The 70,284-nt window shown below is 52.1% G+C and overlaps 1 protein-coding gene across 1 annotated transcript; it reads right to left on the bottom strand.

Annotated features, from left to right (window-relative positions):
- Positions 1-11,171: 11,171 nt before the first annotated feature.
- Positions 11,172-46,424, bottom strand: CREB3L1 (cAMP responsive element binding protein 3 like 1). The gene is made up of 12 exons (XM_047072302.1): positions 45,883-46,424; positions 27,054-27,282; positions 23,615-23,799; positions 20,755-20,833; positions 18,906-19,063; positions 18,082-18,231; positions 17,871-17,929; positions 17,604-17,672; positions 15,703-15,802; positions 14,660-14,786; positions 12,074-12,341; positions 11,172-11,895 (listed from the first exon to the last, which is right to left on the bottom strand). The coding sequence occupies exons 1-12, from the start codon at positions 45,982-45,984 to the stop codon at positions 11,859-11,861; spliced, it is 1,563 nt and encodes a 520-aa protein (XP_046928258.1). The 5' UTR covers positions 45,985-46,424; the 3' UTR covers positions 11,172-11,858.
- Positions 46,425-70,284: the final 23,860 nt, after the last annotated feature.

The raw sequence follows: 70,284 nt of genomic DNA, 5'->3' as shown, positions 1-70,284 counted from the left end.
GGAAGGGAAGGGCTGCCCTTGCCCTCCCTCCACCCACTCCTCAGACCCCTCCTCTGTGTAACTTACCCACTCTTGTTTGATGGGCAGCCCTCCCTCGCCCCATCCCATCCTAAGTCATAAACCTGGTCCCCGGGGCCCACTGCAGCTGATTCCTCCAGGAAACCCCCCAGGGCAGAGAGGGCAGGACCAGGGAGGCTGGGAATCTTTCACAGGCAGAAGGCACTTAAGAAGATTCGTGGAAAGTGCGAGTTTCAATCTGCCACTGGGGATGACAGTAAGGACTTGTTGGGGCAAAGGGCTCTGGGAGGGCATTCCTTCTTCATCTCTAGGCAGCAGGGTCTCAGCCCTGGTGGCAGGGAATGCCTTAGCCACTTCCACAAGCCAGTGCCTAGCACACAGTCAGCCCACAGGAAAGTTCAGGTAAGGCCTATTAACCGGTAGGGGGCCCCTCTTTCCCCCAGAAGCAGGGCCAGGGGTCATCTCCTGGATCTCCTCAGCAGATGGAGGTCTGTGAGGATCACGTCTTGGTTATTTCTCTCCTCAGCGCCCGGGACAGTGTCCGGTCCACATTTGGCATCAGTAATTCCATGTCGGATGAGTAGGACGGTTCACCTAGAGAGGGGCTCCCAGAAGCACCCCCTTCCCCCTGCACACGGAGGGCAGAGACCCCTTGGTGGTCGTTTCTGATCCCCAGGGCCTAGAGCAGCGCCAAGCAAGCAGCGGGTGCTCCGTACATGTTGACCGAAAAGGGGGGTGGTCCCGAGCGTCGCGCTCCCCTCTGCTCCCCTCTCCTTACCTGTAGGACACCTGCTTGCGTAGGTGCATCTGGCGGAACCGCTCCTCCACCGGGGGCGCAGCGGCCATGCCCCGGGGTCCCTCGGGCCACGGCTGCGAGACCTCCGCCTCCTCCCCTCGCCGGCAGCGCCGCCGCACCACCTCCTCCTCGGCTGCCCGGCCGCCGCCGGCCCCGTCCCCGCGGGGCCCTCCGCCGCCCGGCCCCTCGGCCATCCCGCGGCCGTCCTCTTCCCGCGGCTCCTGCGGCCTTTCGGGCTTCCCCGCTAAAGTTCAGTCTCCCTTCCTCCTGGGCCCGGGGACGCGATGCGGGCAGGGCTGGTGGTGGGGGTGGGGGGAGCACTGGGGCCCGCACGTCCCTCCCGACGCCGGGGCTCAGACGACGGGAGCAGCGATTTGCCGGGCGCCGGGCCTGGGGAAGGCCGGCGGGGATCCTCCCGCGCCCCGGGGGTCCCTTGGCGGGTGTCAGGGGACTGCGTCGTGCGCGCTGGGGCGCTCCTCGGACGGCCGGAGCCGGAGCCCGAGCCCGAGCCCGAGCCGAGCCGGAGCAGGGGCGGCGAGCGCGCTCCTGCCAGCCGCGCACCGGAGTGTCACCTCTGAGACACTCGCCTGCCCGCGGGGTCCGGGGGGTAGGGCGCCGCCCCGCCCAGCCTGCCTGGCTCGGGGCAGGGAAGGAGCGATCCGGGTGCTGCCGGCGGTGGGCACGAACCCTGCCCCCGGCCGAGGCTGGGGGTGTGGGGCGCCCGCCAGAGCCCACCCCTGCACCAGCTCCCCGGTACCCTGCTGCTCGGCGGCTGCCAATCACCGCCCTGCCCGTCAATCAGCTGCTGTGAGGCCCCCTCCACTCCCCCCCCCACCCCCACGCCGTGTCCCGCGCTTTCCGGCTCCGGCATTCGCTGAAGCGGCGGGCAGGTGGGGTTTGGCTTGGGGGGGGGGGGGGTCGGGGGCGGTGACATGAGCTGGCTTTAACCCTGTCGGCGCCACGGGAATTTAGAGACTCAATTAGATTTGGGGAAGGGCACAGGAAAGGGAACATGTTCTGGGATGCATTAAATTTGGGGACGGGCCTGATTGCGGGTAACACTGTCTATAGGCCTAGAGCTCTTCCGGACAGTGCAGGGAGAGAGACCCAGCTGGGGGTGGGGGTGGGATGGAGGGCTTCCTGACCCTGGAACCCGGTGGCCTCAAGGCCCAGCTGCCTCCTAGGACCTTATGCCCCCTGAGGTTCCTGGGCCAGGGTCTTCCAAAAGAATGAATCAGGAGAAGCTGATGGGGGGCGGGAGGGGGGCTACCAATCAGAAAGGAAAGGCTAGAAGTCTCCTTGGAGTCCATTTTGGACTCCCCCCTCTTCTTCTCCCTCTAAATCCTGTAGTTCCCCCTTGCACCCTCCCCTCTTGTCCTTGGGGTGTTCACCATCTGAACCTTATATCTGGGTGATGGTGGGACCCTGGTTATCTTCTCAGATCTAGCGCGTCCTATTCACTGCCCCCGACTCATCTTTCTGAAGCTGGCCTTTGACCACAGCATTTACTCTCTGAGGTATTTGAGGTCTCTCTTTGCCTATACTTTAGCCTGGCATTCAGGGTCTGCCTTGATCTTCCCACATCCTATGCTCTGATCCCATCTATTTCCTTCCACTCATCTATGCTCCTTATTCTTTCTGGGAATTGGCATAAAGCCTGTACAGCATTGTTCATCTGAAATCTCCTCCTGTTTTTTTAAATGTTTTATTTATTTTTTGAGAGAGAGCGTAAGTGGGGTAGGGGCAGAGAGAGAGGGGGACAGAGGATTTACGGTGGACTCTGCACTGACAGGCTGACAGCAGTGAGCCTGACGCGGGGCTCGAACTCATGAACCATGAGATCATGACCTGAGCTGAAGTCAGACGCTCAACCGACTGAGCCACCCAGGCGCCCCTGAAATCTCCTCCTGTACTTCACATTCTGGGGCTCTACTCAAACGCCCACTCTTCCAGGAAGTCCCCCTGGATGGTTCCAGTTCAAAGGCACCCTCCTTCCTCCCAGGCCCCATTGCTGTCTGCACCAGGTGTTGTCTAGTCTGTGCCTTACCTTTTGCCACTGACCGTGAGCCCAGGGAGGTGGAAAGGACCAGACTCCCAGAGGTGGAGAATGGGTTACAAAGAGGGTCAGCTGCTCGGGGCTCCACCAATCTCACCAGGCCTACAGTGGCTGTCCCCCTTTGTGCCTTTGCCCAGGTTGTTCCCATTTCCTGGAGCACGTCCTTGTCTCTAAAATCCTGTCCATTAGTCAAGGCCATTCTCAAGCATTGCATCCCCCATGAGCCCCTACCTGACATCTGCAACAGATGCCATCTCCCTCCTTCAGCCCTGTAACTATTTCCTGGGACTCTCTCAGGGCACTCCCCTTCACACCCTAACAATAACTAACATTTCGTTTGATTCTCACCACAATCCTGGGTGGTAGATATTATCACTTCCTCCATGTTACAGATGAGGACACGGAGATGTCATTCAAGTGATTTGTTTGCTCAAGAGGGGAATCGTGGGGCCAGGATTTAAATCCAGGTCTTTTAGCCCCAGAACTCATACCCTTTTCCACTCCTTCTTGCTGCCTGCCACACAGTAACAGCCCCGTGTTTGCCCGTTTTTATCATCTTAAACTCCCAAAGGGCAGGAACAGGCTTGCCTCATCACCGCCTCCCACCCCTCTCCTGGCCTGGCCCTTCCATGTTGGATTAATTCCATGTTGGAATAAATGGAATTGCATTAAACTTCCTTTTTAAAAAAAGTTTATTTATTTATTGTGTGTGTGTGTGAGAGAGAGAGAGAGAGAGAGAGAGAGAAAGAGAGAAAGAGAGAGGGCAAGCAGGGAAGGGGCAGAGAGAAGGAGAGAGAATCCCAAGCAGACACTGCCCTGTTAGGGCAGAGCCCCACGACATGGGGCTCCCTCTCACCAGCCTGTGAGCTCATGATGACCTGAGCCACCCAGGTGTCCCTGCATCAAACTTCTTGGCCATAGGGGAACTTCCTCCCTAAATCCAAGTTCTAAAGAAGCCCACTTGTTGGGGGAGGGGGCACAGTAATTGGGAGGGAGCCCCTCTACCTGTCTCCCCCCCCCCCCGTGTGCCCTTGAGATTGCTAATTTTCCAAGCAGCTTGGCCCAGGGTAACCTCCTATACCATGAATTATGGTAGTTCTATCTGGATTTGACATTCCCTCACCAGCTGCCTAGCTGCTGGGTTTCCACGTTGGTTTTTTTGTGTAGCTCTTTCCTGCCGAGCTCTCCCCACTCAATCCTTTTTAAACTGAAGCATCTCTCCTCCATCCTCACACCTCCCCTACTTAGGACCAGCTGCTGACTGTGTTATCATTGAGCCGTGGCTCTCACTTCCTGAGAATCCAAGGGAAAAATGAAGGCCTCTCCCCTGACCAGTCTGGCCACCTTCTGTGGCCTCTCCCAGCTGCCGCTAGCTGTTTTGATCATCTCCAGCCCACTGCCTCTCCGCTCAGAAAATAATAGCTAATGCCTTTTACAATGTTTACTGTATAGCTGACCTTGTGCTAAGAGCTTCGTGTGCAAGCTTTCACTTAGCCCTCACAGCAACTTTATGAGGGTGGGAACTATTTGATAGATGAGGACATCGAAGCTTTGAGAGGTTAGGTAACTTGCCAAGGTCACACACTGAAGTGCAGCACAGACATCAGCACCTCTGCTCTTAACTGCCACTCTGATGACAGAGAAACTATGCCTCCTTTGGAGGTGAGTTCCCAGCCTCTCTCCCCCAGTGACCCAGGAGCACCAGTTATACCCCAATTTGGCCAGATGGCTTCTGGGGCCATCCAACCTTCTGGAATGGGAACCTTGCCCTGGCCTATTCCAGCTCCAGGCATTGCCCACAGTTGTTCTCCCTGCTTCTAGAGGTTTGGTTTCCATGTGTAACAAAGGGTTTGTTGTGGCAATCTGCACAGGATGACTGGCACCCTGAAAGCCATCACATGTGGGTAGGGGGCAAAGACAGCTGACAATAGAGTGTGAAGGTTGCAGATCCATCACCAGGGACACATGGGGGATGTGCCCCCCCCCCCCTTAGGGACAGTGACACATGGCTCTGAAGAGGTGGTTAGTCAACAAGTGGCTTGTGCAAGGGGATTAACCCTGCGTCCTTACATAGGCAGGAAAGACTGCCTTGCATGGGATGCACAGGCAGAGGTGGTGATCACAGATGACCTCACTTAGACCAGTTCGCCAAACCCTGGGCTCTCTGGGTTAGTCGTCCAGGAAGCCGCAATATCCTTGGAACTACTGCAAGAATAAAAAGCTGGGCTGAGAGGAAGGGCATCTAGAGGAGAGAGGAAGGGGCATTGGAGAGAGAGATGGAGAGCTGGAGGGGCAGCATGAAAACCAAACAGGCCTGCATTCAAATACCATCTTGGCCACTTACTAGCTGCATGACCTTGGTCAAGTCATTTTACCTCCCTGAACCCCACTTTCTTAGTCTGTAAACATACCCAACCTTTAGGGTTATTTTGATTCCTAATGGGGACACGTAAAATGATCAGTTCAATGCCTGGCAGATGGTCGCTGGTCAACAACAGGAGAATGCTAGATTTTAACCCCTTGGGTATCAGGAGCCGAGTCTTGTCTGTGCTCCAATGTTAGCGTGATGCCTTGCATATAAGGGATACCCTGTAAATAGTTGTTAAATGAATGAATGAATAAATGATGAAGGGTCCCCCCCAAAGTCAGCCTGGTTTCCCATTCCTCTGAGCTGCTATTTCAAACTTTTCCCCTTTCCCCCCAATTCAACTCCCATGCCAACCCTCACCATTGCTCCCCAGGTTCACAGCCACAGGGCGGGGGGCTGCCTCGGTTTCCTGTCTCCACACATTCTGCATCTGCAGAAATGCTTTCCCTTTGTCCGGGCCTCTCTGGTCCAGAGTGGACCTCTCCATCTCTTCTATGGATCCTTGCCCCATGCCTCTCATCTATCCTCTTCCCTCTCTGCTGGTTCTTTGTCTTCTAGAAATAACCATGGTCAACTCTCTCCCATCTAAAAGAATCATTATATTACACACCTGAAACTAAAATGATACTGTACGTTAACTGGAATTTAAATAAACACTTAAAGGGGCGCCTGGGTGGCGCAGTCGGTTAAGCGTCCGACTTCAGCCAGGTCACGATCTCGCGGTCCGTGGGTTCGAGCCCCGCGTCAGGCTCTGGGCTGATGGCTCAGAGCCTGGAGCCTGTTTCCGATTCTGTGTCTCTCTCTCTCTCGGCCCCTCCCCCGTTCATGCTCTGTCTCTCTCTGTCCCAAAAATAAATAAAAAACGTTGAAAAAAAAATAAATAAATAAACACTTAAAAAGGGGGCACCTGGGTGGCTTAGTTGGTTGAGCATCAGACTCTTGATTTTGACTCAGGTCATGATCCCAGGGTCATGGGATCGAGCCCTGTGTCGGGCTCTGCGCTGAGGCACTGAGCATGGAACCTGCTTGGGATTCTCTCTCTCTCTCTCTCTCTCTCTCTCTCTCTCTCTCTCTCTCTCTTTCTGCCCCTCTCCCACTCATGCTCTCTCTCTTAAAGGAAAAAAAAAGGAAATCTTTAAATAAAAACTTAACAAACAAAAAAAAGAATAGCCCCAAATTGCTCTTGATCTCACTTACGTCCACCCTCCAGGTGCCACCCTCTGTTCCTTCATAGTGGAGCTCCTTGAAACAATCCCCTGCATCCCCCGGGTCTCCTCACCCCCATCCCATCCAGCCCTCCTGTTCTCACTTCCACCTCAGCTCTCCCCAACACAGCTCTGATCACGGTCACTGGTGACCTCCTCTTGTCAAAATGAGCAGACGCCTTATCTTCTTCTCATCTTTCCCAACCTCTCAGAGGCCATTGGACACCCCTGGGCTCCACTCCCGGAGGCTCTCCTCTGTCAGCTTCTGGGACGCTCTCCTCTCCTGCTTTTCCTCCCCTCTCCAATCGTTTCTTCTCAGCCTCCTGGTTCACTCCTCTTCTTCCACTGTTTCTTATGGTCCATCTTCCTGGAGTTCTGCCCTTATCTCCCTTTCCTTTATGTACACGCAAGACTCTAACATACCCCCTGGGTGCTAACAAAGTCCTAATCTCCACCTGGCATCCCTTTCTCCCAAGCCCTAGACTTCCATGTTAACGTGAATATTCTCTAAGCAACTCAAATTTGAGATGTGCTGAAGTGAATTCTTTTTCTCTCCAAACCTGCTCCTCCCCCTTTATTCCCGGTCTTGGCCAACGATCTCATCATCCACCATGGCCTCCACGTCGGACACCTCAATGTCATCCCAGGCTCTGCCCTCGTTCTCACACCCCATAGCCAATTTGATGTCAAAGCCGTTGATAATTCTTTCTAATTCTCTCTGGACTCTGTTTCACCCTTGCCATACCCCCTGCAGAGCCCTGGGACAGGCAGATCTGATGATCTCACTCTCTGGCTTAAAAATATGTAGTAGCTCTCCATCACCTTCAGGATAAAATGATGTTTGTTTAGATCCTTGAAAGGGCCATCCTTTTCATCAGGGCCAGAACTAAGTAAGGTGAGGCAGGTTGGGTGCCTGGGTGCACCATTTAAGGAGGGCTCATTCTCAGGCTTGTTGGTACAAGCACCTCTATGCATTTTGCAACCTAATGGCCCCCTTGCCTCCCTTCAGTCCTGGCCCTGTTTCTCATGGCTCCATGCCGTTGCACTTGGCCATTCTCTCCACCCCAAAACCCTGACCCCTCTCTACCTTACCAACTCCTACCCATGCTTTAATGCTCCAGTCAAGGGCCACCTCCTCTGAGTTGCCCTCCTTGACCCACCCAATCTGAAATACATGATTCTCTTCTGTTCACCCTTCCATCACACTGGCCACGAGTCCGGTTTACTTTCCAGCCTTGACTACCAGCCTAGCGCCTTTGAGGACACTTTGTTGGAGACTGATAGAGGGAATGGATGAATCTCAGGAAAGAGGTCTGCTGAAAGTTACTGTTAATAATAAGAAGAGGGGTGCCTGGGTGGCTCAGTTGATTAAGTGCCTGGCTCTTGGTTTTGTTTCAGGTCATGATCTCATGGTTCGTGAGTTTGAGCCCTGCACTGGGCTCCGTGCTGACAGCACGGAGCCTACTTGGGATTCTCTCTCTACCCCCCTCTCTCTTCCACTCCCCTGCTCATGCTCACTCTCTCAAAATAAATAAATAAACTTAAAATAATAATAATAATAACAACAACAGCAGCAGCTTGGGGCCGAGAGCCCAGCCTTTCATGGACTTGCTCTAGAGAACTGAAAGCTCTAGCAGTTATAACTGATGCCCAGCAGCAGGCAGCGAAGTCCCCATCAAGTGGGCAAGAAGCAGCTGAGGAGGAAGAGGATGAGAGGATGGGGCCTGATGGCCAGTTCTGAGGTTCCATAGTCCTGTCCAGTCTTGTCCAGCTTTTCCAGGGGCAGCCAGTGTAGGCATCACTCCACCACCATGCCCTGCTTCTGAGTATGAAAGAGTCATGCCTGTATAATAAAGTGCAAATGCCTCTTAGCAAGGTGTTCGAGGCCCCTTGGGGTCTGGCCCCGGATCACCAATCAGGCCTCAGCTCTCTGCTTCCTTGCTCTCTACCATCCAGCTGTTCTAAACTATTTGACTTAAAAAAAAAAAAGTTTATTTATTTATTTTGAGAGAGAGACAGAGAGACAGAATCCCAAGCAGGCCCTTCACTGTCAGTGCAGACCCTGATGGAGGGCTCGATCCCACGAACCACGAGATCATGACCTGAGGCATTATATCAAGACTCAGACACTTAACTGTGCCATCCAGGCGCCCCTTGAATTTTCTTGAAGTTTTCCTGCTCTCTCCCATCTTGGGGGCCTTTGCTCAGGCTGCCCCCTTTATCTGGAAAGCCCCTTTCCTCTCTCTTGCCCACTTCCAACAGTCCATGTCGCCTCTTCCAGAAAGCCCTTCCTGCTCAAGCCTGGGTGAGGTACCCTCCTTTGTGCTATGATAGCACCCCTAGCTTGGCCCTTAGCCCTCTGATTGATACTGCCTCTAAATGCACAGCTAATCTCTCTTGGAGTCACCATGGGCCAGGCCCTGTTCTAAGCACCTTATATAATTTACCTCACTAAGTTCCCACAACCACCTCATGCCTTGATGTTATTTATATCCTCCTTTCACAAATGGAGAGATGTGGGGCACCTGGGTGGCTCCGTCGGTTAAGCATCCGACTTCAGCTCAGGTCACGATCTCACAGTCTGCGGGTTTGAGCCCCGGGTCGGGCTCTGTGCCGACAGCTTGGAGCCTGGAGCCTGCTTGGGATTCTGTGTGTATGTCTCTCTCTCTCTCTGCCCCTCCCCTGCTCGCACTCCGTCTCTTTCTCTCAAAAATAAATAAATGAAGAAAAAAAATTCAAATGGAGAAATGAAGCTCAGAGGGATTCCGGTTACATAGTATCTTACTTTCCTATGCTGTGTAACAAATCACCACCAACATGGCAGTTTAAAACAACATATGTATGACCTCAGTTTCCATGACTCAGAGCAGAGCCTAGCTGCGTCTTGAGCTCTGGCTCTCGCAGGCTGCAGTCCGGGTGTTGGCTGCCTTGGGGTCTCATCTGGAGCTGAGGTCTGCTTCCAAGCTTGCTGAAGTGGTTGGCAGAATTCAATGCCTTGCCACTATAGCTCTGAGGCCCTCAGCTCCTCGAGGCCACCTCCTTTGTGTAGTTCACAACATGGCTGTGTGCTTCAAGGCCCCAGCACGGTACTATTTCTTTTCAGGAGATGCTCAGTCCCTTTTTTGTTTTTTAAGTTTATTTATTTATTTGTTAATGTTATTTATTTCTTTTGAGAGAGAGACAGAAAGGGAGAGAGAGGATCCCAAGTGGGCCCCACACTGTCAGTGCAGAGCCCTACCTGGGGCTCGAACCCATGACCACAATCATGACCCTAGCTGGAACCAAGAGTCAGACGCTTAACTGACTGAGTCACCCAGTCGCCCCTTTATTTATTTTGGAGAGAGAGAGAGAGAGAGAGAGAGAGAGAGAGAGAATCCCAAGCAGTCTCCACGCTGTCAGCACGGAGCCCGGATGCAGGGCTTGAACCCACAAACCGTGAAGTCATGACCTGGACTTAAATTAAGAGTTGGAGCTTCTGAGTCACGCTGGCACCCTGCCCAGTCCCTTTTTATTTTTTTTAAAGGTTTTTTGTTTTTTTAAGTTTATTTAATTTGGAGAGAGACAGAGATAGTGCAAGTGGGGGAAGGGCAGAGAGAGAGGGAGAGAGAGAATCCCAAGCAGGCTCCGCACCATCAGTGCAGAGTCCGATGTGGGGCTCGAACTCACGAACCGTGAAATCATGACCTGAGTTGGACACTTAACCACCTGAACCCCCCGGGCGCCCCTGCCCAGTCCCTTTTTATTTATTTATTTATTTTATTTTTATTTTTTAATGTGTATTTATTTTTGAGACAGAGAGACACAGAGCATGAACGGGGGAGGGTCAGAGAGAGAGGGAGACACAGAATCGGAAACAGGCTCCAGGCTCTGAGCTGTCAGCACAGAGCCCGATGCGGGGCTCGAACTCACGGACCGTGAGATCATGACCTGAGCCAAAGTTGGACGCTTAACTGACTGAGCCACCCAGGCGCCCCTGCCCAGTCCCTTTTTAAATGGCATTCACCTGACTAAGTCACACCCACTAAGGATAGTCTCCCCTTTGATGCACTCAAAATCAATTGATTTGGGGTCTTAATTACAACTGCAAAATCTCTTTACTATTGCTATAAAAGGTCACCTAATTACGGGAGTGACATCCCCTTATGTTTACAGGTCCTCTACATACCCTAGGGGAAGGGATTAAACAGGTGTGTACCGGGGTGGGGGGAGTGTGGGGTCGGGAAGCTTGGAGGCCACCTTAGGCCATGTCACACACAGCTGGTGAGTGGCAGCTCTGGGAGTCAGTCAAACACAGCTCTTCTCCTCTGGAGTCTGTACCTTCAACCCAGCTGAGGCAAAGGATACGAGAGCTGAAATGCTGGCAGGTCTTAGGAGGACCAAACTGGGTCCTGCATGCAAAGTGTGTGGCACAGCGTCTGGTCCAAGGAGATGCTTGACACTTGCAGTTCGCATCCCCAAAGGCCAAGACGGTGGCTCATCTGCTCTTCTGCCTCCACAGTCAGCAGTAGGAGGAGGAGCCGTGGGGTGGGGGGATTATAGCAGAAGCTTTTGACCATCTAGTTTGAATCCTGCGCCCGGCTGGAAGAGGGAGCCCAGAAGAAATGCCTCCTCATATCCCCATGCTCCCAATCAGACCCTGTCGGAATATAAACGTCCCCTTCTCACTCCCCCATCCCTCAGTCTTTGTCGCCTCCCCCTCCCCCACGAAGAAAGGCACAAAGTCGGGAATTGATGCTGCATCTTTTTTTTTTTTTTTACTTTTGCCTTCTTAAAGCATGTGCTGAGCTGATGGACGAAGCAGTTTGGCAATTAAAAAGGCCCAGCGGCTTGGGCAGCAGCAGGGGAGGCCAGGAGAGGGCCAGGGAACGGCAAAGCCCGCACTAACTTCATAAAATATAAAACAAGGGAGGGGTGAAGGGAGGATGGAGACTTGTAAAATACAATATCTTAGGGGATTGGCAATAATAAAAAATAAGGTTCATTATTTACAAACAATTTCTGTTCTTGGTCTCTGTACAGTGGGGCGGGGGTGAGGGGTGTGTGTGTGTGTGTATGTCGGTATGTTGATGTGTATGTTTGTGGGGGGGGGGCAGGGAGGCAGTGGTCGTGTTGGTCATTATGAGAAAGGAAGGGGTTAGCCCAGTGAGTGGTTTATCTGAGAAGGACGGATGGTTGTGGGAGGGTGGGGTGAGAACAGAGTGGTCAGCCCAAGGGAACAGTCCGATTGTGGTGGGGAAAGGAAAGGCCCTGGTAAAGATTGGGGCAAAGAAGGTCTGGGGAAAAGTGGAACCCCTTCTCCTGGGCTGGGAGCCCAGGGGGCAGGCAGGGTTACAAGCTGGATCCGGGTTAGAGAGCAAGACCACCCCTCTTCTGGGCGCCAGGGGGTACGTCCTGTGTCCTGGGTCTTGGCACGGCCTATGAGAGTTTGATGGTGGTATTGGGGCCCAGATCCCTGGAGAGAGAACAGAAATCAGGGTGAATCTGTCCAGTGAAGGACCCTCTCACCCCTCTGCATGCTGGATCAGGATGCGGGACGGATGGGGCCTTGGGGATGTGTGGCTGACACGGGGACCAGGGCACAGTGTGGGTGGAGACTGGGACGCCAGGAAGGGAAGGGGCCACCCACTCACCTCTCACGGAACCACTCCTTGGGATGAGAGAAGTCGGGGCTGGTGCCATTTCCACCGACGTCTTTTGGCCAGGCCTCACTCAGGTACTTGGTGGTCTCGTGGGTGCTGTCCAGGTGGTCAAGCTGCAGGTGGTCCTGGGGCCGCTGCTCTGCCGGCCCCCCCGGCTTGATCTCCCAGCCATCTGGGGGCTCCACAGGCAGCAGGGCACTGCGGCCATCCTCCCACGAGCCTGCCCCCTCATCGTAGAACAGGAGGCTCCGGGAGGGCACTAGACAGAGAGCACAGGGTGAGCCTCAGTTGTCGAGGCCCCCTCCTCCCAGCCACGTTCCTGGCCCACTAGTTAAGGATGAGGGTCCTGAAATCTTGCAGACCTGAGTTTGAATCCCAGCTCTAACATTTCCAATTTGCATGACCTCAGGAAAATCAGGCCTTTGCTTTAGGCTTTCTGAGCCTCAGTTTGCTCATCTGTAAAATAGGGATACTAGGGCCAACCTCAAGTAGATGTGGTTTAATGAGACAATATAGAGAAAGTGATTGGAACTGTTCATAGTAAGCACTCTGAGAAAGTAGTTCTTCCTAAGCAGAGGATACCGGGGCGGGGCATCTGCGAGCTGAATTCTAATCCCACCTCCACTATTCACTTTCTGTGAGACCTTGAATCAATCTCTTCCCCATTCTAGGCCCTAGTATGCCCTTCAGGGAAATGAAGGAAAAGAAAACAAATTTGTTGGATATCGACCTTGTTTTGTTTTGTTTTGTTTTGTTTTGTTTTGTTTTGTTTTATGCAGGCTTCATGCCCAGTGTGGAGCCCAGTGCGGGGCTGGAGTTCACAATCCTGAGATCAAGACCCAAGTTGAGATCAAGAGTTAGCCGCTTAACCGACTGAACCACGCACACGCCCCTGGATATCTACTTTGTGCCAGGCATCGTGCAAAGCCCTTTGACCTGTATCAAATCACTAACAACTCACAGAAACTCCTGGGAACGAGATATTTTTAGCCCAGTTTCACAGAACAGGTAACCGAGGTTCTACTTATCGGGGACACTAGAGGTGAGAGGCAAACCCAGGTCTGCCTGGCTCCAGCCCTCAGGCCCTGACCCAAGGGTCTGTGTGAAAGGCACTCCCTGCAATTGAGCAATACACCAGCTCTGAAAAGCCAGTTCCAGAAGCCACTTCCTACCACAGATGCACACAGGGCCTGCCACGCACTGCATTCACTGCAAGGGGCTCCTTCATTCCCTCGCCTCCTCTGACTCTGGCTTTGTTCATTAATGCTGCCCCCACCCCCAACTTCCATCCCTTCCTCTCCTGGGGTTTCCTCTACCTCCAAATACACAAGAGCCCCTCTGCTCTTGGAAAATGGATACGTGACTCGCAAGCCCTTACACCCCTGTGGCCCACCTCTCCTTAGCAACTGTCCTGTCTTCTCAGGCCACCCTTGTCCAGGGAGTGGTTTTCACTCACCACCTCCACTTCCTCTTCCCCTAACCCTCCCCACCCCTTCCTCCCCTCAAGGCCCTGCTGGTCTAGCTCATTCTCCCTGCATATCTCTCCTTCTCGAATCTCACTCCTCCCTGTCCCCTCCCTCTCTGACCTCCCATCTGTTTCCTCTTCCTCCTGCCCTGCTAGATAAATTCATTCCTGGTAAATGATGAACAGCCAGAAAGTTCCTCTGTGGGTCTACCTGAAGTATCTTCCACCTCTGGAAATCCATACTGTTCTTTGCTGCACCCTCTACCAGTTCTCCCCCTTGCCACCCACATATTATAACTTTTCTCTCCTCTCGTGTGGTCTTCGAAAAGGTGGCAGTGTGCTCATTTAGTAAGTGCTTGCTCTACACCAGACACTGTGCTAAGAGTGTTTGTGCACCTTGCCATCTAGTTGTCACAACAACCGTGCTTGGTAAGAGTAGAGCTGTGACTCCCGCGTTTCAGATGAAGAAATTAATGCTTAGAGAGCTTAAGGCACATGCCCAAGGTCGCGCAGTTAGCAAACGGCCACGGCAGGTATGACCGACTCTGAGGCACCCCCGCTCTTAACCACTGTACCTTACAACCCCCTATGGGACGGTAAATATCTGAGCTCACACCACCATGGCCCCTCTTCTGCCCAAGGTAGACATTACCAGTGGGTCTTGGCACTCCTTCCTGCTGCTCCTGAGTGCTATGTCAGGGTCCTTCACATAGTGCTTCAGACAGCCACCACCACCTTATTGGAAAGGGCCCTTGAACTGAAACTCATTTGCCATCCCATTCGTGAAATACTAATGGTGTCTAGCAGATGCCCCATGACCACCGGTACCATAATTCGTCGGGGCTAGGGTGGGAACATTCCTGTTAGCCCCTCTGAGCCACTCTTGGGTGGGCTGGGATTAGGGGGTCTGCCCTGCAGTCCCAATTCTACAACCAACATTGAATAAATCATATGCCCTTTCGGAGCCTCAGTTTCCCCATTTGCAAAATGAGGGCACAGAAGAAGATAACGCCCACCCAGAACCTGGCTCCATTCTCGTGTCTGGCTTCTGTCTGGAAGTTGGGGCTGAGAGAAGATGGCCTGGCTCAGGTAACATAGCCTGGCCCACTCACTCTGACTGGCTGTGTAGACGCTGTCAGCGGCCACGGGGTCTTCCTTCACAGTCTGGGAGCTGGAGGAGAACTCAGGGAGGCAGGGCACAAGGGAGCCCAGCACCAGAACGAAGCACAAGGCCGCCACCTGGTAGTGGAGAGAGAGCGGTGGTCAGAGCCACCCTCAATCCTTCTGCCCCCAAACCAATAGGTATAAAAGCCTCTGTGTTTTTCCAAAAAAGCAGCACCCAGAGCCAACTACCCCCTAGATGTGGGCTCTTCTACCCTTTCTGGAGAAGGTTGGGGAGGCTGCTCAGAGCATCGCAGCTCGTTGTAGGGAACCGCCATAGGCAGCATTAGAAAAAGAGGAAAGTGGTCAACATGGTTATAACTTATAAGGTGGAGGAATCAGGACAGGGAGAAAGGAGTAGGTGGCGGTTTGGGGGGTTAAGGGAGGGGGACAGAGCATCATACCAGGTTCTCACAAGAGGAGCTGAGAGTCACGCACCAGGAACTGAGCCCTGCCCACAGGGTGACTGCCACCTGACAGTGTGAGGCTCTCAGAGGGCCTGGGGAGTGATCAGCCTAGGGGCAGCAGGCCTCACATTTCCAGGACAGAGTGGAAGAGGGTCTTGCAGAGGCCTGAGCCACACCCTGCATATTCTTTTGGCTTTCTAGAGATTTGCTCAACCTTCTCCTCGCTATTGGTTCCAGAAAGAAAGAACCAAGTCCAAACTTCCTTGTGTTTCCTTAAGCCCTTTCCTCCCCAGCGGCCTTGTAGAAGTGGCCTCCTCAAGGGACTTGCCCTGCTATCCCCTAGCTGGGTTCACGTGAGCCACTACACATCCACACGGTGTTAGAATTCATCACGGAAGGTCATGTTCTAGAAGGCTCCATGGGCTTGGTTTAAGAGGCTGGGGTCTGCAGGAGCCAGCTCACCAGGCACTAGGATCGTGTACCTTGGTGATGTGGCCAATCCCTCCAAGCTCTGCCTGCTTTCCTAGAAAGCCAGCCTGGGGAAGTCTCGTCCTTGTGTGGCCCTGGGGTGAGGGAACAGCACCTACCATGAGGCAGGTCCCAGTCTGGGTGGCGGCCATCTTGTAAGGTCTTGAGATCTTGTTGGTGACCAGAGTCTGGAGTTTCTGCAGCTGCTGCAGCAGGGTCCTGAGGAGGGCACAGTGGTCACCTGGCACGCTCTGACCCCGCAGGCATCTCTGCCTCCTGGAGCTCTCCCAGGGTGCACCTGGGCTGGCTCCAGCCTTAGCCTCCACACCAGGTGTCCATTTCAGTCACGACAGAAAAGGTCACCTCCCGCTTGGCTCCTCTGCGGTGTGGCTTGGGGGGACCTGGGGCCTGTCTCATAGTGAACAGCTGGGTCACCCTACGGGAGTTCAGGGTTGCTCCTCACCAAAGTGGGGGTGGGAGGAGGGTCTACCCCACCTGGGCTGAGGTCACCTTTTTCTTCACCTACACCAGCCACAGCTAAATTGACCTTCCTGTCTTTGAACCCCACAACTCCCTGAGCTGATAAGACGGCCACGTGTGGCAGCTGTCTGGTGTGTAGTGAGGGTCCAGTAAATGGTAACTCCCATTTTCGTTGATTTTGTTTTGTTGCTTTTATCACAGCACCTGCAGCACTTCGTTTATTTACGGATTGCCATGTCAGTCTCCTTCACTAACTGTGGGCTCCCTGAGGGCGAGGACCGGGTCCCATCCAACGTGGAATCCTCCGGGCACACGCAGGGGGGACTCAGCCCATGCCTGGTGAGTAACAGTTTAACCATCGCTTTCCTCCACCTAGCCGGGCAGTGGGGTTGCAGTTACCAGAATGTACAGCAGGTGGCGAAATAGCTCCAAGGGCCTGGCCCTATTTTGGGCCAGAGAGGAATCTGGGCCAGAGGTAGAGGGGTGAGGGGTGCGGACTCCCGCCTCCCTTCCCTGAGTGGGGGGCATTCTCCAGGTCAATCAGGGGAGTGGCTGGATCCTGCTGGAGAAGCTGGGGGAGAAGGGAGGAAAGAAGGAAAAAGCCTTCTGTTGAGCACCTGCGAATTACCAGCTGTCATCTACGTCATTTTAATTTACCCCAGCAAATAATTATTAAAGACCTACTGTGGGCTCATGGCTAGGCACCATCAAGAATTCAGAATAACCATTAAAAAAAGAAGAAGAAGAGCTGACATGAATTCAGCATTCTCAAACGCCAAGCACAGCTCTGGGCCCTTTGCTTGCACTGTCTCATCGAACCTTCACACAAATCCTGTGAGACAGAGCTTCTATAATCCTCATTTAGACAAAGCAACTGGGGCCCAGAGAGGTTTAATGGTTTTCCCAGAATCGCAAACATGGCAGAATGGGATAAAAAACAAAACAAAACAAACAAAAAACCCAGGCTGTGATTTTATGTGGCCACCAGGCCCTGTGCCGGCTCCACACTGATGTTTCTCAAACTTAATTGTGCCTGTGAATCACTGAAGGATCTTGTGGAAACGCAGACCCTGATTCTGCAGGTGGTGCCGATGCTGTTTGTTGGTAAGAAGAACCCTGAGCAGCAACACCTACACCAGCGGTTCTAACTTTAGGGTGCACCAAAATCACCTGGAGGGCTTATTAAAACACAGGTTGCTGAGCCCTCCCCGGGGAGTTCCTGGTTCACTAGGTCTGGCTTGAGGCCTGAAAATAAGCATTTCTGAAAGTTCCCAGGGGCTGCTGCTGCTGGTCTGGGGTCACACTTGGAAAGCCACTGCTCCACATCAGCTCATTTAAGCGTCGCACCTGCCCTGTCATAGCATATAGAGCTATGTGCGGATGGAGAAGGATGGGAGGCCAGGGGTCCCAGGCTCTGCAGGGTTCCTGTCATCCTGAACTCAGTTACCCCGTCTCTCTCCTGCCTCCCAGAGCTATGCCAGAGCCAGGCACTGGCTGCAGAAGGGTGGGGGCCAGGGAGGAGACAGGTGGGACAACTCACCTGTTGGCATTCTCCAGGGTCTCTACCTTCTTCCACAGTTCATTGTTCTCTGATGTAAATGTCTCCACCCTGAGGGGGCCAAGTAGGCAAAGGCTCAGAGGCAGCCTCCAGACCCACTGCTGCCCGCCCCCCACCCCTGCCCCACCATTCCCTGTGGCAGCCCGCTCCCCACGCCCTCTGCTCTGGTGCCCTTTGAGAGAGGACCAGGGAGAGCGGGGCAGGCTGGGGAGTGGGTCCCAGGCCTGCCACCCTGCCCAGGATGCTTACTTCTTTTCTAGACATTCCACGTACTCCTTCTTCTTGCGGCGGCTCTCCTGGGCCGAGATCTAGAGGGGCAAGCCCCCGAACAGGGGTTACCATAGCCACGTAACCACTTCCTGGGGATCCTCAATTTTAGGACTGGCATCACCAGGGGAGCAGAGGCTTCCACCCACCAAGGAAGTCCTAGGGAAGGGACTGGGTCCAGCTCATGCTTTACCTTATTCTTGATTTTTCTCCGGACCCTCTTTAAGGCCTTTTCTTCGGCTTTGGTGAGGGGGAGCTTCGTGGGGATGGGGTAGCCCTCAGCAATCAGGGTGCGTTTCTCCTCCTCTGTCAGGAGCAGTGGCCCTGATGTCCCCTGTAATTTCTGTGGGAAGTACGACATGATGGTTAGGAACCAGACAGCCCTGGATTCCAGTTCAAGCTCTGCCCTTTACTCTTTGTGTGACTTGGGGAAGGTACTCGACTCTCTTAGCCTCAGTTTCCCAATCTGAAAAAGGGTGGATCTGAATTAAATCCGATAACATGAATCAACAGTGCTGGGAGCCCAGCATGTTAGGCACTCAGCCTATTATTGTGGTGGGGGGCGGGGGTGTCCCTAGATCCCATTCTGGAATCCACAGCCTCAAAGCTTGCTTGCCCAGAGCCCCTAAGCAGCAGCCCCCTCATGTCCCTACAGTCTCCACTTGGGAGGCTCCACACTCATCCCAGGACTCAGGGCCTAGCTCCATGTTTCCTGGGGGCTTTTGGGCCTCCTAGAGCCTGGGCCATCCCCCTAGAGGTCAGGAATGTCAAGTTCTAGTCCTGGCTCAGCAACAGTGTGGGTTTGGCAGGCCTCTTGGACCTCTCTACCTGGTTCCTCTTCACCCCAAAGCAGGATTGAAAGATTCTCACTCCCATCTGCCAGGCAGGCACCTCTCTGAATTCTGATAGGGATGAGGATCAGGCTTGGGGCTCCCCAGACCCTTCCCTGCTGGTCATGTACAGGGTGGACTTACTCAGTTCCTTGCCTCTAGGGTCAGCCCACCCCCAGCTGCTTACGTGAGGGGCGGTGAGAAGGGGGGAGGTGGAGATGGCCGTGGAGGAGCGGGCCATGGGCCGGACAGGGCTGGAGGGGGGCAGAGAGCGGGGACTCTGGGAGCCGTCACTGTCGCTGCCGTGGCTGCTGGGGGGCGTCAGAGGCATCTGCACCAGGTCCTCTGGGGAGAGCGGGGGAATCCAGGTTAGCAGGGTTGCATCCCAGCTCTGCTTGGACATCAGAGGTCAGCCAGCCCTGACAGTGGGGAACGGAACACTGGGGCCTTGACCAGCTGTAACATCACAAGCCCCTCTGCCATGTCACATAGATGAGCTGACATCTCCGAAGTTGATTCCTGAGTGCCATCCCATCTCTGACGCCACAGAGGTCTGGCTCCCTTAAGCCTGGTCCTTGGTGTGGATATCATGGAGGCCAGATTCTTGAAGTCCCTCCCCCATCCCTGACTTCACAGGGTCCAGACCCTTTGAGCCTCCAGCTTGGTAACCCCAGAGGTGACTGGAATCTGCCCGCAGTCAGACCCATGGGGATCAGGCTGGGCAAGCAACAGCCTCTGTCACTTCTTTTTTTCCACTGCAAAACTTTTAGCCACATCAACCCCAGGGGTTCCTCTTTCAACTTCAGGGTAACAGGACAGCATCGGGCTTTCGGCAGACCAGCCAGGGGCACTGCTCTCCCCAGCCTCCCCACCCCTGTTGCTTCTCTGTGGCCACAGCATCAGGAAGACTGACACTTGAGGTGGTCAGGAAGAAGCCTGGGTAGAGCCATGAGGACCGAGAGCCTAGCTGCAGGGAGAGCTCCCAGGTCAGCACAGAAAGCCCAGCTAATAGCAGGTGTGGAGACCTGAAGGCTCTGGGCTGAGGCTTAGGAGGAACAGCTGCATCCTTCTAGGCTCTGCCCCAAACTGCCCCCTGCAGGAGTCCTTTCTCCTTTCCCAGACTTTGATTTGCCTCTTAAAGAGCCCTGAACTTGGAGCCAGAGAGCCTGACTTCAAGTTCTGCTGTCACCTGCCCCAGTGTGTGGCCTATAGTCATGTTTATTAGCCTCTCCCAGCCTCACTTTCCTGTTGGAAGGGAGCCACGAGGATGGAATGAGCTAATGTTTGTAAAAATGCTTTACGGATGGAAGGGCACCCTACAAGGCGATGTGTTTTCACAGTGGCCCCTTTCTGCCTTCTGTGAGTCTTCTCTCCAAGGAAGTGAGCAACCTGAGGGTGAAACTGGGGCCCTATTCATCCTTCTAAAGCATGTGCTACTGAGCCCAGGGCCTGATACATAGTAGATGCTTCATGAATGTTTGATGGATTAATGGGGTGGGACTGGAAAGATTCAGTTAGCCTTTTCTCCTTCTGGCCAATCCAAGAAGCTTCCTCTGTTCCCTTCCTCCTTGTCAGATCTGGGAGGCTTCCAAGGCCTCCTGGGATCTGCCAACTTTAATCCATTTGGCTGCTATGATATTGGCCTTCATTACTCTGATCTCCTTGGGCACAGGAACTGTCTTCTCTCTCTGCTTCCCCAGCTCCTGGTACTGGGACATGCACAATGAACTCACTGGGTGGATGGATGGATGGATGGATGGATAAATGGATGGAAGGATGGATGGCTACAGAGTGGGCATCATCAGTGAATGATGGGAGGGGGATTAGCAAACAGGGTGAGAGTGTCAGTAACAGAGATGACAGTTGTAGATTGGGTAAGAAGGGAGCTTGAGGAAGGGAAAGTGTGAAGGGGAGGGAGGAAGGGATATTCTCAAGAGAGATGGGAGTTGTCGAGGGAGATGGGTGGGCTGGGCCAAGGGAGTAGGGATGCTGTCTGCCCAAGACTGGAGAGAGGCAGAGTCCCTTTCTGGACATACCTGGTGTCACTTTGAGGAACTGATTCACCTCCTGGGGCTCCGCTTTGATCACTGGCAGCTGAGTCATCTCTCCTGGGGCCTGGGGAAGACATAGGTCCATCTCCATCAGCTGTCCTTGGGGCTGTCCCCACCATGCCATTCAACCTCCCACCCTCCCCTGAGTCTGGCAGTCTGCTCTGCACATAAGGAGGTGGCGGGGCTCAGTGTTCCGAGCACAGCCCAGAGGGAGCAGAGGCAGGTTTTCAGGATTGGAGAAGCCAAGTCAGACCTAAGAGAAGAGAATGATGGTCAAGTGGTTAGTGTAGTTTATTTTTTTTTTAAGTTTTTAAAATGTTTTTATTTATTTTTGAGACGGAGAGAGACAGAGCATGAGCAGGGGAGGGGCAGAGAGAGAGGGAGACACAGAATCTGAAGCAGGCCCCAGGCTCTGAGCTGTCAGCACAGAGCCCGATGCGGGGCTCGAACTCACGGGCTGTGTGATCATGACCTGAGCCGAAGGCGGACGCTCAACTGACTCAGCCACCCAAGTGCCCCACTGTAGTTTAGACCTTATGCTCAGAGAAGGAGAGCTTCTTGTGACCTCCAAGGCCAAGGCCATTTTTTTAGTGGAGGCTGCCCTGCACGGACTGTGAAGGCCATGTAGGCGGTAGGCCGTGGTATGGTGTTATGTGGTTTGCTATGTGGTTTGCAGAGAGTTTGCGGAGAGGATGAGAGGTAACGTCTGGCACACTGAAGCTGTTCAGTGAGTGGTAACAATAGCACAGACTAAGAAGGCATGAACTGGCTGGGGGCTCAGGGTAAGCTCCCTCAGCCACTGAAGTTTGAAACGAGTCCTGAAGTATAAACAGGAATGTTCCAAACAAAGGATGGGGCCAGTGGTGAGGGGAAAGGCATTCCAAGTGCAGGGAAAAGTATCTGCAAAGGCACAGAGGCCAGAGAACATGGCTGGATCCGGAAACTCAGTATTCAGGGCGTCCAGAGGGTAGGGGTGTGTGCCAGGGGTGGAGGGGTAGGAAACAAGATCAGATGGCTTGGCGAGGGGGTGGCGTGGGGGTGGCGGGAGGATTCACAGAAGGTAGAAAGGGACCAGACAAGGAAGTTTGCAACAATAAGGAGCCCCTAAAGGGTTGGATTGCAAGGGACTAACAGAACTAGATTTATGGGTTTTTTTTTAAATTTTTTTTAACGTTTATTTATTTTTGAGACAGAGAGAGACAGAGCATGAACGAGGGAGGGTCAGAAAGAGGGAGACACAGAATCCGAAACAGGCTCCAGGCTCTGAGCTGTCAGCACAGAGCCCGACGCGGGGCTTGAACTCACGGTCTGCGAGATCATGACCTGAGCCGAAGTCGGCCGCTTAACCGATGGAGCCACCCAGGCGCCCCTAGATCTATGTTTTAAACAAACACGCATCCCTATTTCTTTATATTCCCACTTGCTGCTACAGAAAGGACATCAAGAACACGCATGGCTGCCTACACACGATGATCAACCTGCACCTAAGTGGTGTTCTCTTTGAGGAAGGCACTGTTGTTGGGTGCTGGATTTCAGGACCAAGGCTCCCCTCTGGTTCTGCAGCCAGCAGGGAGAGGTCATGATATTCTGGGTGGGACACAGAATCCCCAATTTAGGCAGATGAGTAAGAATCGCAGAAGGTTCAAATTGGCAGAGACCTTGGAGACTCCCTGGTCTGCATCCTAGCTCAGCCCTCAAGTGACAGAGAAGGCATTGTGATGGGAAGGGTGGGTCCCACAGCCTGTGACTGACAATGCCAACTTCTGGTTCCTGTGCCTTCCACAAGGGTGTTGTGACCTCACTAGAGTGGGAAGTGTGGGCTTCTGGGTCTTGCAGAGTTTGGAATGCCGTTCATTATTTCTGACTGTGTGATTCTGGGCAAGTCGCTTAGCTCCTTGAGCCTCAGTTTCCTTCTCTGAGGCACATGCCCACCTCCAAGACTCTGGCGGCTGCTGCCGCGCCTTCCCTTCCTGCTTTGCCAAGGCCTGAGGAGTCGCTGAGCCAGCCTTGGAGGTGGTCACAACAGATCCTCCACTTTTGCAGCAGACCCTTGGTCCAACGGGTTGATGGTGGGGTAGGGAGGGGCTGAGCTTGCCTTTGGCCACATACATTTTGATCGGGTGAGATGCGTGGCCAGCAGGGGGCAGAGCTGGTCAAACCCGTAACTAGGGATTTTAAGATGGCCCTTAGATTGTAGACTCCGGGCCAAGAAGCCTTTTAGAGCCAGTTCATGCTCCCATTTTACAGACAAGGAAGCTGAAGGAATAAAAAGAAGGCAACGTGCTCAGAGCCAGGACACAGGCAGGGCCCGGAGACTTGGTCCAGGAGGCTCTTCAGATGTTGGATCTATAGCTGAATGCTGTTATCCATGTATCATGGAGGGTGGTGGTGGTGGGAGGTGGGGGGGGGGGGGTAATGGCATGAGTGTCTGAGGTAAAAAACGTTGATCTCATGAGCATATACAACTGAAGTACAGCAAAACTTTTGAATTCTCATATTTGGTCTTTCCTTTTTAAAGTCCTGATGCTCTGAGAAAATAACACGGCCTGTGCCATGTCTGTCTCTGAGACCGTGGACCAGGCCCCTGGTGCCCAGCCCTGCCTGGGTCCTTGTAAACTTCCTTCTGCACACAGTGAGGCCCCCAGCTTACTCCGAGGGTGCTACGGTTTGTGCCCATTCTAGGAAGGTGAGGGGGTCCATGGGAGTTCTGACCCTCAGTCCCAAGGGTCACGTGGCTCCCAGTTCACGTAGCCCTGGGGTACACAGGGCTTTGAAGGCCTCTTCCCACAGAGACCCACCACCCTGCCTCCCTCCCTCAGCCCCCGGGAACCGTCCCCAGGCTCACCTGGTGGGGGACAGGCAGCCTGGACAGGGGGCTGAGGCCCAGCAGCGGGGTGGTGGCCATGGCAGCAGCAGCAGCCATGGCTGAGGAGGCGGCCAGAGGGTCCACGGGCAGCTCCGGGCTCTGCTCCTGCTTCACCATGACGGAGCACAGTTTGTGTCCCAGCACCCATGCTTCCTGTTCCACGTCTGGGGAAGGGGGCAGGACCAGGCTCAGGGGACTCCCCGAGCAGAGGGCTCTGCCCCCCTCCTCCCCCTGGGAGCTCCTCTGGACTGAGATGCCAGGGAACGGAGGGCGGCAGGCAGGCAAGGGCAGAGGGGGGTGCTTGTGACATAGCCTGGGGCCAGAAGACGTGGGGCATCTTCTTCATTCAGCAGCTCACACAGCAGGTGTGGACAACAGATCTGGACCCCTCCTGACTGGCTGTGGGACCTTAGGCAAGTTGCTTAACCTCTCTGAGCCTTAGCTTCTTCATCTGTAAAAGTGCCCGGCAAGAAGTAAATGTTCAATAAAAGCTAGCTATGGTCACTACAATGGCTGCCATCCAGGGAACATCTGCTGAGCACTGTGCTAGACGCTGGGGACCTAGTGACAGTCACAAGCAAGTTTAGGGCAGCCGGAATGGAAAGGAAAGGGGAAGATGGGCCAGACTCACAGCTGTGACTTTGTCCTAAAGGTAATGGGGAAGCACTGAAGGGTTTTAAGCGCACTCAGATTTGTAATATCAAAAAAAAAAAAAAAAATCATTCTGCGTGTGTGCATGCATTGGTTGGACTGACTGCAGGCAAGACAGAAGCAGGGAGAGTCTCAGCAGGCTGGTGAAATAGCCCAGCGAGAGAAGATGAAGCCTGAGGAAGGGAGGTGACAGTGGGGATGGAGAGGAAGGGACATATTGGGGACAGATGTGGAAGGGAGAATCCATAGGACCTGGTGATGGGGGTGGGGGTCATGTTGGTGGTGAGGTGTGATGTTCAGGTTTCCCATGGCAGTGTCCTTTTCCTGCCCACTTAGTGGGGCTCTGGCCTCACCTGGGCCACAGGGCTGGCAGGCATCACCCCTTTTCCTGATGAGTGTCTACAGTCCTGCACCCTAAGTCAGCCCTGCCCACGGTGGCCCCAGCAGGCCCCAGGCAGCGGTGAGGTGAGGCGCAGGTCTGGGGAGCCAGTGTGCAGGGAAAGGGCGAGGGGGCTTTGGCCTTTGGGGCCTGCTGTGGGTAGGGAGAGGGGTCAGTGGTGCCTGGTCCCACCTCAGAAACGAGGCCCCACCCAGCTGGGAGCCTGAACGCCCTGGCTCTGGGCCACAGGCTGCCCCAGGGCTCCAGGAACACCCACAATCTTCCCAAATTACAGGGCCAGTTGTCCGGCCTCCGGGAAGCTGCCCCTGCAAAGGGCCCACAGACAAATTGCTCTAAAAATAGACTTGGGGAGGCCAAGGAGCTGGGCTAGCCTAGCGGGGGTGGATGGAGAACCTGCCATGAGAGGGGGTCTGCCCCACATGCTGCCTTTCTCCAGGGTGGGGCCTGAGGACTAACTGACATGACTTCCAGAGGCTTGGCTGAGAGGCCAGGGCATGTCGGGAAGCTAAGACCTCTGCAGCCACAAGCCCTGCAGCCATTTAAAGCCCAGGTGGTGGCCCTGCCCTCAGGGGTGAGTGGAGTGGGGTACAACATCCCATCTCTGCCCCTGGGGAATCTCAAAGACCCTCAGAAGCAGCTAAGTGCAGCTCTTAGCCCTCTATACATATGAACTCATTTATCCCTCCCAATAATCCTATGGGGCAGGCACTATTATTATCATCCCCATTTAATAGATAAGAATATTAAGAAACTCATTCAAAACCATTGTCCTCTGAAGAGAAAGAGGAATTAAACGTTCATTGTTTTAGTCCTAGGTTCTAGCCTAGTCCTATTAAATAGGACTTTTATACGCACAATTAAAATGTTCACTAATTCTTTTTATATATTATGTACTGGGCACTAAACTGGGTACTTTATGTATATGTTTAAAAATTCTGGCCAGAGTTCTTTTTTTAATGTATGTTTATTTATTTTGAGAGAGAGAGAGAGAAAGAGAGAGCAAGTAAGGGACGGTCAGAGAGAGGGAGAGAGAATCCTAAGCAGAATCTGCAGAGCCTGACTTGGGGCTCGATCCCATGAACTGCAAGATCACCACCTGAGCTGGAATCAAGAGTCTGACAGTAAACAGACTGAGCCACACAGGCGCCCCCCCCCCCCACCCCAAGGCCAGAATACTTATGGCACATATGTTATCTTCATTTTATAATGGAGGCCCAGAGAGATTAAGCAACTTGCTCAAGATCACACAGCAGCTAGTGGAGGCATCAGGATGCACACCAAACCCTGTTTGGGTTCAAACCCAGTACCCCCTGCTGGCCCTTGAGCAAGAAAAATATGGTGGTGAGGGTGTGAGGTTTAGTATCAAGGAGCTTGCTTGCTCCCAAGTCCCTACTACGCATTTTACTGTGTGTGTGACCCAAACAGCTTAGTTTTCCTGAAGCCTCATTTTTCTGATCAGACAAATGGGGATTACGATAAAAGTGAGAAGAAAAAAGTGTGAGATAAAGATAAAAGTGTGAGAGATAAATGAGATAATTAACATGAAGATACTTTGTAAACCACACAGTACTATAGAAATATTTATAGTTATTCCCATTTGTAGATGAAGAAACTGAGGCTTTATAGAGGCTAAGAGATGTATCCATGATCACCTAGCCAAATGTGACAGGGCCAGGACCACCTGTATTTGAGGAAACATCCAAAGGGGCCATTTCTAGGTGGGGCACAGTCTGGGGTTGTCCAGTGTTGGTTACCAGACAGGAGAGACTCAAAGGGCCCTTTGCTTAAACAGGCAGGAGGTGGGGGGGGGGGTTGGTTGGAGGGGAGCTTTAGGGAACTATACCTTCGGGAATAAAACTAGGGTGCAGGCATCTCTCCCAGGCAGCATTTCAGAGGACAGTGCAGTATGAGAGGGTGGCAAGGTTCCAGAGTCTCAGAAACTTGTCCACATTTATGGTTTAGTTCCCCCCACTGTTTCCTCTAAGTCAGTGGTTCTCAAACCCAAGTGTGCATCAGAATCACCTGGAAGGCTGGGCCCTACCCACATGGTTTCTGATCCAGCAAGTCTGGGCGGACTGAGAATCTGCATTTCTAACAAGTTCCCAGGTGACGCTGCTGGTCCAGGAACCACCCCGTTGCTCACAACTGCTCTAAGCCAGCAAAACAGCCTTTTGAGAAGTGCCCGTATGGGTTTGATATGAGCGAGAACAAAAAGGCAGGAGGCCGAACTCCTCTCAGAGGTGTTTGTGGGTGACTCCCCTGTGTGCCTCTGGGAGTCTTAGCCTGAAGGCCTCCCCCCCCAACCCCTCACAAGCTTCCTCCCCTCCTGGGCCCGTGCTGTCCTTAGGTCCTTCTACCCTGTTGTACCTTGGGTGGTGTCCTCCATCTTGATGGGCACAAGGGGGCTCTGAGGTGCCGAGTCACCGCTCAGGGAGTAGCTATGCTCAGCCTGGATGCCTGGTGTGGGGGAGTCCAGTTCCATGTCCAGTAGAGGGCTCTTCTCGTCCAGCACAGGGTCATCAAAGAAACTGCTGAACAGGTCATTAGAGAAGTCCTCCATGTTCTCCGCGAAGTGGTCCAGGTGCTCAGGGAAATGCTAGGGAAGGAGGAGGGAAGCAGGGACAGTGAGCTTAGCCTGGGAAGGGGGCACAGGTGCTGCTGTGCTGCCCCCCACCTCAGGCCTGCTACCACCACCGCTGTCAGTGCAACCTGCCCGTTATTCTTCCTGCCATCATTAATGCCACCGCCATTGCCACCAACCTCCCCACTACCCACATCCTCAGGACCAACTAGTATCGTTTGTATCATGACCGTCACCACTGTCACCACTTTACCTTCACCACCACCGTCTCCACTGCCATTTCCAGCCTCACTGTCGTCATTCTCAAGAGTGAGATGTGGAGGGCGTAAAAGCATTCCTGAACAGGTGACCGGATGCTATGCTGTAGTTCTGGCTCTGAGACCTTGGCTCAATCACTCAGACTGCCTGAGTCTGTTTCTCTGTCCACCCTACTTCATGGGAAGACTAAGTAAAAAATGTGTGTCTATGCCAGCACGTTTGCATCTCAAAGGCAATATTAATGACTTTTGTACTATCTTTTTGCTAGAGTGAAAGGTGATGGGATTATCAAGGCTTCTACTCCCCTCATTAGCACGGCCCTGCCTGTCCTCACGCCACCAGACTCTCCCCTTTCCAAGACATTCCTTCTTTATGCCAAGAGATTAGACTCTGAAGCCATGTTGCTTGGGTTCGAATCCTGACCTTGATACTTCTAGCTGTGACTCAGTGCTGTTCAAACTGTGGGTGGTGACTCATTAATGGGTTGTGAAATCAATTTAGTAGGTCACAACCAGGATTTAAGAAAAAATAAAACAGAAAAAATAGAAAGTATCAGAGTGCACTACACACAGTGAAGTTAAATACCTGTGAGGTTTTCATCTTGTGTGTGTGTGTGTGTGTGTGTGTGTGTGTGTGTGTGTGTAGGTACTTGGTAATGCAGTGAAATATATTTCTCAGAAACACAAAAGTCTGAAAAATACTTGTCTCTGAGATCTTGGGAAAGTTAATTAACCTCTCTCTGTTTCATTTCCTCCTTTGTACAGTGAGACTGATAATAGTTTGTTAGGATTGTTGTAAGAATTTTTAAAAATTATTTCTGAGACAGAGACAGACAGAGCATGAGCGGGGGAGGGGCAGAGAGAGAGGCAGACACAGAATCCGAAGCAGGGTCCAGGCTCCGAGCTGTTAGCACAGAGCCCGATGCGGGACTCGAACTCATAAACTGTGAGATCGTGACCTGAGCTGAAGTCAGATGCTCAACCAACTGAGCCACCCAGGCGCCCTGGGATTGTTGTAAGAATTAAATTGATACATATAAAGCACTTATAATGGCCCCTGGTACATAATAATTACTCAACAAACATTGCCTCTTATTATTAATAAAGCACCCAGCGGCTAGCACATAGTAGGTGCTTATTGTTTTTCTCTCTAAAGAATTCTAAACATGTAAGGACATGCTCCTGCTGTTCATTATTTACTGACTGAATGAATTTGCTGGTGGGTTGGAAGAGATGGTGGGAGGGGGTTGCTTCAGGCCCTGGCATCCCACCTGGTGAGTGGTTAACGACTGGCTTCTGGGGGATTGGTTCAAGGTCTGGAGCTGTTGGCCCTTTCTGGCGTGGAATACTCAAAGCCTGCCCCAGTCCTGAAGGGGTGAACAGAGAAGCCCTCTGAGAATAAGGCTCGGAGCCACATGACCATCTGTGCAGTCAGATGGACTTGTTTTTGATTCTAGCCCCATGACTTGCTAAGTTATTCGCTTCTCAGTGCCTCAGTTTCCCTATCTGTAAAGGGGAAATAATAGTTCCTATTTTATAGTGTTGTCATGATGATCAAATATTTGTTGGGTGCTTAATATTCACCTTATAGGATTATGAGGGTAAAGTAAGTACGTACAACATTTATATATAGAACACATATACAGCGAATACATATAACAGAATGGTGCCTAGTATGTAGTGAGTACTCAATGGTTATTAGCCATTATAAGTATGGAAACTGCAGTTCCTAAAAGCCTAACTCCAGGCCTGAGCTGAGCTGAGCTGAAGAATTATCAGAGAATCAAGGACAAAATAAATGTGGAAAACTATTGACTCAGGTACTCTCCCCTTTTCCCAGTTTGCCAGAATTTATCGTCACCTTATGGTTTTGTTGCGATTTTAACTTTCCGAAGTGCTTTCATATGCACAATTTTATTTAATCCTCACAATTACCCAATGAGATAAGGAAGTTGCGTATTTGCATTTGACAGATAAGGAAACTGAGGCCCAGGGAGTTAAGTACAACAGGAAAGTGTCCACAACCCCTCATTGCCCAGTCCTTTCCCAATTGTAGCAGACATTCTTCTGTTCAAGAATTGCCTGTTTGCCAGACTGAAAACTCCCTGAGGCACGGTCTGTATCTTGTTCCCCTGCTGGATCCTAGCACCTGGCCCATGATAACCATCGGTGGAGGGAGAGGTCCTTGTTCCCCAGAGGCAATGCCATCAGTAGGTCATTTATCTATCAATGTCTGGGGTGAGACAGAATCAGGAGGTCAGAAGCATCAGCTAAACACATCTCTAAGAATAACTGTGATCCTACACTAAGGCCGTTTACAGGGCATCCCCTCCCCACCCCCTCCCGCCAACCAGCCAGCCAGCCACAGGCAGGACTGTGCTAGCTATACCCTCTGCAGGGCCTGGGCCAGCCCAGCTGGGGGCGCTTTGCCCCTGCTCACTCTTTCAGGGTCTCTCAAAGGCCTGGTGTGGGGCCCAGTGGGAGGGGGTTGTGAAGAAGGGAGGACAGTGAGTCAGTGGCTAAGGTATTTCTCCAGCAGCTGCTTCTCAGGCGATAAGGGTTTGCCAAGCCCTTTCCCGGGGCCTGGGAGAGGAGAAATACTTCCTCCAGTCTGGGCTGGGGTCCCTGAAGGCCTTGGCTCCAGGCAGGATAAGCCAGGTCCTTCTCAGAGACCCCTTTTGGGGTGCCCACAGGAACCTGCTCAGGGAGCTCAGCTGGCCCCCTTTTGTGAGCAGCCCCCACCCCACCTGCTGGAAACAGCAGCCAAGGCCTAACAGGATGGAGCTTCCAGAAAATGAGAGCCAAGTGGAAGGGGAGGGCGGCCAAGGGGCAGGCAGGGTGGGGGTGGAGGACACTCAGAAAACCCGGTCCTCTTTGCTCAGGGCTTCCTTATGTGATGGTCGGACCTCTGGTGGCAATGGTGGGCATGTCTCATCACCTCCAGGCCAACTTCCTGCTCATGCCAGCATGCCAGAAGGGACTGGCAAAACCCTTCAGAGGGTTTTGTAGCCTTACTTCTTCTATCTGGTGCCTGGTCTGTCAAAGCAGCTCAGTTATGCTTGGTTTATATCATCAATACATTAGAAGCAGAAGGGCCTCGAGAAAGCCCATGGTCCTCACCTCCCATTCACACCCCCATCTGCCAATGAAGAAAATGAGGTCCAGAGAGAAAAAGCCACCTACCCCAAGTCACAGAGTTGGCAATGTTGAGGGAGGGGTTCAAGCCCACTCTGGGGACCTCAGGCCTCCTCAGCTCCAGCATGTCCATGTTTCCCCCAACCACACCCAGCTCTACCCCTAATTCACACGCTAAAAGCTGAGGTTTCAGACTATCTGAAGGAAATTATTGCCCCGGGGAGGAAGGAGGGTTACATTTATGAACATCAGGGGGTCGTGGGTCAACGTTCAGAGGGGGGATAGGGTTCTTTGGGGGTAGGGGGTGAACGTTCTGGGGTGCCTTGCCAGGCAACGGGGATGGGAAGCCAGAGAAGGAAATATTATGATTTGTTTCCCTCCTCGTTAAAGACTTTTTCCTACAGTCATGCCAATACAAGCTCCTTCTCGGAGGCCACGCGCAGTCAGCCCCGGCTCCTCTCTCTGCTCCTCCCTCTCGGAGGATTGGTATCGCACTCTCCTGCTCGCACCCCCGCGCATACCTCTCCTGGCAGCACCCAGTCCCGCAGCCAGGTCTCGGGCGCCTGCCCCTTAAATTTAAATAAAGAAGGACCCGGTGCCCCCAGCCGCGCGCTGCGGGCCAGAGATTAAGGCCGGCGCGCTGTGGGGCCGCCCCGAGCCGGAGTCCGGCGTGTTCATTGGTGGAGCCCGCGGAGCTCCTGGCCAATGGGAGGAGGCTGCGGGCAGCCGGCGGCGGCGGCGGGGCGCCGGCGGAGGAGGGTCCTGTGCTTCGCGGAAAGCCGGGGCGTGGGAAGGGCCTGCAGCGCGAGGTCCGGCTGTGTGTCCCTTTCAGCGCTTGGGGCCGAGGCCGGGATGGCTCCTTGGAGCTTCCAGGTGGGCCCAGCAGCCCCGCTGTCCCAAGACCCTTATCGGTTGCACGGCTCCTGACCCCGCGCGGCGAGTAGGGGGAAGTGGAGAGGGAGGGTCTCCCCCGACGTCCCTGGCTCCAAGGGAAGGCCGGGCACCAGTCCTTAAGCCCCTTCACTGATCTTCCGACTCACCTCCTTCCGTCCCTCTTGGAACAGTGCTATCACAGGTCGCACTGATGGGACAACGCGGTCTCGGTCCCTGGTCGCGGGGAGTGGGGAGTGGGGACGCTCCTGGGGCGGTAATAGGACCATCTGAAGCTACTCTCAGTTCCCCTCCCGTAATTCCCCCACGGGGGTCAATGCAGAGAGACGGAAAAGCTCTGGGGGTGCAGCTGTCTGCTGAGAGAGTGTGTGGGAGAAGGTTCTCCCTCGACCTGGGGCAGCCTCAGAGCACTCACTTCCCTTGGCCCCTAGCCCGGTGGTGCCTGCACCCCCTGTTCCTGACTTCTGCCTCTCCCCTGGCCCGCGCTGATTCAGTCTGTGCTTGGGGAAAGGAGGGAGGAGACCGGAGTGGGTCCAGGCTGAGCTGTGGGATAAGGAGTGGGGGGGAATCCCAAGCCCGGACATTCCTTCCGAGAGAGTGAGCTCTGGAGAGAGATGGGAGGAGAGTCCTCTCACATTTCCCTCTTCCCTTCCCCCACAGGCTGGGCCCACACGCGCCCGCCCCCGACCCATACATTCCCGGACGGTTACTTGCCTCGTGGTCACTAGAAAATCGACCCCATTTCAAGCTGAAGGGCCACCAGTCTGAGTCAGTGCTGTGCCCTGAGTGTGTGTGTGTGGGGGGGGGGGGGGGTGTAGGGGGGCGGGGACGGGGTAAAGGGTAGGCTCAAGAGAGAGCAGGGAGGGGAGGTGGGGCCCTGGGTATCCAGTTGTCAGGCCCTCCTTGTCCTTATGCATCACCATCCAGGCATTTGGGTGTCCCTTTCCCAGAGCCGGAATCAAAGGCTGTCCTTTGAAGGGGAAAAGGCCCTGGACTCAGACTCGGGATGCGCACCCCCCCCCCCCCCCCCCCAGTTCAAGATCCAGCTGTGCTCTGAGACCTGGGCAGGGGCAGGTGGTGTCTCTCCTCCAGGCCTCAGTTTCCCCATCTGTTATAGACTGTGTTCCTATTGGGGCAGGAGGGGCAGGCAGGGACTGGGTGAAGTGAACTAGTTTTCAGAGAATGGGCTCTTTTCCTCTGCCCTGGCCTCCCTGGGGACTGGGAAGGGATGCAGCCAGTTCTCCAGTCCCTGGAGCCAGTCCCTCCCTGAGCTTTCCTGGCAGGGGGGGTTAAGGGGGGGCACATTGTTCCAACCTCCAACCTCACTCTCATCCCCCGTTCCCCACAGGCCCAGGGACGGCGGCTGCTGAGGTTTCATATTTTCCCCCTACCGAACTATTCACCACAGAGCCCAAGTCCAAATAAGCAGAAATGCTTCCCTCTGTGTGCATGTGTGTGCATACGTGTGGATGTGCTACACAGACGTGGGCTGTGGGGTTCCTTCTTACATAAGGAAACACCACTTCTCTGACACCACCCGATGTAAGATCCACACCCATGGGCACATTCCACGTACAGCCTGGGGCAGGTACTGTATTGCACATACACACGCTCATGGGCTCACCTAGGCTGACACTGGCAAGCACCAACACAGGCCCCAAGTGGACGCACTCCTCAGACATGATCAGACACACAGTGTCCTATGCAGACACACATATGCACGGCCACCCCAGGGATGGTCATAGACATAGTCATGCACGCTCTCACTTGAACACACACAACATCTCACACCACCACAGAACTAAATGCTGACTGCGCCAACCCACATGCCTGAGTCATATGACCCCCAGCGAGGGAGCTCTGGGAGCCCCAGGCTCGCCTGGGGCTGGGACAGTGAAGGCTGGGACTGGAGGAGGGGCAGTATGGGAATGGAGCTTTTCTGTGAGTGTGCTGGAGGGAGGAAGGGAGAGAGGAAAGGGCAGGCTGGCATCCACCACAGGCTGCTTCTGTGCAGAGCAGGGCCTGGGCGGGGGCACGGTGTGTGCATTCTCTGTAGCCCCCAGCCCCGTTGGTCTGGCTCTCCAGTTCCCTCTCCTGACACTGGTAACCCTTCCCTGCCCAGGCCACAGATGCCTCAGGAAAGTGGAGAGCTGGCCTGCAGGTTCCTGGCCAGCCCCTGGCATCTTCTCACCAGGCAGCCCATGTACCGTGGCCCAACCCTGGGGCTAGTGCCAGGTGCTGTCTGGGCAGGAGGAAGCGATGGCAGTGAATGCCGCCGCCCAGGGCTGGGATTAGCTGTGACTGGCCCCAGTGAGGGCACGGCAGCCCACGGTCTGGCTGCTGGAGATGTTGGTCCATAGGCAGTGGCCAGAGGATCCCTGTGGGACAGCTCAGGACACTGACAACTAAGTGCCAGGGCTGGCACTGGGGACCTCTGGAGAATAAGGGTGTCTAATCACATCCATTTGTTCATCTCTTCTGCATTTCTCCAGTATTTACTTAGCACCTACTACGTGCCCAGCCCTGTGGATACAGAGATGAACAAAGCCTAATTCCTGCTCACAAAAGACTTTCTGACTACTGATGTGACTACCCTGTTTATGAAGGTAAGCTAAGGCTGGCACTCCGATCTGTCTCCTAAGCATTCCCCACCTCCATCAAGAGGGATCTTCTAACACAACATGACTGTGTGACTCTCTTCCTCAGTGTCCATCAATGACTCCGTACTGCCCTTAGGATAGTTTCCAAGTGCCTTAGTATAGCTTGAAACGATCCAGCCATACTGCTTCTGTGTCTTGCTGTGTCCAATTCTCATGTGTATCTCCAAAGCCTAGCATTGGTCCCAGCACATGGTAGGTGCTCAGGCGTTTGCTGAGTGACTGGCCGATGGACTGAATGAGTGGGTGAATGAAGGAATGTGCCAGTGAGTTAATGGACTGAGGCCCTTTTTCTGTAGCTGAGCCTCCAGGAATGACTGCCCTGAATTCCGCTTCAGTGCCAGCTTGCTCCTGCTCCGGGCAGAGTTTCCATGCTCCTGGACTCCTTCCCTCGGCTCCTCCCTAGTGGGGCCTATTGTACCCATTTTCCAGGTTATTTTTTCCCAAGGCCTTTTTGTTCTTAAGCCCCAGACAGACCAGGTACCGGGGGACCACAGTCCCCTGCTTAGTGCTGGAGGAGCTGCCCCACGGTTTGGTTAGGCCCAAGAGTGTCAACAAAGCCTAGTGGCCACCTGGCCAAGCTGTTCTCCCGGCCCCTGGCCAGCTGGAAGGCCCTCCTCAGCTGGAGCCTGCCACCCGGCTCTGGCTGGAGTTCCCTTGGCCTCTTCCCTCTCTCCAGTGCACTCAGCATTCGGCCTCTGGCTTCCTCAGCTGTCCTGGCCTGTCTGAGTTGTCCTCAGGTTTTATTTTTGGAAGAAGCTGCATTCTCTCTCCTTATTTACTCCAATCCTTCAGGGAAGGTGTGGGACCCCTGGGTTCGGCTGGAGATCAGGCTGTGGCTCCAGCCTCTGGGGTTTGGACCTCTCTGGGACTCTGAGGGAGGGGACCTCCAAAGACTCCTGAGCCATCAGATGCTTCAAAGCCAATTGCCTCTGTTCTCCTTCCCCCACCCAGTGTGTGACTAATGCCTGCCCCTGCCCTTCTTGAAGAGCCCCACGATAGCCAAAAAAAATCATTACAATTTTTGAGCTGAAAAGAATTCTGGCATCATTAGGTCCGCCCCCTCTTATTTACAGAGACAGTGTAGTTCAATGATTAAGAGCAAGGGAGGCAGACAGGTCTGGTTCTAATCTCGGTTTTGCTACCTACTGCGTAGCCTTGGGCAAGTTACTTAACCTCTCTGAGCCTCAGTCTCAGCTGTAAAATAGGGGTACTTCTATCTAACTACTAGGTTGCCGTGAGGATTACATGAGATGATATTTGTAAAGTGCTTGATACAATGCAGGACACAGACAAGGGTCTCACTGAAGTGTAGCTGTTATTATTACAGAGAGAAAAACTGAGAGCCAGGGAAGGAGCAGACCGGCTCAGGATCACACAGCTTGAGGTAAGCAGCCATTTTCAGAGTCTCTCCTCTGTCTCTATCTCCCTTGCAAGGAGAAGGGAGGGGCTGGCATCAACTCCAAAGAGGAATCTCCTTGAGTCAGTTGCCTGGGCAAACCCCTAGGTCTTCCGTGTTGGCCTCCACCCGCCATGCCCAGGCCCTCCTCCAGGCTAGGGGTTTCCTCCAGTGCCTCAGGGGCCTCGTCCTTGCTCACTGAGAGTGAGGGGTCTGGGGAAGAGACCCCCGCACTCAGCCCCAAGGTGGACCTCAGGCCAGTGGGACTCTGAGAGGAGGGGGGACTGCTGGGTCCTGACATCACAGAGCAGAGAAGCTGGAGCCACAGCCTTGCGGGCCAGCTGGGGCTCTTCCAGAGCGTCCAGATGTCTCAGGAATGTGCTGAGCTGGGAACTACCTCGCTCCTTCCCTCACCACCCCCAACCCTTCATCCCCTCCTATGCTCGCTCAAGCTCTGCCTCTGCCCCACCCCCCTCTACCCTTTCTCTTTCATCTCTCCCTGAGAGGGCCTCCTGTCCATAGTCCCTCTGGTACCTTGCCATAGTCTAGCTCCCTCTCAGCCCTCTAAAGGGGTCACGGAAGGCAGGAGTCCTTCCCCTTCTGCAGACCCCATGGGCTGACCATGTGGGGTGGGGGGAGATGGGAGCCTGAGCTAACTGGGAGGGGAAAGTTCTGAGCAGATAGTGTATGCCAGATCCCGAATGTGGAACTGATTTGCAGCTCTGGGAGAGGAAGGGGTGAAGGCCTTGGGGCAGCAGAGGGCAGGGCTGGGCCTCCTCCCTGGGAGGATGATGAAAAGGGCTCTGGGCATCTTGTCCCAGTTGATGGCTGGGAGGGCCAAGGAGGTGAGATGCCAGGCTAGGCTGGCCTCAGAAGGAGGGCTCAGATCCTTCGAGACCCCTGGGCGCCACAGGGACATGCCTTGCCTGAGAGTGGAGGGTCTTGAGCTATATGAGGGGTGGGGGAACCCCATTAGGGCCCTGGGGTTGGGCCAGGAGGAAGGGTTCACAGACTGGAGCTCTCAGCTCCAAAGAGAGAACCCTGTTCCTCTGCAAGGGTGGAGTTGCCTTGGGCCTGGCCCTGAGGGCTGGGGATGATAGAGCCTGATGGGAACTGGTACTCCTAGCCCAGTGTGCAAGTCACATCGGGTCGCGGGATGGAAGTCAGAGGAGAGAAGGGACCTGGGGTCAGCTGCTGCTTCAGGCTGCTCCAGACTCAGGGAGGGCTCACAATTCTTTCTCCCTTTGGGGAGGGCCCCTTATCATCCAGACAGGCTGACAGCTCATTCCTAGTGGACCCTAGACCTCCCAGCACTGAGACAGTTCAGAGTTGCTGGGACCACCATTGTGTCCAGCTCAGAAATGTCTCCCACCTGCTGAAAAAACTCCCAGCTCCTAAGAATGGTATTCAAGGTCTGTTATAAATGAGTCTCAACTTACCACTATAGACGGAGCCCCTCATCTTTCTCTTCCCTCCATCCTAGTTGGATGAGCACTCCTAGCTCCTCGAAACTGCTGTGAACTCCATTGCCATAGGGCCCTTGCTTATACCAATCCTTGTGTCTGGAATGCCTTTGCCCTTTATCTCTCCTCATTCCAACTACTGTCATCCTTAAGGCCCAATTAAAATGTCACTTCCACTAGGAAGCCTTCCTTGACTGCCTACCTGTACCAACTGTTGAACCACCATAGCACTTATAGACTGTTGGGTCACTGGTTAATATCATGTCTTGAACTCTAAGTAGGCACAGTGGGACCCATCTCTCCTTCTAAACTTTCACCTCCTTGAGGGTAGGATCCAGGATAGAGTTCATCTTTGAACCCTCTGCTGGGTGTCACACAGGGCCTGGGATATAGTGTGCCTAATAATAATAGTAATAGCTAATATTTATGTCCTAGGCCCTGTCCTAACTCCTTCCATGTGGTATATCATTTTATTTTTCAGAAGGTAAGTTAGTACCACCATTTAAAAGTTGAGGAAATTGAGGCACGGAGGAGTTAAGTAGCTTCTCCAGGTTCATTCATTTAGGAAAAGGCTGAATCAGGATTTGAAGCCAAGACTTGACTGCAGAGCTTGTGCTCTTAAGCACACATGAAAACACTGGTTGTTGAAGGAATGGCTGATTTTCTGCTGCCCCATCCCAACACCTAGTACAGGACCAGGTACAATATACAGCCCCAAACTCCATGCACCGGGTCCTCCCCTGGGGCCCTGATGTAGCTCATCCCTGGCCATCTCTTTCCTGAAGCCCAGAAAGAGCCCCGAGAAGGGGTCTGGCATCTTTTCGCTTTACCCAAAAGAGCCTTCTGGCTCCAAAGAGGTCAGACAGATAAGAAAATAAAATCCCTACAACCAGGGCTCATCACAGGGATGGAGAAGGTGGGCCATTCCTCCAAGGGCTGTCCAATGCTGGGGGCCTTCCTTTCAGGCCATGACATTGACAATCAGAATAAAACCAGCAGTAGCAACTATAGTTTATGGAGGATTTACTACGTGCCAGGCACTGTGCGAGGCTTTATCTAATTGAATCCTTGTAAGAACTGTATGTTCTATGGTCATACTTTATGGATGAGGAAAACAAGCTGGGACAAGTTAAGGCATCTGTCACAGGGATGACAAATGGTGAGAGCCAGGATTTGCTCCCAGGTCTGAGCAGTTAAAGGTGACCATTAATGGCCATCACACCCCACCTCAGATATGGCTCAGCTCCCCAGTGTTTGTTGAGGTATCGCTATCTGACTTGTGCACTTGCTGTCTAGACAAGTTGGATCTGGGAGTAGTCACGGGGTCTCAGGACATCCCTGTTCAGAATCTTCCCAGAGTGGAGTGGTTTCACAGTCTACAGCACCCCTCTCCCTCAAACTCATGCAGCTTTGAGAGTTCCAGATATTCAGGGCCGGGTCTATTTCTTCAATGAGGTAGTGAGTACACACGTATCCATTTTATTATATTTTATAATTTTTATGCGTGCGTGATATATTCTTTTATGATAGAAGAGGCTATTATGGTAAAGTGAAAGGTAGATGTGGAATTTAGGTTAAAGTTCACCAACTGAATAAAAAATAAAATCCACTTTTAAAAAAAGTACCATTCAAGCTAGATGTGTGGAAGTGTCCTTTCTTCCACTGTCTGTTTATCTACCTGTCTATCCATTCATCACCCCTCCCTCTCTCCCTTCCTTCCTTCCTTCCTTCCTTCCTTCCTTCCTTCCTTCCTTCCTTCTTTCCTTCCTTCCTTTCTTCCTTCCTTCCTTCCTTCCATCCATCCATCCATCCATCCAATAAATAAGCATTTCCTCAGCACTCGGTCACTATAGCTATAACTAGCCAACAGACAAAAATGATCGTCTGTCATTCTCTGCTCTCAAAGAATTCTCAGTCTAGTTCAGCAGTGAGGAAGCCAAGGCCCAGAGAGGGGAAGTGATTTGCCCAAGGTCACATGGGGAGTTAGGGAAACAGGGTGAGGAGAGGTGAGGACAGTCGGGACAGAGGGACACACACGTGGGCAAAGGCTCGGGCCTGCCTGCCTTGGAAGCGGGCCCCCCTCAGTCACCGCTGTAAAACTGCCTCCTGGCTCTCCGTGAGGGCCCGAAGAGCCTGCCTTATTCCTTTGCTGCTTTCATTTTTGTTTTTCTTTTGGAAGGGGAAAGGGGGGACAGCTGCTGCCGTCCAGCTGTTATGTTGGACCACACAGCCCAGCCCAGATGTGTCAGCCTCTCTGGGATGGGTGAAATGGCTCCTGGGCCAAGAGCCAAGGGGCAAGGAAGCTACAGCAGGGCTCTGTCCTGGGAGAGTTGGGAGAGGAGGCACACTGAACCCGGCAGCAGGGAAGCCTACTATTGCCCCGGCTGTCAAGCTGGCCTTGGTGATGATATGCTATGTCCAGGTCATGGGGATCAGGACCTCTGACACTCCAAGGAAATCAATCCCTTTGACATATTGCCTCCAACAGTCAGAGCTCTGGGCCATTTCTTACCCCTCCCAGCTTTTCCAGAACCAGACCCCCCCCCCCCCCATCCTTACCTTCTCCCTGATCCCGGTCAAGGGTCCCTGCCACTTATTCTGACTTCTAGTCTGCTCGAGGGGGTTACATAGTGTTCCAGCCAGAGCAATGCTCATGGTCTTGACTTAACTCCACCCAAATCTTCCTCCTCCATCCTGCCCCCTGGAGCGCAGAGACTTCCAGAAGAACAGCTTGTTCTTCAGCATCTGGAGCTGGTTTCTTGAGGGAGGTTCAGGGGCAAGCCAGGTCCCAGAGAGGGATGCTCCGGGAGGGACTCTGTACCAGGACTTGCAGGAGGCGCATGGTATGGGGAGGGGGAGACACAAGATGGGTGTGTCCTTCATCTCTTCTCTCCTGGCACAGCAGCCAGGCCAGGCCAGACATAAATAGACCCTCTTGGGGAGCCCCGGGAGTTACAGAGAGCAAAGGTCCAAGTTCCCAGGTGGGCCGGGGAGCAGCATCCCAGAGTGAGTGTGAGGACAGGGCATGGGATGGGATGTGGGGCCTCTCCTCTCACAGGCCAGGCACCCTGCTGTCTCTGCCCCTAATGCTCTAGGCATCCATGGTGCTCTGAGGATGGCGGTGGGTGCAAATGAAGGCGGGGCCCTCTGATATCTGAGAGCCCAAACTTTTCTCACCCTAGCAAAGTGCAAACCAGAATGAGAGGAAGAGAGAGGGAGAGACGGAGAATGAGAGGGAGAGGAGGTGGTTCTCTTCTCAATGTGACCCACTCCATGGGACCCCTGCCTTGAGGACAGAGGTGAGAGGTCCCCTCCTTTCCAATCTCAGAGACAGTGCCTTCCAGAAACTCCTTTGCCAATGGGGATGGAACCAATATGGAGGGAGTGTGCCAGGTCACCTCCTCTGAGAAGCCTTCTGTGACCTCCACCCCAACTGGATACTCCTCAGGCTCCCGCCCTGCTCAGCTCCATTACGGCGCCCTGTGGTGCTGCCACCGTGATTCCCCCTCTCTCTCTCTCATTTGGCTGTCAGTGGCTGGAGGTCACCATGCACAGTGACCAGCATAGGGCTCCTTCGGTGCCCATTTGTTAAAGAACTGGATGTATGCATTGAAGAAGGACCAAGCAAAGTCCCAGCTGGTCCAGGGAAGCCTGAGGGACCTCATAGTAGATTGGGGTACAGGCAGAATTTTTGTGGGATCCAGTATCCCCATCACCCTCAGGGCTGGTCCGGCCAGGACCCTGAGAACCCTGGGTTCCCTTCTGGAATTATCAATACATTTCTTGAACACTCAGGCCTGTCTTTTTAAAAAAAAATTCTCCCGGGGCGCCTGGGTGGCTCAGTCAGTTAAGCATCTGACTCTTAATTTTGGCTCAGGTCATGATCTTATGGTTCATGAGATCGAGCCTCGAGTCGGGTTCTGCGCTGACAGGGCAGAGCCTGCTTGGGGTTATCTCTCTCTCTCCTCTCTCTGCTCCTCCCCTGGCTCGTGCATTCTCTCTCAATCTCTCTCAAAGTAAATAAACTTCAAAAAACAAAAAAGCATTCTCTCCTTCCCTTATAGGGACTGCCCTGGTCTGAAGTAATTTCCTCTACAAATTTCAAGTAAATCCTTGAAATGGAGCAAAGTCCACTACAATGCAAAACTTGTCTCTGTTCTGCGTGTGGAGCCCATCTCAAATAAAGGTGGGCGAAGCTCTTATCTCTGGGCGGTGGATAAAGAAGTGACTGTCGCGTGTTCCTCTGGAGCTTTCTCAGGTCGGTCTGCTGCATGTAGTAAGGTTTCACAATCTTTACTTTTGTGCTTTTTGTGATAGTATGGACCCACTGAAAATGATTGCTTTTTCATTGATCCTGAAGTCACATAACTCCACATTTTACACAATTTAAAGTTTGGACTTGGCTCGTTGCCTTATGATGGAGTTTTCTACATTAAGCCCCTATTTTGTCACGGCACCAGGTTAGGTTTATGGAAATGAACAGAACTGACAGGGTCTCTGTTCTCATGGAACTTGCAAGCTTGCTTTCTTAATGGAGGAAATGGACAATAAGCCAATAAGATGTCTGCACACTGGAATGAGGGCTGTGAAGAAATCAAAGGACTGAAGTAGAAAATAGGAGGTCCCACTTGAGGTGGTCAGGAGGCTGCTCTAAAGGGGTGACATTTGCATTGAGGAAGATGAGATGGAGAGAACTGGAGGGAAAGCATTCTAGATGTCAGGAACAGCATATGCAAAGGCCCTGCAGCAGGACTAGAAGAGACTTAGTTTTAAGCTGAGTGTGGATCTAGGAGTCCCAGAGCAACCTGAACAAGAGAAAACTGGGAAAGATGGAAGCCCCAGAGCCAGTGTTCAAGGGCGAGGCCTAGGCCACAAGTTCAGATTTGCTGCGGGTCAAATCATTATAGACTATCCTAGTCTGGGGGCTGCGGGGGTCCATGCCATAGGATGGGGATGGCTCAAGGCAATGGCAACTCATTGGAAATTGTGGAAATCCCTTCTGAATTTCAGAGACAGTATATGGGCTGCACGATCCTGATGGCTGGGAGCAGGTGAGCTTAAGCACCCTTTTTCCTCCTCCTTAAAATATGTGAGGTCCCTTTTCCTTTATTTAGCCATGGTTGACTGAGGCCTCCTTTGTGCCAAGCACTGTACTGGGCACTGGGGATACTGCAGTGAACAAAACAGATAAACCCCTGCCCTCAAGGAGCTTGTATCTCAGTGGGGGACACAAACACAAAACAAAAGACCCTTACCCCAAACAAACTCAGTGTTTTGGGAGAGGACTAGGTGGGGAGATCTCCCTTCCTGAGTTGGAGCCCTAAGATTTGGGCTCCTCCATTAGTCCTTTTTCTAGGGGATTCGACTCTGAGACCAGAGTGCCTTGGCCCTTAGGTCCTCTTTCCTGTTGGTGAGAATTTAAAGAGAAACACACACACACACACACACACACACACACACACACACACCCCTCCCCTTTTAGGGGCTGTTAAAGGCCCACACACAGACATAGGAACACCCAAATGCACATACTTCTCTAATCTCCCTAATCCCCCAAGGCTGGGGTGGTGGTTGTAGTGGTTCTCTGTTTCTCTATTTAGCTCAGGAGAAGCCAGGCTATGGGCCTGGCTTAGCCCCCGCACCCCCCTTCCCCTGGGCTGGTGCCTGGGTCCCAGTCATTCCCACACCTGGCCTGGGAGGTAAATGAATGTACTGAGCAAACATCCTTGCAGCTTCCTGCTGCTCCCCTCTGAGACAACAGCACTCCTCCTTCTCTTCCTCCTCCCCACACCCTCCCAGTTGGGGCATCTCTGGGATCCAGAGCCATTTCCCTCTAGAGAAACCAGAGTCATCCCTTTTCCTTAGCCAGAAGAAGAAGGCAAGATGCACACAGCCCTAGTGTCTCTATCTGGAGACACAACTTGTTCTCTCTCTGGCCCTTTATCTCAGCTTTCTGAGCACCAGACCCTCCCTCATACCTGCCCAGGGGGTGAAGGATAATAGGATACAGGGGATGAGGGCTCTCCAGTGGCCACATCAGGAACTGTGGGAGAGGTAGAGGGAGGAGAAGCCCCCTTCCCCCACATCTGGTAGGAAGGGCAGCCCCTTTGGAGGGGTGTCTCTGAGAATCACATAGATAAGCTGTGAACAGCATAAAGGGAAAAATAAAGTACCCCTGACCACCTCCAAGCACACTGGACTTGAACTGCATATTCATTCTGTCTCTGTCCAAGCAAAGGTGTATTTCTGACAGAGTTGTGTTCAGGGTGAGCATAATTTTTTCTTTTTGCACGGAGCAACAGTACACACATTTCTCACGTGACTCTATGGGTTTTATCTGATTTTTAAGAAGGATAATGAATACCCTATTCTCCATCTTCAGACTGAGAAGCACACAGACTCCATCCCTTCCCATCCGTACCTTGGAAACATTTTCCTATCCTCATGCAGAAGGAAGAAGGCGTTGGGGGGTAGGGTTGGTACATGGTCCCAACTGTAAGGGATCTTAGACATCTACGTGGAGGTACCAGAGAAGGAAAATGACTTGCTCAAGGTCACACAGCAACTCCTGGATGAGTGGGTCTTACCACAACCTCATCTAGTTTCTGGAATAAGTTAACTATAGAAACTTACCTGCCAGGCACATTCCTACATTAATTGTTAATTAATTTTCTCACTAAATCTCTATAATAACACTATGGGGAAGGATCTGTATCTCCATTTTTAAGATGAGGGAGGCCCAGAGGAAGAAAAGTCACTTGCCTGAACCGCCCACTTGGCTGGTGGCAGGACAGCTATAGAACCAAATCTCCTGATTCCCAGCCCAGGAGTTCTTGGTCTCTCCTCTTAGAAATCCTTTCCTTTCTCCCTGCCTGGCCTGGCCTTGCCTAGGTTCAAGGTCAGGAGTTTCCCCAGCAGGGCTTTCCCTCCCCAGTTCCAGGGCTGGATACCACTGTCTGATCCTGCCTCCTTTCCTGCGCTGGACCAAGGCCCAGATGAGCAGCTGGGGACACAAGGCTGAATGGAGCAGCAGGAAGAGGCTGTAGGCGGCAGAGTTCATTCAGAAGAAAGCCCTACTCAGAGCTGCTGAGGGCACCTCATGGTGGTAGTGGTGGTGGGGGCTCTACCACTCCCCCCTGGCTGCAAGGGTACAAACTCCAACAAACCCCTCTCCCTCTGACCAGTATCTGTTACCAACTTCAGGAAGGGGGTATGGAACCCTAAGTCCCTGCCATTTTACTCCTAGGATCTGTGCCAGACCATCCTTAGCAAGACTTGATCCAACCTCTCCCCATTTTATAGATGAAGAAGCAGAGGTGCAGGAAGGAAAGCTGGTGGCATGGCCCAGGCTCACGGGCGGAGGCAGAAGCAGAGGCAGGACTAGAACCCAGGTCTTCCCACTACAAGTCCTCTCCCCTCCTCCACTTGGCCTGTGTGCAGAAGTGTGCTCCCTTTGACTGGGACCGGGGGCCGTCCTCAGAGAACAGGGTGACCCAGATCTCCTTAATGGAGGGCTGGGAGACCTCACACCCCACGCCTCCCTGACTCAGGTTCCTGTCCCTTGGCTTGTTTCCCCACCGTCAGTCTAGCAAATTGGGACAATTTAGACGGAAGTCCAAGATGTACAACCCTTGAAGTCTCTATGCATTTGGCTCTTGTCTGGCCAAGTTCATCTTAGTCCCAGGAGGTAGAGGCCAGCCAGCACCCCTTAGATGGTGTGTGTGTGTGTGTGTGTGTGTGTGTGTGTGTGTGTGTGTGTATGTGTGTGTAGAGGGAGAGAGAGAGAGCAAGGCGGGGTAGGGGGGAGAGTAGGATTGACATTTCACTGCATGGAGGGGGGGGACCCACCAGATTCAACCCAGCAGGCCCTTCTGAACCCAATATTTTCTTGGGTTGCGGAGCCCATGCCCCTCCCCTCAGCAGGGCTTTAGGGCTGAGCCTGAGAGAAGGAGGAAGGGAGGGAAGAAGAGAGAGAAGCCACGTTTCCTTAGGGAGGGAGGGGAAGAGAGAGAGGAGAAGGACAAGCTCAGAGACAGAGACAGTCATGAAGACACAGGGAGAGAGAGAAAGTCAAGGAGACAAGAGGGACAGAGAAACAGACCTAGAGACACAGAGATGGGGGGAAAGATCTCCCTCTTCCTGAACTATCACCCTGTGCTGCTCTGATCATCTGAGCGTTAGTTCCCTCCCTGGGGAATCTCAGGCTGACTCTCTGGGGCTGCCGCAGCAGCACCCCTAAGTTTCCAGGTCTGGCTCACAACCCGGGTACGGCTCTGGCCCCCCAAGGCGCGTCGGGTCCTAGGCCTTCCGAACACTTCCCCGTGCGCCCCCCAGCGGAGAACCAACCGCGGAGCCACCGAGGTCCTAAAGGGGGCGCAGGAAGGGGCGCCGCCACTTTGCACCCAATCTGGTCCCGGAACCCGGGGGTGGGTAGAGGACTGCTAGAAGACGTGGGCGGGGGGGCAGGACTGGTGTCTTTCGGGCTCATATCCGAGGATCGGCTGGCCCCGACGCCTCGACGTCCCCTTCCCCCAGAAGGCGGAGGTCAACGTACCCGCGGACAGAGCCCCCAGGAGGGGTGTGCACTGGCGCAAGCTCAGAGGCTCCGGTCCAGGTTCAGGGACTAGGGAGGTGTCGAGGTATCTAGTCTCCAAATCTCAGAGCTCTATACACGTGTCCTTCTGGGACCCTGCACCGAACCCCCTCCCCCGCTTCTGCCCAGTGATGTGTAGTCCCGTCCTTCCGGGGGGCCCAGGCGCGCCGCGAAGAGGGGTGCGGAGTGGTGGAAGGGGGACGCAGACCCTTCATCTTACCGCATTGTTGAGGAAATCCGACTCGTTCAGATCCCCCAGGTCCAGGAAGCTGGATCCAGGGAACAGCCTGTCGGCCGGGAAGGGTTCCAAGACGGCGTCCATCGCGGCCGGCTCCGGAGACCCTCTTCGCCTGCTCTTCCCTTACTCCAGGGCGGCGGCGCACCCGGCCCAGAGCTCCTGCCTGAGCAGTGGCTAGCGGGCGGGGGCAGGTCCGGGGCGAAGCCCCGGGGAGGGGCGGGCGCAGGCGGCGCAGCCCCGGGTAGGGGGCGCGGGGGGCGCTGGGGGCGCGGGGGCCTTAGGGCAGAGGCGCGGAGCTGGCTGGGCTCTGGGGCCCCGGGCGCACCGCTAGCATTTAGCCGACTCCTCCTCCTCCAGCTCCTCCTGGGGCACAGCTGGCTTCCATGGGGAGCCTGGGAGTGGGGCTGAGGGCCTGAGAAGCCCCCCGGACAGGGTGGGAGCCGGGGGTGGGGGAGCTGAGCGCTCCCCCGAGACTGGGTGGCTGCCCGGCGCTCCGCTCTCTCTCTGCGCCTCCCTCTGCACGGCTTCTGTCACTTTCCTCTCAGTGAAACCGGGAACCCCTGGCTGGTTAGCCCAGCTGGCCGAAGCGCCACGCCCCCACATCAATATTCACGATAAATTTCATATTAATGAGAAGAGGGAGAGGCCTGGGGAATGGTCCCTCCTCTTTTAAAGAGACATCTTCAAGTTAATGTTCTGCCAATGTGTCTGATCTCTAGGGTCTGGAAGCAAAATTAGCCTGGAGCCAATAACTGCTCCTGAAACCTCGGCATCTCGTTAAGGCTTTGCCAGCCACTCTCAAGTTCATGAGGGAGCTGAGTGACTGCCATTCTTCCAGCCCTTATGCTAGAAATTCAGTCAGGGAGTTCCATCTATGGGCCCCTCAGCAGGTCTCTGGATGGGGAGATTTTCACATATCTCCTCCTCCAGGAAGACTTCCCTGGCCTGCAGGCTGGAGCAGATGGTATCCTATATACTCAAGGGACACAGTGTGCTTACCTCCGGTGTGGCGAGTCTAAGGTGTTACTGTCATTGCTCACAAGTCTATGACCCCATTGGACTCTGAGATCCCTCCGGGCAAGGACTGTACCCAGCTTTTCTGTGTGCGAAAGGACCCAGTGAACAGCAGAATGAGGCGAGGACCCCTTTTCTGTTCAATCATCTCTTTAATGGCTCAGGACAGAAAGAAGTTGAAGAACAGTGGCATGGATCCTGCCAAGTGTGGCTGGCTGCACAGCCCCATGGTCACCAAACATCCCCAGGTCCCCTGGATCCATTACCTAAGTGGCTTGCTCAGGAGTACAGCTTAATCTCTTGAAAGGGCTGATAAACAATCACCAGGCACCTGAACAAATGGAGGTGGTTCAGAAAGCCGCTCCCTGAGAGGGCTGAGCACACTGGTTCTTGCCCACAAGTCATTAATAGGATTAAGTGTGTTCTCTCTGTCTGGGGCTTTTAATTAGCTCAGGAACCAAAAGGCCCTAAAGAGGCAGAGATGTCACTGCAGTTAAGCCAGGATGTCACCGAGATTGTTCTCTCAGTGCCAAGGTGGGCGCACACACAGAGGCTGAGATAGAAGCTGTTTGCTTGCCTGGGGCGGGTAGGCAGGCACATGGCGTTCCCTCCATCTCATGACCCAGTTGACATAGTTCTGGAGAATAAGGTTCTGACCCTCCGGGCTGTCACATGACTATTAGCTCCCAGGCCTCCTGGAGAGCTTGCTCCTGAAAAACTGAGAGTACAGCCCATGCTTTAGGGACTGGTTCACCCAGCAGTGCAACTCAGAGCAGACCCAGTGGGCCAAAAAGCAATCGGTTGACTCTCAAAACAGTGACAGGTAGAATTAGGGTGCTGAGACCATGGGTGTGCTTCCCAAATGCATCACATCTGGCCAACTGGGGAACATTCCAACATGGAGAATGTGGCTGACCCCTTTTCGAGAGGGGGCGGGACGCAGTCTCTGGCTGGGTCATCATGCCAGTCTGTGGTGGGTGAGCAGGTGCCTGGGGTCCTGGTTCCCAACCTGGAGTTCCTGCAGCCCCCAGGAGGAACAAAAGTGTCCCTCTGCCTGAGGTTGGCTGAAAATTGTGCCTGTGTTCCTCCCAGCCAGCTCTGTAATTAGAGACAGAGGCACCATTTAAGTGATTGGGGAAGATTATATAGTTTTAGATAAATAGGATTAGAGTGTCCTCTCTTTCCTGATTCTTACCCAGGTGAACACCCCAGGAAACCATTGAAAATAATCCTGGGGAGACATTCTGGTTCTGGCACTGTGGGGTCTGAGAGGCAGAATCTCCCAGGAGAAATCCTGGGGAGGGGGGAAGGGGAGAGAGAGAGAGGGAATGGGCAGTGCAGAGCCTGTCTCGTAGTAGGAACATGATCAATTTTTTTTTTCTGGGATGGAGCGAGTGGCAGGGGATTTGGTCACACATTCTGCAGATGTTATTGAGCACATATGAACCTTCCCTAGACCAGGCACTGGAGATATAGCAGTGATTAAGAACTTTCCTGGAGTGAAGGAGGAAAGAATGGGTAGAAGAAATTTAAGAAGCTGATTTCAGATAATGGGAGGACCACGAAGGAAATAAAATAGTACGATACAATTAAGGGGGGAAGGAAGTCCTCTCCGAAGAGGCGATGTGTGAGCTGAGAACAGAAGCCTGAACTGAAAGGTAAAATGGGGCAAGGTGGAAGGAAAAGCATTCCAGACAGAGAGAAGAGCAAGTAGAAGAGAAAGACCGGGAGGGACAGGCATTGACACGGGAGTGAGAAGGTGAATGTGAAACCCCATGCCCTACACAAGCCTGCTATGTGCTACCACACTGAGGCTCGAGATTCTGTGCTATTCCAGCACCGAAAAGAATCGTGCCAGTTCAGATTAGAAGGCCCACCTGAAGCCTTCTGTAAGCAGTGCATCCCTTCTCTATTCTCTCTTACTGATTTTCTGGGAGAGGAAATTAGACAGTCTACTGGGTCTAAAGTTGGGTTCTAAGCCAACAGGGAGGGTCTGCTCCCTCCCTGCCAATCCCTGGACCTGGTGCCACAACCCAGCCCCTCTCAGGCCCCTTCTGTGCATCTGAAGGGTCAGGGGAAGGAGGCTGAGATTGGTTCTGTAAACACCCCAATCCAGGTCAAGAAAAGGACAGGCTGTAGCCCCTTCTATTATGGGTTCGGGAACATCTGGTTGTTGCTCTTCAGCAGCTGCTTCAGATGTGAAGTGAAATGAATAAATATATCCCAACCCAGGCAGTGACGCACAGGAGAGAAAGGACAGAGATAAGCTTCCTGCCTGTCCCAGACACGGAAGGTCAGGTGGAGAGAGGGGCTCCTTGTCAGGCTGAGCTGTGAGCAGGGATGGTGTGTGTGTGTGTGCGTGTGTGTGTGTGTGTGTGGGGGGTGTGTATCTTGGATGGGGACTGCCACATTTTGAATCCCCTGGAGGGTCACTGTCTTTCTCTGGGTCTCAGTTTTCACATCTATAAAATAGGAGACATGTAATGACCCATAGGGTCCTGTCCTCTCCAAGGACCTTCCAAATGTGCCTATACGGAGACAGGTGTTGTCAGAAGGTGGACTGGGAAGGGGTAAAGGACCTGCGTCCTTAGGAAGCCTGGCACTCAGACTTTTCAGGCTCCTGCCCGGATCCTCCAGAAGGGTGCATGGCTGGCTATTTACACTCAGCAGGCAGGCCCTGGGTGGTGGTGAGAAGGTCACCCAAAGTAAACCTGCCTTGTTTGCCCGGATTGTAAAGGGAAAAACACTTTGGCATACTCTAACAGGAACTTCTGAGAAATGAAAAGGTATTCATCCTGGAGATTAAGCTGACTTCCGGGGCACAGATGGGGCCCTTTGTTCTCTTGTGGTTCCCTAAAATGGACTTCGTGGCTGCTCTCCCTGTGCCCCCTGCTGGGGCTAGTGTCCCTGGGGTGGCACCCTGCCAGGGGGGTGGGGGTGGGCTTCAGACCCAGGCTCTCACTCTTCCCCATCCCCTTGGCCTGTGGTTCTTCCCTGTTCCTCCCTGAACCATAAAAATACCTGACATTTATTGAGTACTTGCTTTGTGCCAGGCACTAAATACTTTACTTATATTATCACATTTAATTCTTGGAAAAAGCTTGTGAAATAAGTATCATATTCATTGCTTCTAAGATGCACGTTTTAACATCACTGAAATCAGAGTGTGTCTTGTAATCAATGGCGTGTTATAGTTGTTTTTTCCTTCTCAACGTCCATAAAGTAGCGGTGCATCATACAACTGATGACACAGATTCTCATATTCAGTGAAACATGATTTACTATCATCACCAACCCTCAGATGAGAAGACTGAGGCTCAGAGAGCTTATGACTTACCACTCCTTTATTTTACAGGGAAAAAAGGCCTAGGGCCATAGGACGCTTGCCTTAGGTCACCAGCTTCAGTGGGGCAGAGACAGGGCTGAAATCTGGGCCTCCAGTCTTCTTACCCAGGGCCCTTTCCACTCACCCCAGATGAACTGGCTTTGCTCACTTGGGAGAGGCAGGAGCCGAGGGGAGGGCCTTCCAGGACCTTCCTCAGCAGCTGGTGAATCACCAGCCACCCTGCCTTGGAGAAGGACCTTGAAGATAGATTTTTTCCCTCTCCAAATTCTCTGAAGACTGAAGTTCCTTAAGGACTAAGAAAACACTTGCCTCCCTTCCCACTCCTTTTCCTGGTAATTATTTTAGCTTTGCTTTCCCTGAATTTCTGTTCTACTGTCCCATCTTTGGACTGGAGGCAGGCCCGCCCCTTGGCCCTCTGTCTGCCTGCCGCCTGGGGAACAGCTCCACCCGCTTCCTGCTTTGCTCAGTCCTGCTCTGAACTCACCCTTCTTTCTTCTACCTCGAGTCACCTGCACCAACTCTGCTTCTGGATGCCTCTCTAACCCAGGCCACTGGCTCCAACCCCAGAGACATACACTCAGGCATATAACCTCCAGCCCCTTTGCTTTCTAAGTCTGAAGTCAGGGGAGAAAAGTCAACAAAGCCAGGCTTTCCTCTTGCCTCAATGAGCCCTCATGTTGTTGGGGACACTCCCCTGCAAATCCTGCCCCACTGAGGCCTGGCAGAGCTGGAACTATGGATGAAAGGAAGGACAAGGGTATGGAAAGGCAGAGACTGAACCCTACCCATTATCTATTGCACTTGCTAAGTTCACCCCCTGCCTGCTCCCGTGCCTCAGTTTCCCCAACCTCCGAGGCTGACAAGGCTGAAATGGCTCATCACCAGGAGGTACAGAGGCAGCATCAGGCATTTAAATCCAAATCTTTGCTAAAATGCACCCAGGCAGTGTTCAGTTTAGTGGGGACTGATAACAGTCAAGGTTAAGCCAGGGCTTCAGATTCTTTTCTGTAAAATGAGGGTTTTGGACAGGATGGTCTCTCAAATTCCCAACCTATCAACTCTGAACTGCCAGGATTCTGTCTCCCTCTGTCCAGAAAGCAAATGTGGGCTTTGTGTGTGAGGAGCTCATGCGTTCTCTGGGCATCGATTGGCCAGGAGCTGAGTGTCCAGCCTGCAGAGGTGTGACCATGCATGTACACCCTGCTCAAGTGGACGATCCTGTGCGTGGAGGTGTGGACCCACATGTGGGGCTTCTGCCGTTTGTGCCCTTGTGCAAGTCTCTGGGGAGAAAGCGCCAGCTCACACCTAGGAGTGGGCCCACCCCTCTGTGCACATCCATGCCAGCGCGTGCGGCCGCAAATCTGGTTTCCATCTTCTTCCAATAGGCAGCAGGGCTGGGGGAGACTGAGTGGAATATTAATTGTGCTTTTGCACGTGGCTGAGCTCCATGACTGTGGTGGTAGGAGGGAGCAGCCTGAAGCTATGTGGGGAATGAGGGGTAAGCCACAAGAGCAGGGTTCCCTGGGGTTTATAGGCGTGCTTGGGAGGAGGCAGAGCCCTAAGACCCAAAAGGGTGGGTGGCAGGAGAAGGCAGAGAGCTTCTGAAACCAAGAATCCGGGGACAGCAGGGAAGATACTAGCTAGGTTTAGAGCAATTCCCACATTTGCCTAACCCAGAGCTTGGCACATAGTAGGTGTTCAATTAGTGTGTGATGAATGATTGAATAGCTGACTGCTGCATGCATGGAAGATCTCACAGATAACTCCTTACCTGGGAGAAAAGAGAGGACTGACTAGGAGGAAGGAAGGAAGTGAGCACATATTAAGCACCTACCATGTGCTGGCCACTCTAAGGGTTACCACCAGGCATTTAATTTTATTTCAAACACACAAAAGCCCTGGAAGATAGTATCCCCATCATTGTGCACACATTCCCCCCTTCCCCGACCCTTTTTGGAGGGTCCAGGAGAGAGATTTCCTTTGACTTCAGGGCACAGAAAAGCTGGTTGCTTCTGAGTGGTGGGTCTATTTTTAATCTAATGGACACTTTGGATTTTGTGTCTCATTGAATTTCCTTCTTTATTTGGGCTGTCAGGAAGCTCAGAGATGAATTTGCTGGAGCATACCTCTTGCAACAGGATTTCATGGGGGTGCATTTCACAAACTAACTGCAGCTCTGGCTTTATCTTAGTTTTTTTTTTTTTTTTTTTTTTTTGAGAGAGACTTCGCAAGTGGGGGAGAGGAGTGGGGTTGGAAGGGGGAGAGAGAGAGAATCTCAAGCAGGCTGGCTTTATGTTCAGTGCAGAGCCTGACATAGGGCTCCATCCCACAAGCCTGGGATCATGACCTGAGACTAAATCAAGAGTCAGACACTCAACCAACTGAGCCACCCAGGCACCCCATCTTAAGTTTTTATCCCCCTTTCTCCATATCCTTTTCCCTCTATTAAAAGCTTTCAAATTCCTTTGTCTGTAGGGTTTCTCAAATACCTTTAATACACGCTGAAGTGATAGGTATAAATACAAAAATATTTTTACTTTTATAGATGAGGAAGGCTCAGAGAGGTCATGTTATTTGTCCAAGATCACACAGCTATTAAGCAAGAGAGTTGAGAATTTGATCTTGGGTCTGTTTGACTTGATCTTTCCACTGCACCAAACTCTGGGACTGGACAAGTTGCACAGTAATTGGGAGCTTCCTGGGGAGGAGCCTGGGGGCTTTTCAGACTCAATCTTTAACTCTCAGAGGCCTCATCCAGACTCCTGCCCTTGAAGAGCAGGTCCAGGTCAGGGCTCCCATCCTGTGTCATGAACAGAGAGAGGACTTTGAGGGCCACGGGCATCCCCCAGCCTCAGGGACCAGCCCCAGCTCCCGTGGCTGAGCAGAACAAATAGAAAACCAACAGAGTTGGCCTTGGCAATCACCAGTTAAAGGAAATATATATTCCAGATGCTCTGAGGAACATTTCTGGAACCTCCAGAATTGAAGGGCGGACTAATTCCCTGGAGAAGATGAATGGATATGGGCCCAGGGGAGCCACGTTTTTTCTCAGCTCTACGGCAAACAAGCACCAGGGATCCACAGATCAGGGTGAGGGGCTCCGATGGTGTGTATTCTGGGCCCTGATCCCTTGCTGTATCCCTTTGGGCCTGCCCATCTGGAGTCTGTCTCTCCTGGGAGCCCCTGGATGAAGACTTAGGGATTCCCAGGTTAGGCCTTATACTTATCCATTAGTGAATTCGTTCCTTACCGGAGCTGGCACCACACATGTGCTCCACAAACCTGGGGACATCTGGGGAAGACAGAAAGAATGAGTCTGGTCTAGAGTGGAAGGGGATGTTGTTGTTCTGAGAGCTGAAGTGGAGAATGACAGTCCCTGGCAACCCAGGGGACGCTGGCAAAGAGACACAGTGACACAGAGCCAATGAATAAAGACGCCATTCCTTGGGCCTGTCCAGATGAACCCTGGGGCCTCTAATGTGGGAAGCCGGCAGATACTAGCATGCATGGCCCAGAGGAGACATAATCATAGAAATGATGGTTCTCACAAGCTGCCATTTATCATGGCCCAGTTGTCCTTCAGTGCTCTGCCAATTTGCAGTGAGTATCTCTGTCTTCTGAATCTATAAATTGCTCCTATAAATCAATAAGGCAAAGGACAACAACCTAATAAATATATTGGCAAAAAATATGAACAGTGGGTCTGGTACATTTATACAATGACATTTATCACGTCTCAGGATCTATGCTAAGCATTTCCTATGCCTTTTCTCATTTGAGCCTCATTATAGCCCTTGGAGGCAGATACCAGGATTATCCTGTTTTCCTGAGGCTCACACAGTGACTTGGTCTGATTTCATAGTCCGTGCTTATAAAGTATGGGTTGGGATGACAGCCACCACAGTCTGGGACCTGTGACCTCAGGAAAATATTGGCAGGGCCTGAGGAGGGAAAGTGAGGGAGGGGGTGCCAGCTGCTACAGAATCTTCTCCACCTAGCAACTTGGGAAAAAGCCTAGAAACCCCCATATCTAGGTAGATGGGGTTTGGGGTGTTTTTTTTTTTTTTTTGGTCTTTTTGAATTTGTTGAATAGATAATATGTTACATGACTCAAAAAATAAAAATAAAAAAGGAATAAAATGACAGGTGATCTTCCCATTCCTATATCCTATATCCTCACACTACCTTCCCACCCTTAAACAAACATATAATCAATTTTATTACTTCCTTGGATATCCTTCTTTGTGTGTGCGTGCGTGTGTGTGTGTGTGTGTATTTTTTCTTTTTTTAACTGAAAAGAGGCATATTATATACATCTGTATCTTTCCCCCCCATTTTATCTGTTTTGGAGATCTGCCTATATTAGTACATAGAGAGCTTCCTCATTCTTTTTTTTAAATAGCTGCATAGCTACCTATTGTATGACTCTATAATTCATTTACCTGTCCCCAACTGATGGACATTTGGATTGTTTCCAAGTTTTTACTGTAACAAACAATGCCGTAATGATAGCCTTGTTCAAGCACTGTATATCTGTAGGGTAAATTCTCAGGAAGGGGGTTGCTGGGTCAAAGAGAATGTGCATTTGTAATGTCGACAGATATTGTCAACTAGTTCATATCAGTTTACACCCCACCAGCAATATACAACAGTGCTGGTTTCTCTACAGTCTGTCAAATAGAGGACATTAGTAAATTTTTGAATGGTTTCCAGATTGCATTATATTAGTGAGGTTGAGAGTCTTTTTAGAAGCCCTAGAACACTTTACGTTTCCTTTTCTGTAGACTCTGTTCATATTCTTTGACCTTTTAAATATTAGTGGTTGGTCTTGTCTTATTGATTTTTAGAAGCTCTTTATATGTTAGAGAGATTGTGATATGACTTACAGGGGCAGTGAGGTCACAATTGGCATCCCCTCTGGGAAAGACTGTAGAGGTAGATTCTTCCCCACACCTCCACCGTCTCACCCAAGCTCAATCATCTATTCAACAAGCATTTATTGAGTAGTACCTCTAGAGTGCTAGGCTCAGTGCTTAAGTGCCAGAGACCAAAGGTGAATAGACAAAGCCCTTAGGTTGCTCAGAGTCCATGGGGGTCTCAGATCTAAAATCAGGTTGTGTGTCAGTGTGAGATGAACTGTAGTTCAGGGGTTCAGAATGAGTGCTTCAGGAGCATGGGAAAGGGAGCAATAGCCTCTGCCTCCCAAGAAACTCTGACATCTGTCTCCACCTGAGGCTGGCTCAGAGCTGCTCAGGCTTCGTCTGCCTCCCTTCTCCTTGTGGGTTTGGCCCTCAGACTCTGATTGCAGAAATGCTCTGCTCCAGGAAAATGGCTCTCTCAGTACGTATTTACAGAATGCTTACCCCATGCGAACCCGCCATGAGGCCATCTTGTCCAGTCTGACTCCATGCGGCTTCCTTCCCTGCCTCTCGCTGGTGCTCACCGTCTGATTCTATCCTGTCTTGCATTGCTTACCACCTGTTTCTAGTGTGCATTCCTCCACTTCTCAGAGGATTGTAATCTCCTTGATGGCAAGATGGTAGACTTTCCTCTGGGTCCTCTCTCCTTGGTACTTAGCATCTGGTGACGCTCAGCAAAGACTTGTTGGATGATGGACTGTCAGATGACTTGTTGGATGTTAGGGAAGCTGGAAATCATGGCTCACCTGAATTGGAGTGTGTGTGGGGGGGGGAAGGCAAGATTGGCACATATTGGGCACAGGACTAGATGATATGCCAAGCTGAAACCCCAGCATCGGGGCCCAGCTGGGAAGGGGTTAAGCTTGCTGGAGTTTTGTATATGAAATGGCACCAGAAAAAAAAAATGTGCAGACTAGCAATTGAGCCCTGTCTCATCCTGGTTCAAATGACATTGTCTGAGCTTCCCCAGCCTCGCCTCCTGCACTAATTACAGACCTTCCTGGGGAGGAAGACTGGGGCCAGGAGGTCTTCATTACAGGCTCCTTTGCTGGAGGGAGCAAACCCCAATGACCGAACCCAATGACCAAACAAACTCTCCTGAAGAAAAGCCCTGGGGTTCCTCTGATGAACCTCCCTGCTGCTGCCCCACTGGGAAAGGGTTAAGAAGGAGGAATGGACTGGAGGACCATTCCTCCAGTGTGATACTGGGGGGCCAGTCCCAGGCTAAGCTAGCCATCCCTGCCTTCACTTGCCTAGGTTTGGGCCCCCCTCTCACCTCTTGCCCCCCAAGATGGCTGTGGCCAGTGCTGTGTCAGGGCCTCCCCTCTGTGGTCGCCTGCCTGCTGCCTCTCCCTGTGGCCTGTGGAGACCTCGCCTTCTTTAATCTTCCATTTATCTCGAGGCCTCGCCCCTCTGAGATTGGCTTTGATGTGGGGCCTGCTCCCAGGGGGGAAATCAAGGGTTTCTGTGGCCTGGTCTGGACTCTGCCCACTGCCCCCAGCCCAGGAGGGGCCCAGAGGTCTCCTGGCCATCAGGCTGAGACCCTGAAGGCAACCCTTGTGGACAAGAGGGCAAGAGCATTGGTCCTTGATCTTTAGGAACATGAGGGGCTGCCGCCTGGGCCCCAAAGTGGAGGAGAGGGCTCAGAAGTAAGAGCTTTGTTACCACACTATATAATTTGTTTTTGCACCTGTATTGCCCCTTGCTCCCCCACCAACTCCCCAATAATAACAGCAATAACAGAAATAACAGTATTATTGTGTGCCAACTATGTGCCAGGCCCCAAGCTAAGCATCTTCTATTTATAACATAATTAATCCTTATAAGTCTGTGTTGTAGTAGGTATCATTTTATTTTTTTTAATTAAAATTTTTTTTGTTTAATGCTTATTTATTGTTGAGAGAGAGAGAGAGAGAGAGAGAGAGAGAGTGTTGGGGAAGGGCAGAGAGAGAGGGAGACACAGAATCTGAAGCAGTCTCCAGGCTCTGAGCTGTCAGCACAGAGCCTGATGTGGGGCTAGAACTCACGAACAGTGAGATCATGACCTGAGCCAAAGTCAGATGCTTAACCAACTGAGCCACCCAGGTACCCTGCTACCTGTATCATTTTAAAGGGGAGGAAACTGAGGATTATTCATTCCTGGTCATAAAAATTTACTGAGTTCCTACTATGTACCAGGCACTGTTCTAGGTACTGAGGGTGTACTAGTAAACAAAATGGGCACATTCCTACCCTTCTGTACTAGTAGGAGAGACAGGCCATAAGCAAATGGTCAAATACACATAGTATCATGTCATGTAATATGAAGATACTACCTTGAAGAAATAGATAGGGCCATCATTTTGGACTCAGGGTGTCCTCCTGTGGGAAGACACAGAGACCTGAGTAGCAGGAGTGTGTTAGCTGTGTGACTATCTGGGGGAACCTTCCAGGAGAGGGAAGAGAAGGTACAAAGTTTGGAGGTTGGAGGTAGTTGTTTTGCTGCAGGCACGGCCAGGAGGCCAACGGGGCGAGAGGTGGACAGTGATAGGAAGAGAGCTGGGGAAGGGAGCAGGAGCTGGGGCATGTGGGGCACCGCCGAAGAGTTTGGATTTTATTCTGAGGGTGATGGGGGCCACCAGAGGGTTTGAGCATGAAACAGGCTCGATCTAATTTATGTTTTGAGTCAGAGACTCAAGAACTCTAAGTTGCAGAGCTCACACGGCTAGTTAGTAGTGACATTGAGATTGACACCTTGAGGATCGCCATCGTGCTGTTGTCTCTCACTAGGGACAGGGGCTGGGTCTCCTTCTCCTTGGCATCCTTTGCCCCCAGCAGAAGGCCTGTCACAGGCCTAGCACATTGACACATTGCTAGCAAATGCTTGGGGAATGACAGGACAGTTCCGGTATTTCCACTGACCAGGCAGGCAGCGGGGTGGGGCAAGTCATCTAAATCTCTCTTGAGTCTCAGCTTGTCCATCTGGAAAGTGGGGAGAAAACAATATATCTGTCTTGTCTGGAGGACCCCACCTAGTGGGGATCCAGTGAGACCTGGTGTGCAAAAGCTGTGTGAAGCATCAGAAAATGCTCTGTGGTCTGATTTGATCTGTCCTTGCACCCCGATGGCTCTTGACATGATCACTGAGGGGTGCAAATGTGTCTGGCCCCATGGGGCCAGGCATGCCCGTGTCACCTGTCTTGGGTATGTGTGTGTCTGTGTATATGTCTGTTTACCTGTATGAATAGCTCCTGGAGGGCAGCTGCCTCGGTCATGTTGTCTGTGGGAACTTGGGCTCCAGAGTTTGGGGGAGAGAGAGTGGAAGACACAGAAGCAGAGGCCTCCCTCTACTTCCATCCATATCGTGGTCCCTGGGATTCCCATAGCTTCTTCTACATCTTCTGTCCCAGCTCAGTGAAGAGTGTGGGAATTGCCTGTATACCTATCATTCTATCCCACCTGTCTGTAGGCTCCTGAGGGTCAGGGCTGCACCTTATTCTTTGTACTCTAGGGAGCAACACAGTATCTGGTGTATGACTGGTGCTTAGTAAGGGGTGGATGGGTGAATGAATGAATGGTCCCTAGTCTCTGGAATCCGAAGGGCCCGGAGTTATAGGGCTTCAGGACTCTACTTTAGCCAAGTCACTGCTCCTACCTGGGCCTCTGTTTCCTTTTCTATAAACAGGATTTCTGTCTTCATTCATTCATTCACAGTCCTCCCTTGTGAACATTAGGTGATATGTTCTGGGCATACAGAAATTATTTAGAATCGGTGCTGCCCTCAGGAAGCTGAAAGGTGTCACAGGCATGTGTTGCAATAATTGCAATGTCAAGTGATAAATGTCTTTATGGAGGGTCCCGAAGTGGCTCAGAGGAGGGAGTGGCCTGCTCTGCGTGTGAGGGGAAGACAGAAAGATGTCCCAGTACAGGGAGTTCTTGATGTGGGTCTTGGAGGATAAGTAGGTGTTTGCTAGGCTTTCTGGGCAAAGGGAACAGCATGCCAAAGATCCTGGAGGTACGGCAGAGCCTGGCACCCTGGGGGAGAGTGCTGACATCAGGATACTAGCCAAAACTTATCAAGGCCGGCAGGGCGTGGTGAGATACAGGGCTGGAGAGGGCAGCCAAGGGCCAGATCGTGCAAGGCCTAGGCCCCTCCAAGGAATTCTAAGAGTTATCCTGAAGGTAAATGGAGCCACTGGCAGATTTTTTGGAGAAAAAGAGCATGATCAGGATGCATTTTCAATAAACCACCCTGTGGTATGGGCAATTGATTGGAAGTGAGCAAGACTAGAATCAACGAATCAGGTAGGAGGCTGTGGTTGTTCTATCCAGGTGGGTTAAGATAAGGGCCTGAACAAAAGTTAACAATAGCCCACAGTTGTCCAGCGCTGACTATGTGTCAGCCAGGCTCTATGTTAAACATTTGCAAATATTATCGCACTTCATTCTCAGGGCCACCCTGCCAGTAGGTGCTGGTATGATTCCCTCTTTCCCTGCAGGAGTTCTGGTTAAAGGGGCCCCATTGCCCCATGGTGAACATTTTTGTGTTCCTTTCCAGGACCCTGCTCCCCACCCCCACCCCCCGCCCTGCCCCACAGGGCACTGCTAGTGTGTGCACTGGGGGGTGGGTCAGCCAGCCCTGGTCATCTCAGGGCCAGACTCTGAGCCGGACTTGCCTATCTCCTTGGGCTCTGTGGACTCCCACACCAGGGCGGAGCTGAGTCTCCTCAAAGAGTCTGGCCCTCGGGCCAGAGTTGATGGGATCTGCTTCCTAGTAAGAGGTTTCTGACTGGCAATGTGGCCTCTCTTTGTGCTTCCTCTCCTGGGCCACAGTTTGAGATGCCGGCCTCGCCACATAGCTCTGTGGACTTTTCCAGGCCTGGTAGCCAGGTGGGTCATCTGACGTCAGAAGACGGGTGGCCTGCGAGGAGTGCGCTGATTCACCTCTGCCACGGTCGCCCCGGCCTCTACCTGTGTGTTGCTTTGTCCTTCACAGGTCAGGGCGTTGGTTTTCTTTTTAAATAAATAAAGCTGAACTTGACTCACAACTCAAGAGAGGCTGCCGCTCTGCTCAGAGCCATCAGCATCACCATGGTAACCGCGCCATCCACAGAACACTTGAAAATGTAGTTATCAACAACCACCCTGCCTCTCCCTTCTTGCCTCACGGCAGTCCTGGATGAGCACAGCTCCCTGACCCTCGGTGCTGGGTGAATGGCCCAGGGCTATGCCTGGCTCCCCCAAAAGCAGGGGGTTGAAAGTAGGGACTTGAGGTTCCCACTCATGCTGACCTGTTTGCACATCCTTCTGGAAGGCCCTGAGAAAACCTCTTTCATGCTGGGGCAGGCACTAGGGGTAGACATTAAGTCTACAATTCAGAGCCATGAATCCATGGCTTCATTCATGATTCCTATTAAGAGGACAAAATTGTGTGGTGGGTACAGCTTGTGGAGATGAAATGCTTGCCTAGAATTGAAATGGATGCGAGGATGTAGGAGTAATAATAGCCATTTATTGAATGACTGCCACCATAGGCCAGGTGTATAAGATGCTTTATATAGCTTGTCTCCTGTCCCTCACCATAATTACTTACCTAGAGACCATTTAAATTAACTTAATAATAAGATATAGCATTTGTTGAGTGCCAGACACTCTGCTAAGCACTGAGGTTTATTTTCACATGGGAAGCACATGATTATTCCCATTTTACAAATGGGAAAACTGAGTCTTAGGTTAAATAATTTGCCTGAGGTCACTCAGGATGAAACTGAGATTTGGGTTCAGGTGTATCTGGCAGGTGTCCTCATTTTGTTGTCCTTCTCCTTCTCCTTCTCCTTCTCCTTCTCCTTCTCCTTCTCCTTCTCCTTCTCCTTCTCCTTCTCCTTCTCCTTCTCCTTCTCCTTCTCCTTCTCCTTCTCCTTCTCTTTGTATGTATAAAGAGAGCACGCGCACACAAGACAGAGTGGAGGAGGTGCAGAGGGAGAATCTTAAGCAGGTTCCACGCTTAGTGTGGAGCCCTGCAAGGGACTCAATCCCACAACCCTGGTATCATGACCTGAGCCCAAATCAAGAGTTGGACGCTCAACTGGCTGAGCCACCCAGTTGCCCCTATTTTGTTATAGCTTAAGGCTCAGTCGAGATTCAAGCTACATACTGAGCTGATGGAGGCTCCAGGTTTGCCTGGTTTAGAGACTTCCTTCAAATGCTTAGACTTATATTTCTCCATCAAAATGGTTCCTGGTCACGCTCATCTGTCACCTGAGGGGACTGAAAGACAAGCGGATTCTAGACTCACCAACACAGATTGCATCAGGTATTCGGGTGTGGGTCTGAGGATTCTGCGTTTGAGGCAACACTGCAGGCTGAACTCTAACATTTGGGAATTTAGACTTGACTAGGCTCCTGGAGAGCAGGGACGGTCTTTCTCTGAGACACTTCTCAGACATTGGCACAGGGTATGACCCTGAGAAGGGGCACAGAAAGCATTGGTTGATCTTGAATGTGAATGAATTGGGCTCCATCAAGTCCCCTAAGCCTCTACAGGACCAGGTCTCTCCTGGCTCCTGAAAGTCCATGGTCTCCTCTCACACACTCCCTACCCCCACCCCCATCCCCTACTCTTCGTCTTTTGACGAATATTTAATGATGGGGTCAAACACTCACCAAAAAATAAGAGAGAAAAAAGGGATATAAAACTATGTGCACTGGAAAGATGTTTGTAAAATGTGGCAGAGAAGTCAGTCATCTATAGCAAATAAAAGCCCTACTTAGATAAATCACCCCTACTATTTCCCGGGGTTCTGTGGGACTTAGATCCCGCTAGTGGGGTATGAGCAGGTGTGATGCGTGTGGATTCCAGGAAGCGTCCTTTGAGGGGAAGGAGCTCTCTTTTCTGCTGCTGCTTCTTTCAAGGGCCACCTTGGGCCACTAGAGGAAGGCATGCACTTTGGATGGAGAGCCCCAGGTGGAAGGGGCCTGTGTCCCTGATGGTCACAGGGCTGCTCTACCAGGCTGGGCCACTTACCTCTGGACATCAGTTCCTAGAGAGAGAAATTAACATGTGTTACTTTGGGTTTTCTGTCATTTGTAGCTGAAACCATCCTCATCCATGTAAGATGTATTGTTAAGTAGACAAAAAAATTTAAAATAAAAAAAGTTAAAAATAATATGAATCACATGATTCTGATTTTACTGTAAAATGTGTGATTTCATATATATATGTATATATATGTGTATATATATATATGTATATATATATGTGTATATATATGTGTATATATATATATATACACGTATATATGCCTATGTACATAAAAACATGGACAGGAAGGTTAAAAACAAAAATGTTAGCAAGGGTTATTTCAGCGAGGTGAGGCTGCAAGGGTTTTTATTTTTCCATGGTCACTTGTCTGCTCATCTGTATTTTCTAACTTTCCCACCACAAAAGTATACTACTTTTCAGATAAGAAAAAATAATAAGTGGTATAAATGTATGACCCTAATGGGATCCATATGGATCCCAATATAAAAAATATAGCTTATTCATGATTCCATGGGAAAAAAACTGAAGTGTACGAAAGTAAATATTAATGTCAGGGGGGCCTGGGTGGCTCAGTCAGTTAAGCGAAAGACTTGATTTTGGCTCAGGTCACGATCTCTTGGTTCGTGGGTTTGAGCCCCATGTCGGGCTCTGCACTAAAAGGGTGGAGTCTGCTTGGAATTCTCTCTCCCCCTCTCTCTGCCCCTCCCCTGCCCATGCTGTTTCTCTTGCTCAAAGTAAATAAATAGACATTAAAACAAAGTAAATATTAACATCCAAGGGTATGGGAAACTGTCCAAAATACATTGTGAAGGGGGATAAAAGATCATTAAATAATATAATTCCATTTTTTTTGGGTAAAAAGAATAAAATGAACCTAAAGTAAATACGATGTTACATGTCAATTATATTTCAATTAAAAAAGAATAAAAGGACATAAATATATGCTAGAAAAAGGACCCGAAGGAGATTAAGCCAATAGATAAATGATCTGGTTCCAGAGGAGAGATTCTAGTGATTCTTACTTTTCTCTTTCTACTTTTTGGTATTTCCTGAATTTTCCCCCAATAAGCCCGTATGAATCTTATTGACTTAAAAATATTTTTATTTAGGAGTGCCTGGCTAGCTTGGTGGGTAGAGTGTGTGGTTCTTGATCTCAGGTTGTGAGTTGGAGCAACACGTTGGGTGTAGAGATTATGTAAAACTAAAATCTTAAAAAAATGTTTTTATTTGGGGGCCCCTGGGTGGCTCAGTCAGTTGAGTGTCCGACTTTGGCTCAGGTCATGATCTCATGGTTGGTGAATTCGAGCCCCACATCAGGCTCGTTGGCTGTCAGCACAGGGCCTGCTTCAGATCCTCAGTCCCCTTCTTTCTCTGCCCCTTCCCTGCTTGCGTGCTCGCTCTCTCTCAAAAATAAATGAGACACTTAAAAAATATATAAAAGGGGTGCCTGGGTGGCTCAGTCAGTTAAGCATCCAACTTTGGTTCAGGTCATGATCTCACGGTTCATGAGTTCAAGTCCCAAGTCAGGCTCTGTGCTGACAGCTCAGAGCCTGGAGCCTGCTTCGGATTCTGTTTCCCTTTCTCTCTGCCCCTCCCCTGCTCGTGCTCTCTCTCAAAAATAAATAAACATTAAAAAAAGTTAAAAAGTATATAAAAAATATTTGTATTTAGAGCAATTTGGGCAATTTTTACAATACAGGAAAAGGTGTTACAAAAACAACAACAACAATAAAACACTCACATCCCCACTGCCCAGAATTAAAATGATTCATATTTTGTTATATTTAATTTCTGTCTTTGTTGTTAAGAAACAACGGGTAACAGTAAAGTCCTCCTTATGGATGTCTATCAGGATCACTAAAGAAAATTTAAATTAGAGAGCACTTGCCCTGTCTGGGAAGGCCAGGGTGGAGCTGTGGAAGGGCAGGAGAGAAGCGGCATTCAGGGACTTTTAACTTCCTTCTACCTTCAGCCAAGTGTTTGGCTCCAAGTGCCTATTTCCAGGATGGAGGCGGCCTGGGTGCGAGGATGCCAGGTTTGCCTGGCACTTCCCCTGGAACATAGAGCAGTGGGCAGGGCTGGAAGAGGAGGGTCCCAGGCGAGCACTTCCGTCCTGAGGTCAGTTGGTGCCCAACTGGTGTTTACCAAGAGGGTGGGGCCCCAGTCGCAGGACTCTGAGGCCTTTGCTCTCAGGGGAGCTGGCCCATGGAAGGCCACAAGGAAAGGGTGGCAAAACCACTGTCTCCTGGGAAGCTCCGAGGCCGGGCCACAGCTGGGAGGATTCTGAGAAATGAGGGCCCCGAAGCTAGGCGGTAAAGTGGTCAGTGGAGGTTAAGGAGAGCCAGAAGGAGGAAGGAGAAAAGGAAGCGGTAGGAGTATTCACACTGACTGCACCTACCATGGGTGGTTATTACCCCCATTTTACAGAGGAGGAAACAAAGGCTCCGAAGGGTTGGGTCACCTGCCTGAGGCCTCATGGCGCCTATCAGTCCGGGCTGAAATTCCGATGACCCCAAGGTTCATGCTCCTCACACCACGCCAGGCTGCATCCCGTGGGACAAGTATGAGGGAGCCATTCTGCAGGGCTCAGAGTCTGGGGTGAGGCTTGCTCTGGAGCAACGTCATTTGGAAGTTGATTTTCAGGAGCTAGTGGGATCTGGGGATGAAGTGTTCTGAGAGAGCCTGCCCTCACTTGACCCGAGTCCACCATCTGTCTTGGACGCTCAGAGAGGCAAATAAAGTCAGAACTGATTCTGGAGAAGTTTGCTGGTGCCCTTTTTGACTTTGTGGAGACCAAAGGCCTCCAGCCCCATAGCCAGCTTTCCAGGGAAATATCAGAGCCTCTCCCAGGAACTGAGGTGGGGATGACAGTGGAGCCACCCAGCCCTTCCCACCTCACCTGCCAGGAGAGAGTCCTTCCCCTCTCTCTCCCAGGCCAAGGTGGAGGTTGGGCTCGTGGGTCTACACGTGCCTGTGGGTGCAGGCACACACACACACACATGCACGCTCAAGGTCCACAGCCAAAATGCTGGCGCTTGTATGAACACCTGTGTGTGTGCAGTTTTCTCACCTTTTCTGAGGCCTTTATCAAATGGGGATGTTTCTGTTGATGCTGATAACAGACACATACCTCCTCTCCTAATGGCTGGAGGAGTAAGCCCCATGGTGCACAGTGTCTATGTGTTTTGCACAGAGCCTGGCATATAGCCAACACCCAGTGACAGCATCTGATACTTGTGTGGCCCTTTGCCTCTCCCAGCCCTAGCACGGTTTAAGGATCGAGTCTTCACTCTGGAGTGGCAGGGGAGGCCCCAAACCCCCACCCCCTTCTTAAGCATTGAGTATTCCCTTGCTCAGGACCTTGTCAACTACCATGTCTCAGGACCAGCCGGAGGAAGAATTGTGGTTGAGTCTGAGGTGCCAGAGAAATAGGTGCCGGTCCTTTGGGTGGGGAGAACAGCAGGTGGCCCCTTGATGCACTACCCAGATCCTGCTGCTGCCAGGTTTTACTGCCCCACGCTGGGCAAGACCTCATCTCTTCTGCTCCTGCTCTGCCAAGATCCTCACAGATGGGTCACCAAATCTTCTAGTGCCGCCCAGGCTGTTATTAACAACAATGATGAGTGCTGCTCCCAGTTACTGACCACTGGCCCTGTGCCAGGCACGGCATTGGGTGTGATTTCACTGGCACCGCAACCGTGGGAAGGGGTACTATGTTTTCCCCACAATGCAGACGAGGACACTGGAATCCAGAAATATTAAGTGACTTGGTCATCAGGGAGGAAGTGGCCCTGAGACTGTGTTGAGACTGGGAAGACCTGAGTGGCAGAATGGATCCTGCTGGGTGGGAAGACTTACCCATCGCCAGGGCTCCTGGTCTGGGACCCATGGGGGATCCTGCCAACTAACCTGGCACCCAAGGGGCACCCTGGTGGCCTGGCTGCACGATAGACTTCTACTCTGCCTCATGCTCGGGAGTTTCTTGCCTGCTACAGATTCAGTGTTGAAATCCTAATGCCCGTGTGATGGGGTTAGGAGGCGGGGCCTTTGGGAGGAGCTTAGGTCATGAGGGTGGAGCCCTATGAATGGGATCAGTGCCCTTATGAAAGAGACCCCATGGAGTTCCCTGGCCCTTACACCATGTGTGGACAGGGCAAGAAGTTGGCAATCTGAGACCCGAAAGAGGGCTTTCACCAGAACCTGACATACTGGCACCCTGATCTTGGACATCTGGCCTCCAGACCTGTGAGAAATAAATTTCTGTTTATGGGCCACACGGTCTGTGGTATTTTGTTATAATGGTCCAAACAGGCCAAGACACTGCTGTTCTGCCCAGTGAGACGGCCCCATCCACAGCTGGGGTAGGAGGTGACCGTCTCCCGGCCCAGACCAGGCAAGGTCTAGTCAGGAGACAGAACCGTCCATGTTCAGTAGCAGGAATGGTTGGAAATGCTGCAAGGGTCTGTGGGAGTGAGGATGCAAAGTAATTAGCGGCAGTGGGGAGCTGCCACAGCCCCTGATGCTGGAGAACTGCAGGGATGAGGGGTTGGTAGAGAGCCCAGGGCTGGGGCTGTCCACCGGAAGCTGGAGCCAAGGAGGGGGCCGTGGTGGGAGATGTTGCCTGAAGCTGGGGGCAGGAGAAACAGACTTCTCTCTTCTTCCCGCCCCGCATCTTCCTCCAGCACCTTTCATTGGGTAAACCTAGTCAGAAGCCAGTTGGCAAGGGAGTCTGGGGTATCTCATTCGCCTTCTAAGATGTTGGGGAGAACAGAGAAAGATAAGCAACAGAAGTGACAACAAACAAAAAACAAGTGAGCAGGATACAGACCTCTCTAAGGTGACGTCCTGCTCCTGTGGCCAACCCCAACCTGCTGCAGGGCTCCTGCTGGCTAGCAGGTGGGCAGACTCCTGATGCTGGTGACTATCCTCCCCGTTAGGAAGAGGACCTCTGCTCACTACTGGTTGGGTCCAGTGGAGCTGGCCACCCTCCTTATATTTGATTGGGCCTGCCTGGTGGTCGTTGCCAGCCTTGCCCTTCACTCCAGCGACTGCGTTTCTCTCTGGTCCTTCTTCCCCATCAGCACTGACCTCACAGGGCTGGGGTCTTCCCCCATGCCCTTCCCCCATGCCTGCCCGAGTCAGAAGACCAGAGAAGATGCTGCCAAATCCCAAAGGTCTCCCACCAAACTCTCTGGTTAAGAACCAGAGGTCACATCCAGCTCTGTGGCTTACTAACTCCAAGCAAGCAATTTCACCTGTCTAAACCTCAGTGTGCTTATCTATGACATGGGAGTAGCAACAATACCTACCCGATACCTACCCGCAGAGCTGCTGTGAAGATTAAATGACCTAATCCCAGTAGAGTGCTGAGCATAGTGCACAGCTCTTAGTGAGTGTCCTATAAAGGCAACTTCAAAAAGCACGGGAAGGAAAGCTTGGAGTCACTGAAGACTGGGAAGGAAGAACCTCTTGGTCCTCAAGATCCTGGCTGCCAGGGCCCATTACTGGTCACTTTCCTTGAGATTAATTCTCCCACATTGCAGGGGGCTGGGTAATGAGGCAGCTCTTTCCCCAGTCCCATGGAGCTCTCATGGCTGGAAGGAGGAAATGTTTTGCCTGGAACTGGCCTGCACTCCATTTTGGGCAGCACTAATGGCTACACTAATGGGCACAGGAACTTGAGTGTCCTTGCTGCAGGACCTGCTGAATGTCCGAACATTGCAAGGCCCCCTCCCTGCTGCCTGCCAGTTTCTCGAGTCTCATCTGGAAGGACGACACTGTGACAGTCCAGACCCTCCCAAGGCCTTTATCTTTTGTGTTTGGGTCAGGAGGTCTAGCAGCCAATCAAAAATGGCTTGTGCTTAGCATAGTAATATAGTATCTTGGGCCTTCAGAGCTTGAAAAGACATCAAACCAAACCCTAGACCGTTAGTGCTGGAAGGGGCCTCCTGTGGAACTACAGGGATTTGAGGCAGGAGCCCAGGGGGAGCTCTAAGTAGACTGTACATGGTTAGCATTAGATGGGTCTTCAGTCTGAGCACAGAATGACTCCTTCAGAGAAAGCCCCAGGCAGAGCCCGAGCTGGAAAATGTGCTAGATGTATCTAATTCAACCCTCTCATTTTATAGCTGAACCCTCAGCTCCTTGGATAGATGGTTAGTTAAGGGGAGGGGGTGGGGTCTGAGAAGAGTCCATGTGACTACTCTAGATGTTTAGGCTGGGGCAGAGAAAGAGAAATGCTTATAGCTTGTCTGTGAGGTAGTCATTGCGGGTAAGAGAGAAAAATAACGACTGGGCATTCGTTCCACAAGTATTTATTGACTTCCGTATGAGGCCCGGCAAAGATTGGAAGAGCAGTACAAGGCTGTAAGGTAAGATGTGACAGAAAGCCAACCCAAGCTGGCTTAGACACAAGGACATTTGTTGGCTCACATAACTGGAAACCCAGAGGTAAGGTGGGTGTTATGGACTGAATTGTGCCCCCATCCCCCAAATTCCATACGTTGAAGGCTTAACCCTCAGTGTGACTGTATTTGCCGATATGGTCTTTGGGAGGGTAATAAAAGCTAAATAAGGTCATATGGGTGGAGCCCTAATCCAAATAGGACTGGCGTCCTTATAAGAAGAGGAAGAGACACCAGCACTCATTTTCTCCTTGCAAACACAGAGAGAGCTCATGTGAGGACACAGCGAGAAGGTGGCTGTCTACAAGCCAGAAAGACAGGCCTCACCAGAAACCACCCCTGATGGCATTGTGACCTTGGACTTCCAGCCTCCAGAACTGTGAGAAAATAAATTTCTGTTGCTCAAGCCTGGAAGTCTATGATATTTTGATATGGCAACCCGAGCCAACTAAGATAGTGGGTTCAGAGTTGTTTGGTCCAGAAACCCTGACTCCATTTTCCTGCCATTCTCTCAGCTCTCCCTTCATGTGTAGCCCCATTTTTAGGCTGGTAGCAAGAGGACTGCCATAGTTCTAGGCCCAGTAATGTCCAGAGGAAGAGAGAGAGAGAAGGTTGGTCCATGATGCTTCCTCATAAAAACAAGAGAACGCTTTCCAGAACCACCCCCCCCCCCGCTCCCAATCAAACCTTGCCTTATATCTCACATCTCACTGGCCCTAAATAGACCACAAGCCCAGTCTTGAACCAGTCCCTAAGGCCTAGGGAAGCCAGGCACTGTGTATTTTGTAGAGCAAAGGAAAAGTTGCTGTAACAAGGAGACTCCAAATACAGAAGTGTAAGCAAAGGAGAAATTTATGTCTCTTTCATATCATATAAGAGTTCAGAGAAAAGTCATCCAAGACTGATAGAGAAGGGTTCCATCATCCTCCAAATGTGGTTTCCCTCGCTAGGTCCAAGGACACTGCTTCAATTTTTATCATCTCCTAGTCAGGGGAAAGGGGTGGGAAGGGCCAGGGAAAAAAGCACAAGCGCAGTCCTTTTGAGAGCACAGTTTAGAAGTGGTAGGATCATTTCTGCTCACAGTCTGTTAGTGAGAACTTAGACTCAAGGCTGCATCAAACTACAAAGGAAGCTGGGAAATGTAGTTCTTACAAGGCAGCCATCGGCTTGGCCAAGAATCAGGAGTTCTGTTATTAAAGAAGGGGACTGTTGACATAGGGGAAAGCAGAAAAGCCTCTACTGCACCCAAATTAGTTTAGACCCAAGTTTTGGAACCAATTCTTAGAAAGGATGTTAGGCCTATCCCAATGGAGCTGGGCATGGGCTCAGCTTCCACTGAGGCACATGGGCTTTCTTAAGCCACTGTACTCTGGGTCTGTTGGTTATAGCAGCATAGCCTGTACCCTAAATAATACACTGTGCCTTGCATTTCTTTGGCCTCTTTTAGGAAGGGAGAGAATGGGTGTTGGGTAATCAACCAGTAGTGAACACTACGTGACCTGCCTTTGAGGCCCTCTGTCTCTGGGGGGCAGGGATGTCTTTAAACAGATAACTACGGGTCAACATGACAAATGGTAAACTAGCAGCTATATATAGATCTCAATGAAAACAGAGGAAAGAATTAAGAGAAGGCTTCTAAGAAGGGATAGGAGAGTGTAATGAGTTCGTTTTGTCTAAGTC

The sequence above is a fragment of the Lynx rufus genome, unplaced genomic scaffold, assembly GCF_022079265.1.
Source record: "Lynx rufus isolate CCGP_SWC_20201006 ecotype Redwood Valley unplaced genomic scaffold, mLynRuf1.p SCAF_9, whole genome shotgun sequence".
Taxonomy (NCBI): Eukaryota; Metazoa; Chordata; class Mammalia; order Carnivora; family Felidae; genus Lynx; species Lynx rufus.
Note: the sequence above shows the minus strand (reverse complement) of the source record. Positions and strands in the feature narration are given on the sequence as shown.

Bases quoted from the DNA above. Each gene is read 5' to 3' on its own strand.
- CREB3L1 (XM_047072302.1), bottom strand. From the start codon at position 45,984: ATGGACGCCGTCTTGGAACCCTTCCCGGCCGACAGGCTGTTCCCTGGA. The intron at 20,834-23,614 runs GTGAGCCTGGGG...TGTCTTCCCCAG, and splicing joins GGCTGCCTGTCCCCCACCAG to GCCCCAGGAGAGATGACTCA. The intron at 15,803-17,603 runs GTGAGTTGTCCC...TGCCCTCCTCAG, and splicing joins ACCCTGGAGAATGCCAACAG to GACCCTGCTGCAGCAGCTGC.